Source organism: Rana temporaria, chromosome 7, assembly GCF_905171775.1.
Source record: "Rana temporaria chromosome 7, aRanTem1.1, whole genome shotgun sequence".
Lineage (NCBI taxonomy): Eukaryota > Metazoa > Chordata > Amphibia > Anura > Ranidae > Rana > Rana temporaria.
In genome coordinates this window covers 130,390,438-130,462,526 of record NC_053495.1, presented here as the reverse complement: position 1 = coordinate 130,462,526, position 72,089 = coordinate 130,390,438, and positions in this window count along the sequence as shown.

The window sequence follows — 72,089 nt, the reverse complement described above, 5'->3', positions numbered from 1 at the left end:
ACCAAGAGACATGCCTCCCCCTTGAAAAACTTTATTTCTTCTAACGACTTGTTTGATGTAGGAAGGTGTTGTCACCGCGTCACAACACCTACTCACGCATTGACCTGTTCCTCTCTGACAGGTCACTGCTCCAAAGGGTTTCGTCTTCGGTGATTTACGCCACCACCTGGTCGGATCATGCCCCTGTTAGTATCACTATTGATACTAACAGGGGGATACCAAGGCCCCGCAAACCATACCTCTGGAGAGTTAATAACTCCCTGCTTCGGGACCCATCCACTGCTAATGTCATACAGCAAAGCCTGGAGGAATACTTCTCCATAAATTTCCATTCGGTATCCGACCCGTTGGTGGTGTGGGCCGCCCACAAGGCTGTCATTAGGGGTGTCTTTATCCAATTAGGAGCTAGAGCAAAAAGATATAGGACAAAGAAAATTGATCAAATCACAGCAGAAATTGAGCTCACTGAATCCCAAAACAAGACCCAGCCTTCTTCCTCCCTAAAAGCCAAAATCTTTAACTTGCGACATGAGTTTCGCTCATTGCTCTTAGAGTCCTTTGAGAAGGCTTGTACGAGGGTTAGGGCCACTTCCTACGCTACTGGAAACAAAGCGGGTAAGATGTTAGCATCGAAGATACGAGGCCACAGAACCAAATCCAAAATTCCTTACCTCTACCACCCCCACACCAAAGAGAAATTGCTAAAGCCCAATGAGATAACTAATGCATTCAGTGCATATTTTGCTGATTTATACAAATACCACCAAAAGAAAGCTCTATTTGTGGGAAAAAAAGGACGTCAATTTTGTTTTGGAGCCACGTCGCACGACCACGCAATTGTCAGTTAAAGCGACGCAGTGCCGGAAGCTGAAATTTCGCCTGGGCAGGAAGGGGGTATATGTGCACAGTAAGCAAGTGGTTAATGATACTGATGATCTTGCTGGCTCCACTTTATGGTCAGTGCGTAAGGCTGTTATGAGGGACCATTTGATAGGTATCACTGCAGCTTGCAATAGAGCAAAACTTTCTGAGATCCGCTTACTTTCTACAGCCTTGGGTAAAATTTAACCTCCACAGCCAAAACAGATAAATTAAAAAAAGAGTGGCTCTAGATACCTTACTCTCAGAGAATACAGAGAAGGCTTTGAAGTGGTCCAAAGCTAAATTTTTATTACATACTGCATCAGCTCTGCTTCTGCCATGTTTGCCAGGAAGTTTAATCACTCTATCAAACCTTCACATATTTATAGACTTCAACATTTGTGCGTCATCCCAAGGATGTTGTGGAGATATTTTCCACGTTTTATCAGCATTTACTTTTCTCCCCTTTATCTCTTTCTATGACTTATTCCATAAACTGGATGGAACGGCTCTTCCTTTGTTTTCTGCACAGCAGGTACAGAGCCTGAATGCCCCATGCACTGATCTAGAGATAGCGGAAATCATTACGTTTCTAAACCTTCAAAGGCTCCTGACCTGGATGGATACTCTGTGTTCTATTATAAGAAATTTGTCCCAATTTTGATCCCTAACCCCAAACTGATCAGCAGGTGCACCGCCTAACTCCAATACGATCCGCAAAAAAAAAAAAGAAACGGGAGGATCCATCCCCTTCTGCCTGGGTGGATCGGATCGAAGGGCCCGTAGAGTAGAGTGGGCTGTCTGTGTCTGCACTTGATATGCAGAGTGGACACAGACCTGTCATCCGCCCGCTCCACTCATTGTGGCCCATGACGGGTTACAAGTCACTTAAGTGGCCCTCGCTCTTCAAAAGGTTGGGCATCCCTGTTGTAGATAGATTACTGACAATATTTACTTAGCTACTAATATTATCCAAGATGCAACTACATTTTCTTGCTCAGTACTTCTTTTAAGCCTTGATATACACAAGGGGCCAGATTCAGGTAGAGCGGCGTATGTTTAAGCGGCGTAGCGCAGCTATATGCGCTATGCCAACGTAAAATAGAGAGGCAAGTACAGTATTCACAAAGCACTTGCTCCCTAAGTTACGTCGGCGTAGCGTAAATGGGCCGGCGTAAGCCCGCCTAATTCAAAGTAGCAAGGCAGTGGGCGTGTAGTATTATAATGAAGCGTGACTCCATGTAAATGCATGGCCGAACGAACGGGCATGCTCAGAATCACGTCGCAAATACTCCCTAAGAAACGTCGGCTCAATGCTTTCGACGTGAACGTAACCTACGCCCAGCCCCATTCATGTACGACTTACGTAAATGACGTAAAATCCGACGGCAGTTCCGACGTCCATACCCTACACGACTTAGACCAGCTATTTGGTAGTTTATCTTTACGCCAGACGTACGCCTTACGTATACGGCGTAGCTTACTGCGACGGGCGCAAGTACATTCGTGAATCGGCGTATCTAGCTCATTTACATATTCAGCGCGTAAATCAACGGAAGCACCCCTAGCGGGCAGCGTAAATATGCACCCAAGATACGATGGCATAGGAGACTTACGTTGGTCGTATCTTGGCAAAATTCAGGCGTATCTCATTTAAAGAATCAGCGAATAGATACGACGACGCACATTTGGACTTACGACGGCGTATCAGTAGATACGTCAGCGTAAGTCTCTGTGAATCCGGGCCAAGGTGTTTGATAGTGTAACTTGGCCCTACATTTACTGTCTCTTATCTAATATTGGCTTTAGAAAATATTTTGTGCATGGGTTTCAGGCTCTGTATCATGCTCCATGTACAAGAGCTAAACGTCTGGGTTGCAATTCTGTTTTTTTTTTTCCCTCTTTGAGACATGAGACGAGGCAGGGGTTCCCTCTTTCACCCATCCTCTTCACAGTTGCCATAGAGCTGTTAGCTTGTGCAATTATTCTTAATTGAATATTAAAGGCTATTCCAAATGTGGTTGTGAATTTAAACTCAGTGGCCCAGATTCAAGAAGCACTTGCGCGGGAGCAAGTGTGATTTGCGCCGCGCAAGTACTGATTTCCTCCCAGGCAAATTTGTGGCTGATTCTGTAAACCAGTTAAGCCTTCAATTCTGCCTTTTTCCCGTGCACGCAGCCTCGCTGCTCCGGCGCAATTATTGCGCAATTTTGCGCGGGGTGTAACTTGCGCCTTCATGGAATTCCCTCAGCGAATATGCAAATTAGGTACTGCCGATGATTCAGAAACATGCGCGTGTGATGCGCATCTTGCGCTGGAAGCGCGCAAGCTTTTTTCCCCGGGCAAACTTGCTCCTGCTAAAAGCAGGGGCAAGTTAGCAAAAGATGCCAAATGTCATCTGCAGGAGCGCACAACTTCAGCAGCACCTAGACAGACGAGCTGAACAAGCAGAGCACCCACATTTTCGGGACCTCACATCTGTGCACCAACATGTCAGGGGCAGCTATGGTTCTTGATATTCTATTGACTGAGCCGACTCGTAGGAGGGCACGGGAGAGGATTTACAGAGGGCGCTACAACCTTTTTGATATGAGTGATAATGAGGTGTTTCGCATGTTTCGCTTCAGCCCTGAAGTCATCCTTGAGTTGGTAACAATCCTGCAGGATGACATCAGCAGCCCGACCCATCGGGGACAGGCAGTGCAGCCACTGGTGAAGGTAGTGGCAACCCTTCATTTTTTGGCAAGTGGCTCATTTCAGCGCACAGGTGGAATGGTGGCGGGGATGTCCCAATCCAGCATGAGCAGGTGTGTGCACCAAGTGATCCCTGCAATACTCCGACGCATGGGCACACAATTTATCAAACCAACCACGGCTGACCTGCGGCAGAAGGCAATCAGTGATTTTTATGAAATAGCCAGATTCCCACGCACTGTGGGTGCAATAGATTGTACCCATGTGGCACTACGCCCCCCCCCCGGCACCTCGAGCATATCTACTGCAACAGGAAGCATTGGCATTCGATAAATGTGCAGGTGATTGTGGATGCACATGGCCTCATATTGCATGTCCGTGCCAAACACCCAGGGTCAAGCCATGACAGTTTTATTTACCGACACAGCCCCATCCCAACCGAGTTTGACCAGAACATGTATGGAGACAGCTGGCTGATTGGTGAGTGACATGGGTGTCAGGTATGACTGCCCCCCCCCATGATGCAGACATCACAAGGGGCACATGCACGACTAACATCCTCCTGTCTTTTCCCTTCCAGGTGACGCAGCATATGCCCTGGGACCTCACATGATGACCCCATTTCGTAACCCTCAAACACCAGGAGAGGAAAGATTTAACGAAGCCCATGCACGTACCCGTGCGGTGGTGGAGCGCACATTTGGCATCCTTAAATCTCGATTCAGATGTCTGGATAAATCAGGGGGGACCCTGTTGTATTCACCCAAATTTGTGTGCCAAATCCTCGGGGCATGTTGTATTCTCCACAATTTTGCTGAGAGAAGGGGCATGCACATTGAGCTTCGCAATGACCTTACCCCCGAACCACGCAACCCCCCCCCCCCAATAAACACTACCGGATCTTCTGAGGGAAGAGCAATCCGGAATGGTCTTGTGGAACGTCTCTTTGCACATTAAACACACCCTGATCTTGTCACAAGTATAATGCATGTATGCACACCACTGTAGTCCCTAGCACACACACGACACATGCACCCCAAATTGGATTAGACCCAACAATACCCCATGGTATTAGGGAGCAGCAACGCCGCGTCAAGGCTCCAATTATGTTGCTGTCCATTCATACACCTTTCACATGGCAGAGGGTGACACCCCTTTTCCAGCAGGAGTGCCACCCCCCCCCCATTCACACACCAGTCACACTGTAGTATACACTCCTCACCGTGTGTAGGGACTACAAATAAATATAAAAGCTCATATTCTGAGCATCTAACCACAAAAATAAAACTCATATTCTGAGCATATAATAATTGTTCAAATTATATCATTTTTTTGATTTCTTCTTTGGGCCAAGGGTGCCCCGGCTCTGGCTCCTCAATCTCCGTGGTGCGGAGGAGGCATGGGGTGGGGATGGAGGGGGGGGAGGAGCATCAACCCCTACTTCCAGACTCCTCGCAGGTGGTGGCTGCATGCCCTCCATGGCGTTGGCCAGGCGGGCGAGGATGGTGTTGGTCTGGGCCAACATCCGCATTTGGCGGGTGGTGGTGTTCCGCTGATGACGGCGGGTAACTCTCCACTCCTCCCGCACTGCAGCGGTGTTGGCCTGCACAGCAGCGGTGTTGGCCTCCACCGCAGCTGCCATCCTGCTTAATAAAGCGGGGGCGTTCTCCTGAGCCACCAAGCAGGTGACTATGGCCTTGGAGTTGCCACTTATTTCAGCCAGGCTCTGTGAGACATGTTTGTCCCGGTCTGCATGCAGGGTGAGGGCATGCTGCACAGAGGTGGAGGTGGATGCCATGCTGTCCGCCAGACGTCTAACATCTCCCACCATGGCCCCTATATGGCGGGTCTGCAGGGCCTGCTCCTCCAGCAGACCGTCACGGAGGCTGGAGGATATATGCCTGGTTTTGGACAGAGCCTTCCTGGGAGGAGAGGCTCGGGCACGGACAGAGGGAGAAGGGGAGGGGTCCACAATGGAGGGGCTTGCCCTGGAGGGGGATGACGTGCTGGCCAGGGGGGTGGTGGGTTGATCAGGGATGGTGGTATCCTCCTGGAGGGAGCCAGAGTCCTCCTGGATGAGGAAAAAGGAATCCTCCTCCAAAACCACTTCCTCCACCATACTTGGCCCCGGTAGGATCTCCTCCTGTACCAGCATTGCCATAATGTCCATGGGGCCTGACTGGACCCCTGGCTCAGGTATGGATGGCGTGGGTCGCCCCGCAGCCGAAGACGGCCCAGCTTCATCATCCTCATCACCACCTGTGGATGACACCAAAACGAAAGATTTTGCTGGTGCAACACACTGCTCACATGTTCACTTCTACCCCCTCCCATGATGCACAGCAGATATGAAACAAAAATAATAGTTCCATCTTCACTTCTACCCACAAATATGTTCACTTCTACCCCCTCCCATGATGCACAGCAGATATGAAACAAAAATAACTTACCAGTCCCCAAGTTCCCAACAGTGGAGTCGTACCCTGCAAGTCCCTCCACCTGCTCCTGCACAAAAGTTTGGGCAATAAGCTCCTCCTCATGATTTAGGCGGATCTTACATCGTGGTCCACCTCTCGTGCCACCGGTATGTTTTCGGATAAGAGCCAGTTTATCCCGGACCCTGCGCCTCATATCATTCAGTTTTTTCTGGATGTCATCCCAGGAACGATCTTCATTACCCAGGGCATTGATGTCCAGGGCTATGGCTTCATAGATAGCCCTCCTTTGGGCAACGGTGGTGTTTGCCCGCTGGGCACCATATAGGACTTCTTTATGTTGCTGGAGTGCAGCAATTAGGATGTCCATCTCCGCAGCCACGAAGTTTGCCTTTCTTTTTTTAGTTCCTTTGGGAGGTGCCATCTCTTCAAAATGGGCTGAATTTCCTTGCTCAGGGGGGGTTGGAAAAAGCAGGATGAAATTCAGCAAAGAACCTGCGCAAGTCTGCTCCTATTTATTTGCTCAGTGCAAGCAGCTGAGCAGGATTTGCCCTGAAAGTATGCTAGGCGCAGTTTGACGCATGCGCAAACGGCAGCGCTCTAACTGCGCATGCGCGCGCCCGGCGCAAACCTCTGCTGAGCCGAAAAATGCTCATTTACATAGGGGCACACCCACTTTCACTTGCGCCCTCAGCTTTGCCTTAAACAGGAGCAAATTAAATGAACAAACAATTCCTGAATCAGGTGGCAATTTGGCTAAATTGCCCCAGCGCAGAGAAATTCAGCTGAGCAGCTCATGTGTAAGTAATGGGCAAATCTACCTGAATCTGGGCCAGTATGTACAGTATGCTGTCAATGTTTTATTATTTCTAACCAGCCCAGTAGTCTCACTTTCTATATTTTTCTCTGATTTGAGGGCTTTTCAGGACCTTTCTGGCTTAGGAGTTAACCTTTTGAAATGTGCTGCTCTACCGATCAATCTATTACACTCTACTACTGGTATTATTTGGAGTAATTTCAGATTTTCCGTGTGAGAAAGCACTTTCATATTTGGATATTCAACTTATCCCATCTTTATGTTGTTTGTACTATTCTAACTACCAAGCAGTATTTTTCCAAGAACTACCTGAAGATATGGTCCTTATATTGTATCTCCTTTTTGGGTAGAATTATGGTAAATGGAATGTCTATTGTTGTTTTTATATAGATCATTGCCGATCGACATTTTTAAATTGACTTATTTTGACTTAATTGACTTAAATTGACTTTTAAGACTATTCGGTCTGCAGTTAATAACTTCATTTGGATAGGTAAGTGGCTAGATTTGCGCAATTTGCACAATGTCCTGCTTTGTATATAGAAATACTGTACCTTAGCGCAAATATGAAACATCCTTGATTTATCTCTTTCATTTGTCTTTTTTTTGCCTTTTTCGTCTTACTCTTGTTCAAATATATCCATTACAGAAATGTATCTCCACTGAACTCAATAGTATGCAGATCTCTACATCTATAGTTTTTATACAGTATAGAATATAAATGGATCTCTCAGGTTCCACATTTAGCCTTATTTTTGAATTCATCGCCAAATCAAAATTTTCTCTCTAGATGGACCATAACTTGGGTTCTCTATGCTCACTAATAGTGGATGCTCATTGTTGTTCTTTTTCCAAACTTCAGCAATTACATAACCTCCCACACTCAGAAGGATTTTAATACTTACAAATCAGACATTATGCACTGACCCCTACGGTACCGCCTTCAGGTTTTGAGCAGACATGCCTCTCTTCCCCTGATATGCATATTAGATATGCATATCTTTTCTGCTGATGTGTTTTGTTTGTACTTTTACCCTGAGCATTTGATAGTAGGTCTTGCCAATTCGTCATTCTACTGAGCAGCTTATTTATTTTTCCTTTGTTTTGATCTCAATAAAATTGTTTTAAACAAACAAAATTAATAACGTAGTATCTACAGTATCTCAGAAGCAGTCTATTTACAAAAAAAAAACATTTGTTAATTACCACATGCAGTGGCCATTTTTACGTCATATTAACACATATATTTGTTGTGATTTACTTGATTCCTTATTTCGTCTCGGACTAGACCTGCGGCTGCAGCAAAGTGAAATATTGTGACAACTACGTCCGCCAGCATCCCACCAACTATGATTCATCCCTGATGGTTCATTTAACTGTCAGACAGGGATTCTAGACCTGGCTAATTTCCAGATTCTACTAACATGGTCTGTGGTAGCAGGGACTTCAGGGGTTTGTTCTTTCATTTAGTGCTGTATAGAATGTTATGTTATGTTTATATGTTCCACTTAAGGAATGACACTCAATGTACGTGGATTGACTGTCCTGGCACCCAGGTGGTTTGTTAAGCTGCCAGACAAGGTGAGGACTTTGCCCTCTAGTGGGCACCTGTGCCCAATGAGAGATGTCTCATGACATTCACATCACCTTGTTATAGTGAAGGACCTCAGATTGTTGACCTTGATAGCCATGGGTCCAAACTCCAAAATTTAGATATCATTAGTCTTTTAATATTTTAAACAGTGCAAAACTCACCTGAAGCTTCTCCAGGAGACTCATCCCACCATCAGTAAAGTGTTAGCCTTAAAAGAGTTCTGATTATACTAGGAGTGGTGAACTTGGTCAGCAATTCAATAGTTTTGCACACCTTATATGATAAAGTGCTCATATACCTCCCCTGGAGATTTCAAAAGCATAATAGACACAATATAAAGCTTCTCTACAAAGACTACAATCCTGGGTGGACATCTTAAGTTTGACATAAATTAAGTCTCAGCTCTTGTATGGTACTCCTGTTATTGCTGCATGCACACATTTGCTTCAGACATTAATCTGGCATTTGGATGTTCCTCTATTCTCTTGCAGTTGATTACAGTGACATACCTCCCAGGAGGTTTTTCAGATCATACCCCTCTACAGCTAACAGTACACATTGGTAACACAGATTTAATCTCCCTTGGCAACTCCAACCTGGGTGGCTGGGATTAAATCATGTAGAAACAAATGAAATTTCACATGGTTTCATATTCAAATTCATTCAAATTGAGAAATCAGTAGGCACATGAATGGAATAGGAAACCTTCAAGTCCTCTTTCTGGGGTGAGTATATCTCAATTATCATAAATGTTAGAACTGGCCACACTAACACTCTCCTGAACATTGAATACTCATTAAAGCAGACCAAGCAATGATTTAAAGAAAACCCCTGCATCCAACATTTTACTGAACCTAGTCAAAGTTTTAGTATTTTCAAAGCATTTATGCCCCATTACACCAAACAATCAATCTAATCTGTGGTATACAGATAGACAAAGGTTCCCTTTTCAGTTATCTCAAACTCAGACGGAATATTGTTAGATACTGCTGTCTCATTAGATGAATCAAATTGGTAAAATGTCTGGCTTTGTTGGACTAAACAGTAAAAATTATACTGTGAAGTACTTTCCCAAAAATTTGTGACCCTTATGTGCAGTATCATGAACAGGGAGTTCTTTCTTCATCTATATATCAGATGCATGTGGTCCTAATTCATAAATCATTAAAATGGAGCTCATGTAGACCAATACATTTTTTTAATATGAATCTAAAGTTCTTACAAACAAATTGTCAATACATAGTTACATAGTAGGTGACTGAAAAAAGACACAAGTCCAACATATGTGTATGATTATATTTCAGTATTACATTGTATATCCTTGTATGTCATGGTCGTTCAGGTGCTTGACTAATAGTTTTTTTAATCTATCGATGCCCTCTGCTGAAACCACTGCCTGTGGAAAGGAATTCCACATTATTGCCGCTTTTACAGTAAAGAACCCTCTACACAGTTTAAGGTTAAACCTCTTTTCTTCTAATTTTAATGAGTGGCCACGTGTCTTATTAAACTCCCTTCCGCAAAAAAGTTTTATCCCTATTGTGGGGTCACCAGTAGGGTATTTGTAAATTGAAATCATATCCCTTCTCAAGAGTCTCTTCTCCAGAGAGAATAAGTTCAGTGCTTGCAACCTTTCTTTATAACTATAATCCTCCAAAACCTTTACTAGCTTTGTTACCCTTCTTTGTACTCGCTCCATTTCCAGTACATCCTTCCTGATGACTGGTGCCCAGAACTGGACAGCATACTCCAGATGAGGCTGGACCAAAGTCTTGTAAAGTGAGAGAATTATCGCTTTATCCCTGGAGTTAATCCTCTTTTTAATGCATGCCAATATTCTGTTTGCTTTGTTAGCAGCAGCTTGGCATTACTTGCGATTGCTGAGCCTATCATCTACTAGGACCCCTAGGGCCTTTTCCATCCTAGATTCCCCCAGAGATTCAGCCCCTAGTGAGTAGATTGCATTCATATTTTTGCCACCCAAATACATTATTTAAAATTTTTCTACATTAAACCTCATTTGCCATGTAGTTGCCCACCCCATTAATTTGTTCAGATCTTCTTGCAAGGTTTTCACATCCTGCGGAGAAGTTATTACCCTGCTTAGCTTAGTGTCGTCTGCAAATACCGAGATTGAACTGTTTACCCCATCCTCCAGGTCATTTCTGAACAAATTAAACAGGATTGGTCCCAGCACAGAACCATGGGGGACCCCACTTCCCACCCCTGACCATTCAGAGTATTCCCCATTTATCACCACCCTCTGAACTCGCCCTTGTAGCCAGTTTTCAATCCATGTACTCAATCTATGGTTCATGCCAAGTTCCCCATGGGGAACTGTGTCAAATGCTTTTGCAAAATCCAAATACACCATGTCTACTGGCCTTCCTTTATCTAGATGGCAGCTCACCTCCTCATAGAAGGTTAATAGAGTGGTTTGGCAAGAACGATTCTTCATGAATCCATGCTGATTATGGCTAATGATACAGTTTTCCTTATTAAAATCTTGTATATAGTCCCATATCATCCCCTCCAATCATCCTCTCCAATCAGCTGGTACCATTCCAGTCAATAGACTGTTAGTAAAAATTAGGAACATTGAACTGGCAATTACTTAACTGCGTTCCCTAAGCAAGGGTGCAAGCCATCGGGTCCCGGTGATTTATTAATGTTAAGTTTCCCAAGTCTATTTCTAACATGCGTCCAACCACCAGCGTTAAAAGATTACGATGCACTTGATGATTCCAATGCACTTCTATATGCAAGTGATTATCAGCACTGGACCCCAGGCATCACTCCAATCAGAGAACAGGAGTTTGGGGGTTCTCTACATCATATCACTTAAACATAAGGAAATGCATTAGGCCACTAAGGGAGCAGGTATGTAATACCTCAACCCATAGCATAGAAAAGATAAGGCGAACATGTTCAGTAACTTAGGGCATGGGCCCATTAACAAGTAACAACTTATGTCAAGCACGTAGTAAATAGAAATTGTGATAACAACTAGTAGTTGCATAAGAGAGGCATTTATAGCTCAGCTAACTTGGGAGTGCATGTTCCTTTAAGATGTTCCATAGCAAACAGCCAGAAGCACAACAGTCAGTCCCAAGCAGTATGTTAGTTTCTAGCAAGCCAGTTTAAAATACAGCACTTATTTAGAGCAATATATGTAGCAGGTCTTTCTGAGGCACTACAAATAAAACAATTGCTACTTATCCGTTTGCAGGGATTGAAGCTTTGCAGCAAGGGATTCCGTAGTGTATGGTGTCAGTCAAGGAAGATCTTTTATGGCAGCCTGGACGTAGTGGAAGTGATGGCCATAATGTTCCAGCCTGCCTTGAAGTCCTTTGCGGGAGCGTTGGTACCAGAAATGTAGCGTGGCCGATACGGCTGACACAAATAGAACGGTGTTTAATACACGTCGTTCTGTTTATAGTTGCGAGGCATGTGTGCCGAATGCAGTGCTGATTGCATTCGGCACTTCCGCGTTCCAAGCTGGAACGCACGCAGCGCCAGGCGATGACATCATGCCGCTATGCATTCCAGCGTGGAACACAATATGGCAACAGTGCCATTTACATCAGTGCTATAAAAATGCACTGATTACTGTAAAAATGTCACTGGCAGGGAAGGGGTTAACACTAGGGGGCAATCAAGGGGTTAATTGTGTTCCCTAATGTGTGTTCTAACTTAAGGGGAAGTGAAATGACTAGAGGAAATTACAGATCAAGGTTACTAGCTATTCGGAACTCACGATCTGCATTTGCTCACTTAACAGAACATCGACAGTGACCGCTCGCAAACAGCGACCATGGCGACCGCCTGTCACGAGCATCGGCACCCCCGCAAAGCTGCAAGCGCGCCCTTGCTAACCCGCTTAAATCGACCAACGTACAGCTACGACAGTTCGTGCAGCGGAGCTAACCTGCCGCAGGAAAGGATATGTTCTAACCCCTGTCAGTGAATTTTCTGCTATCTGCGTTGCCTATACTTTCTGTCCTATAGCTAGGGCTCAAGTTCTGCGGGAACGCGTGGGAACGGAGTTCCTGCACTTTTTTCACAGCAGGAACGCAGTTCCCTTTGCAGGACTAGAGCAGCCGAGCCGCCAGAGCCAATCCTTTACTAAGCGGCGATGCCCAGCTCGAGTCACTGTCAGGGGCAGGCGAATCTTAGTAATCCTTTATGTTACTGGCCGCTTCCTGTATTTGGATTTATCAGGTAGTGTGCGGGTATTCTGTCACTTCCTCGGTGCCGCAATGTCTCCTGGGAATTTTTGTCATTGTTCCCAGGAGACATTGCGGAGGTCTGCCGTGAGTTATTGCGGGATTTCGAAAGAACTTGCGGTTTAGTAATTATGCATATGAGCGTATCATTTTTTTTTTGTTTGTGGGGGAGTGGATCTTGGGTGGGAGTTCCCACACTTTTTTCCCCAGGACTTTACCCCTGCCTATAGCCAAAACAGAAAGTTATAGGAAATCCCTGCAAATTAGGAGGAATGTCTTGGGGACTCTCGGGTCACCAGAACTAGTGACATTATTGGAAGATTTGCCCTCTATTAGTTTTCCGGGGACAAAGATAAAGATAAAGATAAACAGGGCAAATACAGAGGGTGAATCTCCCTAATGGGGAACAGAAACTGACAGGTGTTCCAATCTCCACTCTCTCCAAAACTAAAAAAACAAAACAGTTTTGCCTTTAGGTATACTTTAAAATAAAGACACTCAGATAGTTTTACCAGCTGTATTTAGAAATAAATGTAATTTGCCTGGAGTAAAACAAATAAACTAACCACAAAATTAAAGAGCAGAATCTCAGGAAATCCTGCATCCTGGCGTACTTTTGCAATAATGGCAGCCTCCAGCTACTGGCTCTATCTCTACCACCACACTGCTTGCATACATCATTGGACCTCACCTTACAGAACACCATCTGATTTTTATAAATTCTTTATTTATTTGGCACCAAAAAAAAAAAAAATCAGCTTAAAAGGCATATTGTAGTTGAGCTGGTACATATTGTGTAGGTATTGAGGAGTTCAAATAAGAAACTGTATATGTATCAACATACAAAAATATTGGTAACCATTGTATAACAAAATGTTATGGGCACATAGCAAATGTAGGACATTGGGAGGAGGAGAAAGTTAAGGGATGGGAGTGTTGTATGGCATGAATAGGCTTTGTCATTCGGTGACAGTGACGTGAAGTGAAATTAACCACTTAAGGACCAAGCCTCTTTCTGAGATTTGGCGTTTACAAGTTAAAAACATTTTTTTTTGCTAGGAAATTATGTAGAACCACCAAACGTATATATGTATATATATATATATATATATATATATATATATATATATATATATATATATATATTTATTTATTTATTTTTATTTTTTCTAACACCCTAGGGAATAAAATGGCGGTCGTTGCAATACTTTTTGTCACATTGTATTTGTCCAACGGTTTTACAAGTGCACTTTTTTGGGAAAAAATTTCCTTTTTGAATGAATAAATAAGACAACAGTAAAGTTAGCCCATTTTTTTATTGTGAATGATAATGTTATGCTGAGAAAATTGATACCCAACGTCTCACGCTTCAAAGTTGCGCCCGCTCGTGGAATGGCGACAAACTTTTACCCTTAAAAATATCCATAGGCGACGTTTAAAAAATTCTACAGGTTGCATGTTTTGAGGTTACAGAGGAGGTCTGGGGCTAGAATTATTGCTCTCGCTCTAATGATCATGGCGATACATCACATTTGTGGTTTGAAAACACTGTTTTTTATGCAGGCGCTGCTTGCGTATGCGTTCGTTTCTGTGCGCAAGCTTGTCGGGACGGGGCGCTTTAACATTTTTTTTTTTCTTATTCATTTTACTTAATTTTTTTGTTTAAAAAAAATATTTTTGGGTCACTTTTATTCCTATTACAAGGAATGTAAACATACCTTGTAATAGAAAAAAGCATGGCAGGTCCTCTTAAATATGAGATCTGGGGTCAAAAAGAAAAAAATGTCTCTTTAAGAACATTGGGCGGAAGTGACGTTTTGACGTCACTTCCGCCCTGCAGTGGTATGGAGACGGGTGGGGGCCATCTTCCCCTCACTCGTCTCCAGGCCACTGACGTGAGAGAATCCGATTGCCTCCATCGCTGCCGATGGCTCCGGTAAGCATCGGAGGGCACCAATAAAAGTGATCTCGTGGCTTATCCGCCACAGAGACCACTTTTATCTGAAAGAGGACCGTCCGCTCTTGAAGAGGGTACTGGGGTTATGGTAGCTAGCTGCTACCATAACAATGGTATTCATCAAAGTAGTGACGTATAATGACGGCGGGCGGTCCATAAGTGGTTAAAGCATATGTAGTGCAGGTGGTGGAGGCAGAGGTGGTTTATGGTGTTTGAGGTGTGCAGGTCCCAACAGGCCAGCCAGGGGAGGGGTGAAGGAAAACACACTGGAGGAGCTGGTGCCAGCTGTTAAAATTTTGGGTACGTAGATTTAGTTTATTCTGAGCACATTCAAATTGAGTCACCTAAATGACTATGTCACTTTTAATGTAATTTTTTTTATTTCACTTGTAACAGAGTAAGCTATCTTTCAGAGCAAGCCACCTTTCAATTCACAAAAATCCCAGTCAACAAGTATTTGAAAAAATGAAAAGCATGTTTCAACCAAACAAATACCTTTTAGTCTTCAGTTCATCATTAAAATGTTTCTATTTCATAATGTTTCTCCAATGCTTTCACTGGTGCTTTTGATTGAATACATTTTCATCATTATTTTCAATCTGTCCTTTCCTTCCCCCCTCATAACATCCTGGCAAAGCTAGAATCTGATAGTCATCAATAATCATAAGATGAACTGCGTTGGAAGGGAAGGTATGTGACATGGCAGCTGATTTTATCAGTGGAGCTTTTATAGAAAATCCAGGTATTTTCTCCTCCACCGCTGTGATGAATTGTTGATGACTGAGGTGGCAAGCTTCCTGAAATGCCCTGCGTGTTACAATTTCTATAGAAAGAGTGTGATGTCTGTCATCTTTCACCCTAATGAAAATGATGCAGTTTGCTTGCGATTATAGACTCCTATTGATTTCCAATTTTCACCAGGCATGTTGAAGTCCCTTGGGCTCTTCTTGCTTGTAGATTCTTATCAGTCTTGCTGTAAAGAAACAGTGTGATAACTGGCACAGCATAACTGTACAATTCTTCTGTTCTACTTTCAATTTACTCCTTTATTGCAATTTCTTGACAGCAGATTTCTCCTTGGTGGTAATAGCCTCCTGTACTCTTTCTGATGATCAGGGTAAACTTTACAAAATAAGTTTTTTTCCCCATTAATATTGTAGTGAAAAAAATTCAATATGATGCAGCAAACTGATAATGCTACTCAGTATCCTTTTTTATAACAACAAGTGTTCCGTATATTGTTAGTCTTACTAAGAATGATGTCAAAGGAATTATACCCATGGGCAAATTGTGAAAGGTAGAACACAGCTTAAGCAACCATATAGTAGAAATACACATGTACACCAGAACACAAATAGTTATTCCCTATTTTCTTTCCATTTAGATATGAGTTACCTACTGCAAAATGGACACAAATAATTATTTATTTCTTGATAGTGAACTTCATTGTAAAAGTATATTTTGCTATGTGATATAATTAGTCAAAAGGGTGACGTGGAGCACAAATCCACCAAAGATCTCAAGATATAGGTTATATAATACATCCCTCCTTCTCCCTTTTATAAAGAAGGATTCCAACAGCTATGCAAATTCAACACTTTTTGGATTTTTTACTCTTAACACTCTCACTCCAAAAAGTTTGAATGAGGAATTGCAGGTTCATATAATCATATAGTGTGACTGACTATCCCTTCATGATTTTCACTATTTAGTGTCATGCTGCAATTTACCCAATGAACCTGTAAAGTATATTCCTTACATACAGGTATCTTCTTTATTCAACTGTCCAACACCAGCACACATATGTGTGCACAGATAGGCCCGGATCCACAAAGAGCTGCCTATCTTTAAGGCAGGCATAGCGTATCTCAGATACACTACGCCGCCGTAACTTACAGCGTATTTTCCGTATCCACAAAGAATTTGCGCCGTAAGTTACGGCGGCGTAGTGTAACTGTGTCGGCGTAAGGGCGCGCAATTCAAATGGATAAGATGTGGGCGTGTTTTATGGTAATTCATCTTGACCCCACGTAAAAATTACATTTTTTTTGAACGGCGCATGCGCCGTCCGTGGGGGTATCCCAGTGCGCATGCTCTAAATCACGTCGCAAATAGTCAATGCTTTTGACGTGAACATAATTTACGCAAAGCCCTATTCGCGAACGTTTTACGCAAACGACGTAAACGACGGAAAATTTGACGCTGGCCCGACGTCCATACTTATTATTGCGTACGCCTCATAGAGCAGGGGTAACGTTACGCCAAAAAAAGCCTTACGTAAACAACGTAAAAAAATGCGCCGGGCGAACGTACGTTTGTGGATCGCCGTATCTAGCTCATCTGCATACTCTACACGGAAATCAACAGAAGAGCCACCTAGCGGCCAGCGTAAATATGCACCTAAGATCCGACGGCGTACTAAGACGTACGCCAGTCAGATCGAGCCCATATTCAGTCGTATATTGTTTTGTGGATACAAAACAAAGATACAACGGGGCATCATAGAAATTATGCGGCGTATCAATAGATACGCCGGCATAATTTCTTTGTGGATCTGGGCCTTAGTGTGTACATGTGTGTGCACATATATGTATTCATGTATTCGTATGTATTCATATGTGTGGGTGTCTTGTTTTCATAGGTAAGGTCCTAGTAGTCATATTTTCTTGCCTTCCTTTTAATTTGTGAATATTCATATACAATTTCTCTTGGTTCATGCATATATAATTCAGATTTCTTAAAAGTTTTACTTTTACTTATTTCTTTTGTAGAGATGCGACCCTGTGTCACAGGTGCATGTGATTTTGGCAGGAATACTGATTGCACACCTGTGGGCTGGGTTTATATTGCTCTCAAGAAGACAGCTCAGGGCTCACACTTGGGAACAGTTCCACCCTACAGGATTCTGGAGGACTTTCAGTTGGAGACGGCTCCATGAGAGAGAGACAGGCGGTGTCTGGGAGTCTAAGGCTGCAGGCGGCAGTCTGAGCGTGTGTGTCTGCAGGTGGCAGATATGACCCACGACCAAGCAGCACGAAGCTGAGCAATAAATCTCCAGGAGGGAGTTTGACTAAGAGTGAGTGAGCCAGGAGGCTAAAGTTTTCATTATACAATGATGGTGGAACCCCCTGTGAGGAAAGATTTTCTGTGACGTTTGTTTCGTTTAACCACTTAAGACCCGGACCTTTAGGCAGGTAAAGGACCTGGCCAGTTTTTGCGATTCGGCACTGCATCGCTTTAACTCGTGCGAAGTGGCTCCCAAACAAAATTGGCATCCTTTTTTTCCCTCAAATAGAGCTTTCTTTTGGTGGTATTTGACCACCTCTGCGGTTTTTATTTTTTGCGCTATAAACAAAAATAGAGCGACAATTTAAAAAAAAATACAATATTTTTTACTTTTTGCTATAATAAATATCCCCCAAAAATAATATAATATTGACACATTTTTGGGACCATTGTCATTTTCACAGCAAAAAATGCATTAAAAATGCATTGTTTACTGTGAAAATGACAATTGCAGTTTGGGAGTTAACCACTAGGGGGCACTGAAGGGGTTAAGTGTAACCTCATCTGGGTTTCTAACTGTAGGGGGCGGGGCTGGACGTGTGACATCATTGATCGCGTTTCCCTATATCAGGGAACACACGATCGATGACAGCGCTACAGTGAAGAATGGGGAAGCTGTGTTTACACAGAGCTCTCCCTGTTCTTCAGCTCCGGGGTCCGATCGCGGGACTCCAGCGGCGATCAGGGGCGTGGTCACGGAGCTTCGGAACCGGGTCGCGTGCGCGTGCCGCGGACGCGCCTGCGACCCACGGCTGGGCACTTAAAGAGGATGTACAGGTACACCCGATCACCCGGATTCCGCTCTCCTTCTCCGGTGTGGCTTGCGTCCCGAAGTCATCATGCTCTTTGGAACAAGAGACAGACATAGGAGAAGGAACGGAAGGAGACGCCGAGAATCCATTGCACATTGCATGAGTACAGTCGTGAATACAGTCGTATATGAAGCGCGATATACACCTATTTCCTGTAAGTGCATTACCATTTATATTAAAGCTTTTTAGTCACAGTCTACACTATGGGCTTGTTTTGTTTTTGTCTTTACATTTGAGACCCCTGTCAGCGTTTGATTCAGCACATCTGAACCCGCTCCAGCCATAAGTCTTTTTGGGTGACTTTAAAAACCCTATGCTTGGTCTGACCGCCTACCTGTGGTCGCAGCATCTGGTAAGGAGACTACATCCCCCTCACTTGGGTGCTCACTTGGTGGAAGGATGTTTAATCTGTAATCTTTGATGTCACGTCATGAATTATAAGAAGACTCTGGAATGATTTATCACTTCTACCATACTTGGGATTTTCTATGGACTTTAACTTTTTCACATTGTTCCATGTATAATTTTTCACTCTAATGTTACACTTTTGGATTTATTATATACATTTTTACTTGTTGCTACCAAGACATTGGTATACACTTACCCTGTCATTGGTCTATGTACACAATTTATGCTAAATCACTATAGGTTGTGGTTTATTTTTGGCAATAGTTTGCACACTTTATTTATTCATTTTTTTTTTTTTTTGTGTCATCACTGAATTTTTCACATATATTTTTTTTTTTTGCCGTACCTTTATCTTTTTTAAATATATCTCTTGAATTTGTATCTACAATTCTTGGTACTGGCAGCATTTACACTTTTTCGTTTAGCGCAGTGTTTTTTCAATTTTTTTCAGGTACGTGCTTGTGCCCAGCCGTGCCATTCTTCCGACGTATATCTGAAGGAGGCGGTCCTTAAGTGGTTAAATCAAATTGGACTTCTACGCCCTAAAAAATACAGTCTGGACTGACCAGTGTTACTTAAAATGCATACACCACTAGAGCATAATCACCCCGCATCATCACACTTTTTAAATATTTTTTTACTTTTTGGTCCATCTACTGGCACCTGATTTGGATTAATCGCAGTATGCACTGGTAGTACTGGTCTGTCTCCCATTTGTTCTTGTCCTTTATGCTTCCTTGCTCTCCATCCTTTATGGGAGCCATAATAATCTGAGATCCATGGGAATAATTTATTGTGTTCTCTCCAAGCATTTGGCTTTAGGTCTTCCATGGGCTTATCTAATCAGGTATAACAATATTTACAAACATCTTCCCCACTGTTTACAATTATCTTCTACTGTTTCAAATATTTCAGGTTGTCTCAAAAATGCTGAGTTTTAGTTGTGTTTTTGTACTCTTTGATTTTTTGTTTTTTTATGCCGCGTACACACGATCGTATTTTCCGTCGGAAAATGGATTCTTTTTCCAACGGAATTCCGCTCAAGCTTGGCTTGCATACACACGGTCACACAAAAGATCTCTGAACTTTCGTCCGTCAAGAATGCGGTGACATACAACACTACGACAAGCCGAGAAAATGAAGTTTAATGCTTCCGAGCATACAATTGTTTCCAAGCATGCGTCGGAATTTTGCACGTCAGAATTGGTACAGACGATCAGATTTTCCAGGTTTTCCGATAGGAATTTTGAGAACCAGCTCTCAATCTTTTGTTGGTGGAAATTCTGACAGCAAAAGTCTGATGGAGCATACACACGGTTAGAATTTCCGATCAAAAGCTCACATCGGACTTTTGATGTGATATTTTTTTTTTATTGCCTTACGATTAAGTCCCGTTTGGCAGAGAAAGCCCTAGGAACCAATGTTTTTTTTGCTGAATTCTACAAAAAAGCAACAGATTTTATCCCAGATACCCTATACCATCTGGGCTGAGGGCCCATACTTACCCTTTGGCTCCCAAAAGCACATTAAACTCATAGCTAAAAAAGGGAAGGACCCCCTTTGCTAACTGCGTACAGGCCCATATCTCTCATCAATGTTGAAGCGAAAATCCTCTCTAAAATCATTGCGTCTAGTTTTTCCATCAGGCTCAATCAGGGTTTGTCCCAGGGCATTCGGCTACTCTTAACATTTGTAAGGTTCTATCGGTCCTCGAGCATGCTAGGTCCCACCAGAATATATTTATCATCCCACTTGATGCCAAGAAGGCTTTTGATAAAATTAGCTTTTCCTGGCTGTTTATGGTCATCGGCATGTCAGGTCCAATTCTGAATTTTGTTCAAGAGATGTAAGCCTTCCCAACAGCTGCCTGGTCACCCCTGACTTCATGTCCCCGGACATCTCACTTACCAAGGGTACAAGGCAGGGATGCCCTCTTTCCCCCCTTCTTTTCAATATCGCCATAGAACAGCTGTCTAGAATTAGTGGTGTCACAATAGGCAATCAAACCTTCTGTTCGGCTTTATTTGCTGATTACCTTCTCCTCTTCTTAACCAACCCTTCTTTGGACATTTTTTGCTCCAAGATTTGTTAGTGACCTTTCTGTGCATGGGACTACGGATCGAGATTTTATCACTCAACTTGCATGCGTCGCTAAGGTAGATTGACTCATCCCCATTTATATTTGCTAAACAGCACATTTCCTACCTTGGTATTCATATTGGTAGGGAGCCTTTCTCCTTATACAGTCTCAATTACCCCCTATTGATTGCAAAGATTGTACAGGAGTTGGAACCATGGGCAGCCCTTCCCCTTTCACTATTTGGGAGATGATTTTATTTGCTAAACTACTATACCCTTTGCAAAGAATACCTTTGTTACTGAAGCATACTGATGTCCAAATACGTGCTGCACTGCTCGCTTTTCTGTGGCATGGCAAAGAGCTTTGAATTGCGGTCCAAAAGCTATGTCTCCCAAAGGTTAAAGGTGGGGCTGGTTTGCCCAACCTTCAATATTATCATCTGTCATGTTTATTAAGGCAAGGTATTAAATGGTTTTCTTTATCGTATACCACGGGACACAGAACCTTAATCTTTACATATTGGGTTGTATGGGTCACCAGAGGTGATTGGACACTGGCACAACCAATGAGAACAAGTTCCCCTCCATATAACCCCACCCATACAGAAAGTACCTTATTTTTTTCGCAGTGTCTAAGAAGATTGGACGCGATTAGGATAGTGTTAAAGGAAGCTCTGCCATAGAGGCCCCTGGGGAAAAAGAGCTATACTTCGGGCCCATCCAAGACACTTAAGTGTTTACGCTAAAACTGGATGGTATCCGGGCCTTGTGCATGAGGTGTCACCTGTATTGTCTTTCTTTGGAGGACTGGGCTCTAGGGTCCAGCACTTTTGCTTTTTAACAAAAGCTAAAAGTCCTGGCAGAGTCTTTTACAAGGCCCAGGGAAGAGGCATTCTTTAAGTAGGAACCCATATCCCTGAAGGTTGGCACACATGCTCGCCGTGATGGGTGAAGATTGGTTTTGTCTGATTTTCAGCAAACCTGCGGCGAGGATAAGGTAAGCAGGAAAAAAGTATTATGGAATATATCTTAAAGACTTTTTACTTTTGAGTGGGTGTTTTGTCTATTACCGCCACTAGAGGGAGTAAAGAGTTGAGTTTTACTCACCAAGCTCCAGACAGTGTCAGGTCGTTTCAGACAGCACACTCTCCACTGCAGAGCTCTGCCGTGGATAGCAACTATGTCCCTCCTCACTACCATGATACAGGAAATCCTTTCTTTATAAACAAAGAGGTCAGGTATTCCATTCTTCTTTACCAGACACTTAGCCTAAATGAGAGTTTGACATAGATGTTAATGGGGGACCCCACACAAAAAAAGCATATGGTCTCCCAATTCATACTAGGCCCTTTAGGCCTGGTACGAATTTTAAGGGGATCTGCAATCAAAAGAAAGAAAAAAAAACACTGTGGTCTCCCCCAAATTCCCTTCAGGTTAGGAATAGACCTTAAGGGGGGACCTGAAACAAACAAATCAGGAAAAAAGTGTGAGATCCCTACAAAATGTCATACAAGACCCTAAATTATGTATGCAGCCTGAACGGTCAGGAAAGGGGAAGATGAGTGTACATCCCTGCGAGGACTGTCTGGCACCAAGCCTGGATACTTCCTTCAACATACAGCTTCCTCCACTCTGGAACCAGGAACTCATTATTATAGCTGGGAATTGCTCCCAAGAACTAGACAACACTAGCTTAGGTGCAAACTGGAACTCACTTTATTGTAAACTCACACAGAATATATACCACACAAAATCAGATAAGCGCTTTATCTCATAATCCTAAACAATGCAAACTTTAAACAGTAATATCAGTACATTCAATGAACAGCTAACATAAACACATAAACATCCCACAACAGTTTGATAATGAGGTAAAGTGGACAAAATACTAGTCACATCTCCAAGAGGATTAGCAGACAGACACAATAGGTTACTCAGTTAACAATGGGAATTCACACCCAGGAGGCACAAAATGGGGGAATTATACAGTGAGAGAAAGACACCTTAATAAACAGATTGCACTTAACAGCAGGAGACACCAACATCAGGTTGTTTGAAGTTAATTATAATCTTCTGCTTAGAGTCTCTGAGCCTAGGAGGGGGGTTAAAGCAAACAATGCTTGTTTGGGAACAGAGGCCCAACATCTGTATCCAGGTCCTAGGTTCCCAGTCTGTGTGTTATGGAACCGAATCTGAAGTAAAACCACTCCAAAATTCTCCCAGGCACATACCCCCCAAATAATAAAGCCTTCTCAAAAGCCAGGGCTCATAATCAGAAGGCAAGGGGGTTACCCTGCAGTCCCCCCTAAAGGCCTATACTCCAGTTGGGTTTGTCACAACCTCTTTTTCCTGAACCATACCAGACCACTTTTCCTCAACATAGGGTGTTACCCTACAAGGGGAGTTGTTGATGAGAACAAAGTCTTCTTACCCACAACCCTGGCTGGTGGTTGTGAGGGTAAGGGGATTATTGGAATCTGTAAGCCCTGTTTAACAATAAGGTGTAAAAAAAAAGGTATAAAGTACCCCGACATCGGACAGCAAATGTCCGATGGAGCATACACACGATCTGAATTTCCGACAACAAGCTCACATCGAACATTTGTTGTCGGAAATTCCGATCGTGTGTACGCGGCATTAGTGTTACACATTACTTAGCTTGCATGCACTTAATATGAAAAATATATCTGATGCTATATTTACTTTTGTGAATGTGTTTTTTTCTTATGGTTGTTAAATAAATGTACCGTTTTATACTTAAATAGAGATGTCAACATTTTCTAAAGAGTGACTGCCATTCCTATGACCAGCTCTAGATGCATATTGTAACATCCATTTGATTGCTAAGTGCATATATTTTCTTCTTTCAGTTAGTCGTTCTGGACACTAGAGCTGCAAATGAAAAATACATACTTGAAGGCTATTTTGGGAATGTTACCATAGAAACTTATAAATGGTTTCTTGTGTACTACATATAAACGGGGGCTCATTATGGGATGAAGTTATGAGCTTGGCAGATACAGATGCTGCACAGCCACTGCTTACCCTGTCACAGTATTAAACCTGTCAAACCAAATACATTATCTTGCCTGTGCTCATATTTGCATTGATGTACTAAAAAAAAGCATTCAGTCACAAACTTGCTAGTGGTTGGACTAAGCTGGTGCATACAAAAAAGAGGCAAAAATACTAGCATTGTGACCAGAGTAAATCCACTGTTGATGGGGTATCAAAGGTATAATAATGAAAGTATAAAGATAGCTCACCTTAAAGTGATAATAAAGTCATGTTTTTTTTCTATACAAATAATAAACATCTGTAGCACCCTCTACCATAGGTAGGTTCTAGAGGTGAGGATATGTGACCACCTGTACTTTAGTTCTTGAGCGCCTCCCCCGCTTCCAGGAAGAATATCCTGGAAGAGGGACAGGGCTGGAAATTAGAGTGTCAGGGAGCTCATGTGAGGAGCCCTGACCAATCCCCAGTTGGAATTGGCAGGGGCAGGCCTCCTTCATAAACTCAGGTCCAGCCCACTGGAGGGGAGTTGTCGGCTGGAAGAAGTGAAAAATAGAGTGTTAGACTGCAAGCAGGAGGCCCATCCCCATCTGGGGGGGGGGGTGCTTGCCTCGGCAGTGGAGCTCGGGAGCTGGGAGGGAGCCTCATCCTTACACGGTCATGAAGGAGGTGTCTTGAAACAGATGAGCCAGAGAAACAGTTGGTACGCATGTCCTGATAAGTTCTTCATTATGGACTCAGGGCAGGAGAAGGTCGGTGAGTGAGTCACAGTGGATATCTGGAAGAGGCATGCCAGGGAAGCAGGGTGCAAGGCCAGAGGAGAGACAGTGGGGTTTTGTGTCAAATTGATGTGGCCTGCAGGCACAGGATTTGCTCGCTGGGATCAATAGTCCACCAACTAACTCAAGCTGCTAAACCACTAGGCTGCAAGAAGGGGTACTATTAACAAATCAGCATGTTCAGTAAGCACCTGGGACCATTCAGAGTGATCCCTGGTATAATGTGAAGATGATGGGGTGGAGGAACTAGCATTGCATAGTGAAGTTTTGTGTAGGAGGAGAAGAGTCCTGGGAGAGATAGTCTGCAGGAGTCAGTGCAGGGGAAGTGACTGAATGTTAGAATCCATCAGTTCTTCAAGGTTCAATTCATTCAATGATTCTCTTTAACCACTTCAGCCCCGGGGGATTTGGCTACCAAATGACTGGACCACTTTTTGCGATTCAGCACTGCTTCGCTTTAATTGACAATTGCGCGGTCATGCGACATGGTTCCCAAACAATATTTACGTCCTTTTTTCCCTCACCTCTGCAGTTTTTATTTTTTGTGCTATAAACAAAAAAATATAGCGACAATTTTGAAAAAAATTTAATATTTTTTACTTTTTTCTATATTAAATATTCCAAAAAATATATATTTTTTTTCCACTCAGTTTAGGTCGATACGTATTCTTCTACATATTTTTGGTAAAAAAAATTGCATTAAGCGTTTGATTGGTTTGCGCCAATTTTTATTAATATTTTTTTTACTAGCAATGGCGGTAATCAGCAATTTTTATCATGACTGTGACATTATGGCGGACACATCGGACACTTTTGACACATTTTTGGGACCATTGTCATTTATACAGTGATCAGTGCTATAAAAATGCACTGATTACAGTGTAAATGACACTTGCAGTGAAGGGGTTAACCAGTAGTGGGCAGGGAAGGGGCTAAGCGTGTCCTAGGGAGTGATTCTAACTATGTGGGGGCTAGGCTATGAGTGACATGATGCTGATCACTGCTCCAGATTACAGGGAGCAGAAGATCAGTATCGTGTCACTAGGCATAACAGGGAGATGCCTTGTTTACACTGGCCTCTCCCCATTCTGCAGCTCCATGACATGATCGTGGGACACCAGTGGAAATCGAGTCCATGCCGGTCACAGAGCTCGTAGCAGGGGCGCGAACGCAAAATTCTAAGCAATGTGTATATATACATTGCTTTGCGCAGCCGTGTCTTTCTGCAGTCGTATATCTACTAGGGATGAGCCGAACACCCCCCTGTTCGGTTTGCACCAGAACTTGCGAACACACCAAATGTTCGTGTGAACTTTAGAACCCCGTTAAAGTCTATGGGACTCAAACATTTGAAATCTAGTGTGCTAATTTTAAAGGCTAATATGCAAGTTATTGTCCTAAAAAGTGTTTGAGGACCTGGGTCCTGTCCCAGGGGACATGTATCAATGCAAAAAAAGTTTTAAAAACTGCAGTTTTTTCGGGAGCAGTGAATTTAATAATGCTAAAAGTTAAACAATAAAAGTGAAATATTACTTTAAATTTCGTTCCTAGGGGTGGGTGTAAAGTTAGCATGTGAAATATTGCATGTTTCCCGTACATAGAACTATCCCTGCACAAAGTGTCATTTCTGAAAGGGAAAAAAAGGCATTTAAAACCGGACTTGCGGCTATAATGAATTGTCGGCTATGGCAATTCAGAGAGAATTATTTTATAAAGGAAAAAAAAAAAGCGTGGGGTCCCCCCAAATTCAATTACCAGGCCCTTCAGGTCTGGTTTGGATATTAAGGGGAACCCCGCCGTCAATTAAAAAAAAATGACGTGGGGTTCCCCCCAAATATCCATTCCAGACCCTTCAGGTCTGGTGTGGATTTTAAGGGGAACTCCACCCCAATTTTTTTTTAAATGGCGTGGATTTCCCCCAAAAATCCACACCAGACCCCTTATCCGAGCATGTTAACCTGGCCATCCGCAGAAAAGAGGGGGGGACAGAGTGGGCCCCCCTCTCCTATACCGTACCAGGCCACATGCCCTCAACATGGGGAGGATGTCCCCATGTTGATGGGGACAAGGGCCTCATCCCCACAACCCTTGCCCAGTGGTTGTGGGGGTCTGCGGGCGGGGGGCTTATCAGAATCTGGAAGACCCCTTTAACAAAGGGGACCCCCAGATCCTGCCCCCCCCTATGTGAATCGGTAATGGGGTACATTGTACCCCTATCATTTCACAAAGGAAGTGTAAATAGATGTAAAAAACACACACACACCGTAGAAAAAGTCCTTTATTAACCACTTACCCCCCGGAACATATTGCTGCCTAAAGACCAGAGTACTTTTTGCGATTCGGGACTGCGTCGCTTTAACAGACAATTGCGCGGTCGTGCGACGTGGCTCCCAAACAAAATTGGCGTCCTTTTTTTCCCACAAATAGAGATTTCTTTTGGTGGTATTTGATCACCTCTGCGTTTTTTATTTTTTGCGCTATAAACAAAAATAGAGCGACAATTTTGAAAAAAATGAATATTTTTTACTTTTTGCTGTAATAAATATCCCCCAAAAATATATAAAAAAACATTTTTTTTCCTCAGTTTAGGCCGATACGTATTCTTCTACATATTTTTCGTAAAAAAAATCGCAATAAGCGTTTATTGATTGGTTTGCGCAAAAGTTATAGCGTTTACAAAATAGGGGGTATTTTTATGGCATTTTTATTAATATTTTTTTTACTAGTAATGGCGGCGATCAGCGATTTTTTTTTCGGTATTGCGACATTATGGCGGACACTTCGGACATTTTTGACACATTTTTGGGACCATTGGCATTTTTATAGCGATCAGTGCTATAAAAATGCATTAGATTACTATAAAAATGCCACTGGCAGTGAAGGGGTTAACACTAGGGGGCGGGGAAGGGGTTAAGTATGCCTGGGTGTGTTCTTACTGTGGGGGGGGGGGTGGCCTCACTAGGGGAAACACTGATTTTCTGTTCATACATTGTATGAACAGAAAATCAGCATTTCCCCTGCTGACAGGAACGAGAGCTGTGTGTTTACACACACAGCTCCCGTTCCCCGCTCTGTACCGAGCGATCGCGTGTGCCCGGCGGCGATCGCGCCCGCCGGGCACACGCACGGGAGTCGGGGGCGAGCGGGGAGCGCGCGCGCGCGCCTCCGGCGGCGCGCACGCGCCCCCTAGTGGCGGCTATACGATAGGACGTATAGCTACGGGCTCTCGCCCAGGAGAGCCGACCTGCCGCCGTATAATGACGGTGCGCGGTCGGCTACTAGTTAATAAAAAAAAAGAAAAAAATCCAGCGGTGGTAATCCACTCGTCACGGGTCTCTCTGCTCCAACGTTGTCTGTATCCAGCGATGGGTGACCTCCTCTCCGGTCCAGTGATGAGAAGATCGTCCGGGATCCAGAGCAGCATCGCCGGCCTTCTCTCTCCGCCGGACACAGCCCAGTGAATGACGTGGCTGGAGCTTTGACATTTCTTATTTTTGTGAGGCAGGGCCACCGTCACGTGACCCCGTCCCCCTCTGACGCACCCTCTGCTACATCACAGGGGAAGTCCAGGCTTTCCCCTTGCGTCAGAGGGGGACGGGGTCACGTGACGGGTGGCCCTGCCTCACAAATATAAGAAATGTCAAAGCTCCAGCCGCGTCATTCGCTGGGCGGTGTCTGGCGGAGAGAGAAGGCCGGCGATGCTGCTCTGGATCTCGGACACTAAATGGATGTAGATTAGGTGCTAACACTGCAGCCCCATTCAAAAGTATGGCTCCCTGTTCAGCGGGATCTGAAAACTACAAATTACATTTGCTTAGGTTTGCACTGGTTTGACACCAGAAATAAAAAAAAATAGAATGTATAATGCAGTGAATTTGCCCCTGGTCAGCTGAGTCAAAAAAAGCCAAGAATTTGTAGGAATGGATAACCCGGAACACCCGCACTCTGTCCCCCCCTCTTTTCTGTGGCCGGCCAGGTTAACGTGCTCGGATGAGGGGTCTGGTGTGGATTTTTGGGGGAACTCCACGCCATTTAAAAAAAAAATTGGGGTGGAGTTCCCCTTAAAATCCACACCAGACCTTGAGGGTCTGGAATGGATATTTGGGGGGAACCCCACGTCATTTTTTTTTAATTGACGGCGGGGTTCCCCTTAATATCCAAACCAGACCTGAAGGGCCTGGTAATTGAATTTGGGGGACCCCCACGCTTTTTTTTTTTTATGAATTAATTCTCTCTGAATTGCCGGAGCCGACAATTCATTATAGCCGCAAGTCAGTTTTAAATGACTTTTTTTCCTTTCAGAAATTACACTTTGTGCAGGGACAGTTCTATGTACGGGAAACATGCAATATTTCACATGCTAACTTTACACCCCCCCAGGTACAAAATTTAAAGTAATATTTCACTTTTATTGTTTCACTCTAAGCATTATTAAATTCACTGCTCCCGAAAAAACTTCCATTTTTAAAACTTTTTTTTGCATTGATGGGGCAGGACCCAGGTCCCCAAACACTTTTTAGGACAATAACTTGCATATTAGCCTTTAAAATTAGCACTTTAGATTTCTCCCATAGACTTTAACAGGGTGTTCTGCGGCTTTTCGAATTTGCCACGAACACCTGAAATTGTTTGTTGTTCGCCAAACAGGCAATGTTCGGGTAGAACATGAGTTCGACTCGAACTCGAAGCTCATCCCTAATATCTACATGGTGCAGTCGGCAAGTGGTTAACTATGATGGCAAAGTGATCTCCTATGAGCATCCCATAACCCCTTTCCCCAACAAAGCTATATCCCCCAAAAACAAAACAAAGCAAAATGACTGTTCATTATCTCTGAGGGTGATGTGGTGGATGTTAGTAACTAGTAGCAACCATCCACTACACATGTTTTTCTTACCTGCTCAGTGCAGTGGTTTTGCACAGAGCAGCCCAGATCCTTCTCTGCAGGTCCCTCTTCGGAGCTCCTGGCACCTCCCTCCTGTTGAGTGCCCCCACAGCAAGCATCTTGCTATGGGGGCACCCGAGCCGAACTGCAGCTTCCTGTGTCCATTCAGACATGGAGCCACTGCCCGTCCCCGTCCCCTCTCTCTCCTCATTGGCTCACTGACTTTGATTGACAGCAATGGTAGCCAATGGGAGTGAATGGCGCTTTGCTGCTGCCTCAGCCAATGAGGGGAGTCTCGGATAGCCGAGTCTCTCATGCAACATCACTGGTTTGAAATGGACTCTAGTAAGTATTAGGGGGGCTAAGATAAAAAAAAACTTCAGCCTTTACAACCACTTTAAAATTGGATTTTCCATCATGATAGAGAATATCTGTACCTCCTGTTTGACTTTTCTGTAAATGTGAAGTGCTGAATTTGGGTTTAGCGTTGACAGTGCTAGCAAGGAAGGGTGTACAATATATCTTGTTTTGGTTCATGCCTGGTGGCAAACTGCTAGATTCATCAACCCTGGAACACCAATGCAAGTCACCAAACCCAAAAATCTGTGTGACTTAAGAAGTTGACATCACACACGCTTATTTACAGACATTGCTGGACCAGTAATGTCTGTGACAGATCTGCCCTTGACCTGGCAGCAGAATCAACATTTTTGCATTGCAGGTTCAATTTAGGCAGGTTCCCAGGTATGGCAGCGTATATTGTCAGTGCATTTTTTTCTTCTTTATAATGCTACAATAATGAAGTTGTTTTGCTGCTGATATTCACACAGAGTTCTCAGTCACAAACGTATTTCTGTATTATTTCTCGTGATCTCATGAAGATTTTTTTTTAAAGCAAGATCTCCATAATATATATATATATTTTTAAACAAGATCTGTATTTTTGGTGATTATTTAAAAACAAAAACTAGTGATCTCCTTATATTTGTTTTATTTAGTTTGGTGTGTCAAGTTACCTCAATAACATTATTACCTTGTATTTTTTAATCTCAAAGAGATTGGTTGGTGTCCCTTGTTAATTACACATTGTATTTCTAAAAATGTACCTGCCTACTCAAAAACAAACTGTAATTTTTTAAGAAAAATACATAGGCAAGTATTAACTGTAAAAATAAATTCCATTTATTCTGGCTCATAATAACAAAAGAGGAAGGCAATGCTGGAGAACCTGCTGCAATTTGTGCAGCCTTGGGACCCCAGGACACACATCAAGTCTGTGGACAATAAAATTGGGATCTTGAGGAGCACAATCTGGTCCTGGACTCCCAGAAATCAGGAACAGCAGCAGATGATATACTGTATATGTCCCCAGTCTGTGGTACTACAACAACCTGTGTCTTCTGTCAGACCAGTCTGGAAGCCAGGCCATCACTTTCTTTACTTCTTTGTAACTTTCACTGCAGCCTTCTTTGCAGCCTTCCTTGCCCACATCGTTGGAGCCTGTGCCTCTGGAGGAGGTGGGGAAGGACAGGCGACCTTACAAATTGTTGTATTTTTTGTTATCTTGCCCGTCAACCCCATATTGATGGCTTGAAAAACGAATGTTTCACAAAGGAGGCATTGGCCCCTCTCCATCTCCATCAGTTTTGCCCCAATAAGGCTGGCATAGCCCTCTAGAGTGGTGGTGTGTTCTTTAAGTGTGGTAATAGCCTCCCTAATGAGGGCCATTGCTGCCTCCTCCATGTTCCTACTCCTCTTGGCCCTTCTTGTTGGAAGGCAGATGGGAAGTACCCAATGATTGTGTGCTGGCACTGGGCCCGACCACCTGCTGGCTGCCACTGGGCCCAGCCACCTCCTGGCTAACACTTCCCCCTGCCTCCTCCTGCCTTCCACTTTCCACACCCTCAAACTGGCTGAGGTCTTCCTGTGTATAAAAAAGGGACATAGGCCCAGATTCACAGAGAGCAAGGTGCACATTACGCCGCCGTAGCGCAAACACCGTATGCCACGCCAACGTAGCGAGGAGAGGCAAGCATTGCATTCAGCAAGCCAGTGCTCCCAACGTGGCGCCAGCGTGGCATGGATTTCGAAGGCGCACGTCGGCATAGGTGGAAGTGGGCGTGACCCCATGCAAATGGTGTGCCGAGCGCCAGACCGATACGTCGCCGTGGCGCAGTGTTTTACACCCGGCGTATCATGAACTGCGCATGCGCTGTGAAGTGGACGCATGCACAGCACCCCCCTGCACCTGCTCACAACCACGCCGGCACAACCGCCTAAGCTACGCTGGATCACCGCGTACATAACGTACGCCCAGCCAGACGCACGTCCAACACAAAAGTACGCCAGCTTGTGTTCCCTGATGCAGACGTGCTTTTGGAATCTGGGCCGACATGTCAGACAGTGACATTGACAAGGAAAAGAGAAAGAAGAACTTCTCCGTGGGTGAGAGGGCAATCCTGACCACATCCATTGCTAAATATGACACCTACCTCCATGGAGCACAGAGCGGGAGGACAAGCAAGGCCAGGAAACTAGAAATCCTCCAGAAGGTGACCCTGGAGCTGAACACACTCGGCCACGAAACCAGAACATGGAAGGAGGTCCAGAAAAAAATTGCGTTGGCGTGTCAGGGAAAAGTTGGCAAAGATGAAGAGGCACCTCAGGGCCATGGGAGGCGGATCAGTTATTAATTTAAAGCTGACTGCTGAAGAGGAGGTCATAGCCAGCTGCCTGGAGCAGGAGCAGGTGTTGGGCCTGGAGGGATTTGACTCCAGCGAACAGGACTTGAGAAGAGGTAAGCGTGTTTCATCCCCCATCCGGTGTGGAGCATGTGAGGGGGTGCAAGGGAACATGTGACAAGTGTGTGGGTCCACCAACATGTGAATGCTGTGTGTCATCCACAGATGTGCTGGAGGGAGCTGGGCCATCATCTGCCTCTGGATGACCCACGCCAGGCAAGCAACATGTTCCTCAGTCTGACCCCCTGGGAAGCCACGAAGCTGGTCAACACGCTGTGGCTGCAGCAACGGTGGAGGGGAGTGCACACACAGGTGCATTGGAGGTCGTTGTGGAGGTGCCTGTGGACATCCAACAGGAGGACTGGCTGTACCTCGACGATGAGGAGACCATCTGCGCTGGACCCTCCGAGACGGTGGAAGTCGCAGACCTCCTAACGTCATCGACACCCATCAGGGAAACCCCCCCCCCCCGAGGGCCACACCGGCCATAGGAACGCCTTCAAGGGCCACCCCGGCCAGAGGAATGTCTTCAAGGGCCACCCCAGCCAGAGGAATGCCTTCAAGGGCCACCCCGGACAGAGGGACGCAACCGACTGCAACTCCCAGGAAGGCCCTGAGCAAGACCAGGGGTGCAGCTGGATCCGTCCAAGAAGGGCTCGAGAGGGAACAGGCCTGCCAGACACGGCACATGGCAGACATTGCCATCGACCTCCATCGTGTGGCTGACAGCATAGCCTCCTTCGTCGGGTCCTCGGCGAAGGCACATGCTGAGTGCACACTGGCTGTGCAGGGCACCGCAGCCGCAATTCAGCAGTGCTTCAACCAGCAGGCAGAACACACCAAGGCCATCTGTGACTGCATGCAGGAGGTCAATGCCAATTTTGCAGCCATGGCCACATGCCTGTGTGACCAGTCACAGACCCTGGATGGCATGTACCAGCACATGGTAGCAGGGGATGGTGCAGGCCAACACTGCCGCAATACAGTTTGAGGGCCTCCAGAACAGGCGCCTGCAGTGCCAACACAATGCCAGTCAGAGGCAGTTGCAGGAAGAAGCAAATGGCGTGCTGACCCGCATTGCCATTGCATTGGAGGGGATGCAGGCAACATCTCAATCCATCGCCAGGAGCGTCAGCCCAAGGGATGAACCGCCACGAGATGCCCCACCAGAGTCATCGCCACGACACCTGCGGAGCAGAACCCTGGGTACAAGGCATGGACCGCGCAAGGGCAAGTGACTGTCCCGAGGACAATGGCACCACGAGTGCAGCTCAGAGTCTCAGTTTTTTTTTGGTGATGTGCACAGAGGCATGTTCCGTGCACCTGTAAGGGTTTGCCATGGCGGACAATGGCATGGTCCAATTTTTTTTTTTCCTTTTCACAGACCCAGACCGTGGGACATGTGAGTCACCCTCACTGATGTCACAGCACCATCGGACTGCACACGGTCAGGAGTGCAGAAGTGTCTATGGTGACTGGACGCCGGTTTGCAGGGTTTGCCCCGTGATGTCAGTGCTACGGTGTGACTGGTGTGTCTGTATGTGTGTGTGGCCAATGTGTCCAGACAGGCACAAGGACATTTCTGCCAGCACTGCTTGTCAACTGGCAGGGGTCACCTTGGATCGTCGCGGAGAGGTTATCCCCACGACCGTGTGGATGTGGTATGAATGGACAGCAACATCATTGGTGCCTTGGCGTGGCGTTGCTGCTACCAAGTCCCGCACGGTGGACTTGGGCGAAACCAATGTGAGGTGGATGTGGTGTGTGTGAGCTAGGGACCACAGTGGTGTGCATTGTCCGTGTGCCATGATAAAGGTGTGTGTTTAACCACTTCCGGACTGCCGCATGTACATATACTTTGGCAGAATGGCACGTACAGGCACATTGGCGTACCTGTACGTCCCTGCCAAGACGTGGGTCGGGGGTCCGATCGGGACCCCCCCCGGTACCTGCGGCGGTCCCCGTGGCTGTCCGAGCGATCTGAGATGAGGGGGCGGCTGTTTGTTTTTGTCCGCCCCCTCCGGATCGCTCTCAGCCAATCCACGCGCTCCCCCTGCATGTCACTTCCTCCTCCTGTGTAAACACAGGAGGAGGAAGTGATGTGATCTCTCCTCTCGGCGGTATTTTTAACCGCCGCTAAGGAGATATCACATCACACAGTAAGTCGCACCAACACTACACTGACACACACTACACATAGGCACATTAACCCCCCCCCACCGATCACCCCCCCCTGTCAGTGTCACTGAATGCAGTGATCATATATGTACTGATCACTGCATTTAGTGTCAGTGTTACAGGCAGTGTGATAGGCAGTTAGTGTTAGGTTCAGGGTAGCCCCCGTACCCCCCTAATAAAGTTTTAACCCTTGATCTCCGCCCTAGTTAACCCTTTCACTCCCTATTGCCAGTGTCACTAAGCGATCATTTTTCTGATCGCTGTATTAGTGTCGCTGTTCCCGCTAGGTAGCTATTTTTTATTGCGATTTTTTTTTTACTAAAGACATGTGGCTGAATACATTTTGGCCTAAATGTTTCACTAAAATGTAGTTTATTTGATTTTTCATATAACAAAAAGTAAAAAATATTGTTTTTTTTTTCAAAAATGTCGCTCTATTTTTGTATATAGCCCAAAAAAATAAAAATCGCAGAGGCGATCAAATACCACCAAAAGAAAGCTCTATTTGTGGGAAGAAAAGGATGCAAATTTTGTTTGGGAGCCACGACCGCGCAATTGTCTGTTAAAGCGACGCAGTGCCGAATTGTAAAAATCCCTTGGATCATTTAGCAGCATATTGGTCTAGTCCTTAAGTGGTTAACGTGCAAAGATGCGTTCCACGAGGCAATTCCTGACTGCTGTTCCTTCAGCAGATGGGGTAGACTCGGGCAGGGGGGGACAGTGTGGTGCAGGGGTCAGGTCATCACATATGTCAATCTCCAGGCCCTTTCTCATGGCGTAGTTGTGCAGCACGCAACATGCACCGATGATCTGGCACACAAAGTTTGGGGAATACAACAGGGCCCCCCCGGACTTATCCAGGCATCGGAAATGGGACTTTAGGATGCCAAATGTGCGCTCCACCACTGCACGGGTGCGTATGTGTGCAGCATTGTATCTTCTCTCGCTTCTGAATTGGGGATTCCGGTATGGAGTCAGGAGATGGGGCCCAAGTGCATATGCCGAGTCACCTGGAAGGGAAAAGACAGGAGGATGTTAGCTGTGCATGTGCCCCTCAGCTATCACCTGTAGGTTGATGGAATGCCACTGCTTACGATTGCGGTATATGTGCTCTGTGGCATGGGGGGGGGGGCCGTAGTGCCACATGTGTGCAATCAATGGCCCCGACAGTGCGTGGGAATCCAGCAATGCTGTAGAAATCCTGAATTGCCTTCTGCCGCAGGTGCTCATGGGTCAGTTTATTGATGTGGTGGGACATGCGTGTGAGGATTGCGGGGACAACCTGGTGCACGCATCTGCTTATGGTGGATTGTGACATCCCAGACACGACTCCACTTGTACGTTGGAACGATCCACTGGCGAGGAATAAGGATGAGCCGAACACCCCCCTGTTCGGTTCGCATCAGAACTTGCGAACACACCAAATGTTCGTGTGAACTTTAGAACCCCGTTAAAGTCTATGGGACTCGAACATTTGAAATCTAAAGTGTTAATTTTAAAGGCAAATATGCAAGTTATTGTCCTAAAAAGTGTTTGGGGACCTGGGTCCTGTCCAAGGAAACATGTATCAATGCAAAAAAAAGTTTTAAAAACGGCCGTTTTTTCAGGAGCAGTGAATTTAATAATGCTAAAAGTGAAACAATAAAAGTGTAAAATATTACTTTAAATTTCATAACTAGGGGGGTGTAAAGTCAGTGTAACGGTCACCACCGTTTACGACTTTCCATCCCAGTCACGACAGCTTATCGACACTCCAACCAACAGGACCCGATCCATAAAAATTCCCCCCAGACACGAGACACACAGCTCTGTGCTTCTGGTTTCAAATGTAATACACTTTAATGGTTTCTTCTTAGCTTTTTATACAGTACAAGGCATTAAAGCAACATTGAGATCTCCACCCCCCTAATCACACACTAAGGCTAATTACTAAACATTCCTTAATTAACAGCATAACAAACAAAACACCTTCACACACACTGAGTTCCCTAGGCAGACGTTCCGTCTCCGCATACAGCTTGACACCTATTCACACCTCTGAGCATCAATAGGCTGTAGACAGTGTTATCACACATAAACAGTATTTAGCATGCATAATTAGAGTTCTGGGAGCAGACCTGGGTTAACACCTTTACACAAGGACAATGGAATGTCTTCCAGGCCCTGACTCAATTAGCATGTCACTAGTCAGGGCTAATCATAGAATGAGTCACTATTGACTGGTTGGGCCAACATCTTGCAGTATCTCAAAATCCTGCAATACGAACTATCAGTGATGTCCTATCTCATGTAATACATGAATTATGATTCACTTGCCACCCCATGCCCAAAAGGCACAGGGTGGACTCAGACCCAAGAGTTATCAGTGATGCTGACACAGGAGTATCCCCCATCCTCACAAAGTCTCTGGGTGTCCCGAGTCATTCCGTTACATCTCTCCCCTTTTGGTGGGAGACTGACACAGGAGGAGACCCCGAACGGGTTGACTCCGAAGTCAGTCAGATCCAGTCCTCCAATGCTGGTATCCATACCGTACCCCAAATAAATTTCTCCAAACAGAGCATTGCTCACCCTGCCAACCTCTGTCTCTCTTAGAGAACCTGCCTGCCGCTGGGGAGAGGCCGGGACTGGCCCTTCTCCCTGGAGTCCTTTCAGCCGCTGGAGAGAAGACAGGGTGACTGGGCTCAGTCCATCATGTTGTTGGGGATCTGGGCCAACTGGCCCCCATCCCTGGGGTATACCAGTGAAGACTGAAGTCCCATCCACTGGTGGTAGAAAATCCCCCGATGCTTGCAAAGCAAAGCCGACATCCCCCTGTTTCTGTGACGCACCATTTTCTGGGGTTGTGTCAGTGGAGACCACAGTCCCATCCACTGCCCCAGGAACTCCCTCTCCTGCTAGGTGAGAGCAGAGACTTGTGTCACTCTGCTCCGTTGCCAGCCCTTCTGCTGGGTCGCTTTGAGGGGAGACCACAGTCCCATCCCCCGATGTCAGCTCAAGCTGCAGTTGTGTGCCGCAGCCAGTAGCATCCTGCCCTACTGCCAGGGATTCAGCTGGGGGTAAATGCTTTACCACCACAGCTTGTTGCTGGGGAGAGGGGCCAATTGCCCCGGCTCCCTGGAACTCCACTTCCATGGTGACTGGCATCTGTACCTCTCCCCTCTCTTCAGTTGGTGCTGCTGTGACTTCTGCTGCTGCAGCACCTCTTTGCTCTAGCCAAGTGGCATCCACAGCCTCTATAACCCAGTCTATGATCTCCGGTGGAGGATTAGGTCAATACTGTGCCAGTCCACGTCTAACAGCCCGGTCAAAGAACTCTTCATCGGGTGTCCTGTCTGTTACGCTGGGCCTCTCAGCTCTATCCATTTCGACAAGTTGTGCGATAATGTCCCTTCTCTTACGGTTGCAGGCCGATCTGCCCCGGCTCTCCAGTAAGTCCTTGAGGGAAGAGAGCTTCAGCCGTTCATACAGCGTCTCCATCGTCCTGTGTCCTTGTAGCCGTCCTTTAAGCGATGGAATTATCCCACTGCTGTGCCACCACTGTAACGTTCACCACCGTTTACGACCTTCCATCCCAGTCACGACAGCTTATCGACACTCCAACTAACAGGACCCGATCCATAAGAATTCCCTCCAGACACGAGACACACAGCTCTGTGCTTCTGGTTTCAAATGTAATACACTTAAATGGTTTCTTCTCAGCTTTTTATACAGTACAAGGCATTAAAGCAACAATGAGATCTCCACCCCCCTAATCACACACTAAGGCTAATTACTAAACATTCCTTAATTAACAGCATAACAAACAAAACACCTTCACACACTGAGTTCCCTAGGCAGACGTTCCGTCTCCGCATACAGCTTGACACATATTCACACATCTGAGCATCAATAGGCTGTAGACAGTGTTATCACACATAAACAGTATTTAGCATGCATAATTAGAGTTCTGGGAGCAGACCTGGGTTAACACCTTTACACAAGGACAATGGAATGTCTTCCAGGCCCTGACTCAATTAGCATGTCACAAGTCAGGTCTAATCATAGAATGAGTCACTATTGACTGGTTGGGCCAACATCTTGCAGTATCTCAAAATCCTGCAATACGAACTATCAGTGATGTCCTATCTCATGTAATACATGAATTATGATTCATTTGCCACCCCATGCCCAAAAGGCACAGGGTGGACTCAGACCCAAGAGTTATCAGTGACACTGACACAGGAGTATCCCCCATCCTCACAAAGTCTCTGGGTGTCCCGGGTCATTCCGTTACAGTCAGCATGTGAAAAAGCGCATGTTTCCCGTACATAGAACTGTCCCTGCCCAAAGTGTCATTTCTGAAAGGAAAAAAGGCATTTAAAACCGGCTTTGCGGCTCTAATGAATTGTCGGCTCTGGCAATTACAGAGATGATTCATTCATAAAAAATAAAAATAAAACAGCTGGGGGTCCCCCCAAATTCCATTAACAGGCCCTTCAGGTCTGATATGGATATTAAGGGGAACCCCGCCGTCAATTTAAAAAAAATGACGTGGGGTTCCCCCCAAATATCCATACCAGACCCTTCAGGTCTGGTGTGGATTTTAAGGGGAACTCCACCCCAATTTTTTTTAAAAAATGGCATGGAGTTCCCCCAAAAATCCACACCAGACCCATATCCGAGCACGTTAACCTGGCCGGCCGCAGAAAAGAGGGGGGGACAGAGTGCGGCCCCCCCTCTCCTGAACCGCACCAGGCCACATGCCCTCAACATGGGGAGGATGTCCCCATGTTGATGGGGACAAGGGCCTCATCCCCACAACCCTTGCCCGGTGGTTGTGGGGGTCTGCGGGCGGGGGGCTTATCAGAATCTGGAAGACCCCTTTAACAAAAGGGACCCCCTGATCCTGGCCCCCCTATGTGAATTGGTAATGGGGTACACTGTACCTCTACCATTTCAGGAAGGAAGTGTAAATAGTTAAAAAAACACAGACACCGTAGAAAAAAATCCTTTATTAATAAAAAAAAAAAAAGATCCAGCGATGTGAATCCACTCTCGGCCCGGGCCCCGCTCCAACGTTGTCTTCTATCCTGCGACGGATGATCTCTCCAGCGACGGACGCGTGATCAGCGGTCTGGTCCAGCGATGAGAAGATCCATCCGTCCAGAGCGCAGCAGGCGAGCTCCACTGTCCGCTGGACACAGCCCAGCGGAATGACGCGCTGGAGCTGTGACATTTCTTATATAGGGGAAGCGGCCACCCGTCACGTGACCCCGCCCCCTCTGACGCACCCTTGTACGTCACTGGGAAAGACCGGGCTTTCCCAGTGACGTACGAGGGTGCGTCAGAGGGGGCGGGTCACGTGATGGGTGGCCGCTTTCCCTATATAAGAAATGTCACAGCTCCAGCGCGTCATTCTGCTGGGCTGTGTCCAGCGGAGAGTGGAGCTCGCCTGCTGCGATCTGGACGGATGGATCTTCTCATCGCTGGACCGGACCGCTGATCACACGTCCGTCATTGGAGAGTTCATCCGTCGCAGGATAGAAGACAACGTTGGAGCGGGGCCCGGGCCGAGAGTGGATTCACATCGCTGGATTTTTTTTTTTTTATTAATAAAGGATTTTTTTCTACAGTGTCTGTGTGTTTTTTTTAACTATTTACACTTCCTTTGTGAAATGGTAGAGGTACAGTGTACCCCATTACCAATTCACATAGGGGGGGCCAGGATCTGGGGGTCCCCTTTGTTAAAGGGGTCTTCCAGATTCTGATAAGCCCCCCTCCCGCAGACCCCCACAACCACCGGGCAAGGGTTGTGGGGATGATGCCCTCCCCATGTTGAGCGCATGTGGCCTGGTGCGGTTCAGGAGAGGGGGGCGCACTCTGTCCCCCCCTCTTTTCTGTGGCCGGCCAGGTTAACGTGCTCGGATAAGGGTCTGGTGTGGATTTTTGGGGGAACTCCACGCCATTTTTTTTTTAATTTGGGGTGGAGTTCCCCTTAAAATCCACACCAGACCTGAAAGGTCTGGTATGGATATTTGGGGGGAACCACACGTCATTTTATTTTTAAATTGACGGCAGGGTTCCCCTTAATATCCATATCAGACCTGAAGGGCCTGTTAATGGAATTTGGGGGGACCCCCAGCTTTTTTATTTTTATTTTTTATGAATGAATCATCTCTGAATTGCCAGAGCCGACAATTCATTAGAGACGCAAAGCCGGTTTTAAATGCCTTTTTTTCTTTCAGAAATTACACTTTGTGCAGGGACAGTTCTATGTACGGGAAACATGCGCTTTTTCACATGCTGACTTTACACCCCCCCATGTACGAAATTTAAAGTAATATTACACTTTTATTGTTTCACTTTTAGCATTATTAAATTCACTGCTCCTGAAAAAACGGCCGTTTTTAAAACTTTTTTTGCATTGATACATGTTTCCTGGGACAGGACCCAGGTCCCCAAACACTTTTTAGGACAATAACTTGCATATTAGCCTTTAAAATTAACACTTTAGATTTCTCCCATAGACTTTAACAGGGTGTTTCGCGCCTTTTCGAATTTGCCGCGAACACCCCTAATTGTTCGTTGTTTGCCAAACAGGCGAACAGGCAATGTTCGAGTCGAACATGAGTTCGACTCGAACTCGAAGCTCATCCCTAGCGAGGAAATGGAGTGTTGCCAGTACCTTGACCAGTGTCTGCACTGCATGTGAGCGTCCCGTCTGGCTGGTGATTTCATCTTGCAGGGCTGTGGCTAATTCCAGGGTGGCATCAGGGCTGAATTTGAAGATGCGGTACACCTCCGGTTCACTCAGTTGTCAGCTAGTCAGTGGTGGAGTAGGGCGCTCCGGACCTTCCGCATCGAGTCTGCTCTCACCCAGGGACCAGACAGCTAGCTAGTCAGCTAACCAGACAGGCAGGCAGGATCCTTCAAACCTTGCTGCACAAGCCAACTTGCAGCTCCAGGACCAGCTCCTTCCTCCCCCTTGGACCCCTCTCCACCGCAGGTAAGACCCTGTCTCTCAGGGCCATCTATCCTCCCTGGAACCACGGATGGTCGTCCTTTTCAGGACAGCCATCTCACCGGGTTAAATACTGCGGATCCCCTCTCTTCTTTACCCCCCATCGTCCCCCACACTGCCACCTACAATTGGGGCACCCCTCCGCCACCCCATCGCCACCTCCGAGGCTCGACTGGGCAATTTTCAGTGCTCTTTCGCATCCGCGCCAGCCTAGCACAGATTCGCGGCCGCCGCGCTTAGGAAAGACCGCGGCTTCAGCCGCGGCCTAGCGGCGCGCCGCAGACGCCCTGACACAGGCCAACAAACACTCAAATTCACCCAAAACTGCCCTGAAACACCCCCCCTATCCTTGGAGGACCCCATCCTCCCCCGGATTCAACAAACCCAACTTAATTACCCAGCTTTAGCCCCCTACCTTGAGGCCTGTGTCCCGATCAGCGGCCATCTTGGTACACCCCAGCAATAGTGACACTTCTCACCCCCCCCTCAAAAACCAACAGCACTTGATCCAGGGTTTGTCCGATCGCCTTTTAGGGATCAGGAAGGAATTTTTTTCCCCGCCGCAGCATATTGGCTCAGCTCGGCCAGGGATTTTTTTGCCTTCCTCTGGACCAAGCCGAGGGAGAGGATTCAGAGAATCTTCCCTCCATCACCACTCCACACCTGCGCCCCCCCCCGGTGACTGGCGACTATGGCTAATCGCCGCTACGCCGCAGAAACCATTCGGGGTCTGAGACGATTCGCCACAGCATTACCAGCCGTCACCATAAAGGCCTTAAAAATAGAGCATCTTTTAAGAATCGATCGACGATCGATCATCAAAAATTTCAACCATTTACCCCAGGTTAAGCACATATCATGTGCTTTGATCAACACAAGATCGGCAGTAAAACACCGATCAGAAATCCACGATTTCATACTACAACACGATCTAGACTGCCTCTTTATTACAGAAAGCTGGCTCTCAGACGACTGCAACACCATTCTCGGAGAACTGGTGCCAGAAAACTATCGAATTATAACGGAAAACAGAATAGGGCAAAGAGGAGGAGGCCTGGCGGTGATCCACAAGATTCACCTTGCATTCACTAAACCAGTCCTTCAAAATCCTCTTCCATTCATGGAAACCCTTACTCTTCAACTACAAACAAACCCCCAGGAGACTGTCCACATTCTTCTCTGCTATAGGCCACCCGGGCCAAAATCGCAGCTTCTGCCATCATTAACGGAGTTTTTCTCCACTTATACCCTTAACAGCAAACGCCTCTTGCTGCTCGGAGATTTCAATCTCTGGGCCAACTCCTCACAAGACCCCATTGCTGACGCCTGTATTGACCACCTGGAAGGGTTAGGGCTACAGCAACTTATATGTGGGCCAACTCATGCTTCAGGACACACGCTCGACTTAATGTTCAGACAAAATCTGAAGATAAGCATTTCGGAAAATGAACCATTGCCATGGTCAGATCACCATGCAATTAAATTCATAATTTCCAAAATTCCCCCACAGATAAAAGCACCCAAGCCGGTGACTACACACTGGACTAGATCGCAGAAGAAGCTCCATTCGGAACTCTTCAAATCTACCTTGGGAATTAAAATCAAAACAATCCATCCACTTCAAACAGCCTCAGATACACTGGATGCCTTAAATGCAGCCCTACTACAGTCAGCCGACTTAGTAGCACCGAATCGCAAAGCCTGCACCCAGAAAAAAAAGTCCGGCTGGTTCAACAACCAGCTGTCACTACTGAGGCAAGAGCGCAGAAGGGCGGAAGCCGCCTGGAAAAGAAGCGCTTCAGAGGAAAACCTCATCACCTACAAGGCAATAACAAGAAAATATCATAAAGAAATCTTCAAAGCCAAGAAACAACATTTTTCTATGGCGATCAACAGTGCCCTAAACCGCCCCCGTGAACTTTTCAAGATGGTCACCCAGACCATGAATCCAGGATGCCTTGAAGCCCCCAATTCAGACACCCAAGAGTTTTGTAATGAATTATCGAATTTCTTCATCAATAAAATTGAGGGAATCCGGGAAAGCATTCTGCAAAACAATACCCCCCTCAGCCCACCACACAACACCCAGAGAAAATTTCTACAGGCAACAAAGTTCACTCTGAAACCCACCTCCATCGATGCTACAAAAAATATCATCGGTACTCTGCGAAACAGTACAGCGCCCAATGATATTATCCCCACTAAACTGCTGAAGGAATGTGTTGACATCCTGGCACCACCTATCACGCAGCTTATAAACCACTCATTTAAGGAAGGCATAGTGCCCTCCCTGCTGAAAGAGGGCACAATCCAGCCCATCTTGAAAAAACCGACCCTCGACCCCAAGGACCCAACTCACCGTCGCCCCATAACAGGCCTAAATGTCTTCTCCAAGGTAATGGAAAAAACAGTGGTACAACAGCTGCAACAGCATCTAGATACCCATAATCTACTGGATCCATTACAATCAGGCTTCCGTCCCAGACACGGGACAGAAACAGCTTTACTCAAAATATGGGACGACGCCCTTGAGGCCGCAGACGAAGGAGAATCTTGTCTCCTGGTTCTGCTGGACCTAAGCGCAGCCTTTGACACGGTAGACCACAAACTGTTACTGAGGCGTCTGGCTGAGGTAGCCAGAGTCGCAGAAGGTGACATACCATGGTTTTCCTCCTTCCTGGAAAACCGATCACAAACAGTTAAACTGGGATCTTTCATATCTGAGAGGCGCATGGTGTCATGCGGAGTCCCCCAAGGATCCCCCCTGTCACCGGTGCTTTTCAACATCTATCTCCGCCCTCTCTTTGATATTATCAGTAGCCAAAAACTACTCTATCACTCATATGCAGACGATCAGGGCCAGATTAAGAACATCATGGGCCTGGTGCTGAGGATTTTGGTGGGGCCTTTTAGGCTGCATTCACACCTCCGCGACAAGTAACGCTGCGTACGCGGCGTATTTTGCCGCGAATAGTGTAACTTTTTTTTTACAAATCCTTCCTATTGCTTTGTATGGCCGAACGCCAATGCCGCCTGAAAAAAAGGGTCCGGGACTTTTTTTCATGCCGCAGGTGTACGGCGTCTATGAGATGTGAACCATCTCATAGACAGCAATGGGAATTCTCCCCTCCAGCGGCACGAGCGGCCGGCGTCGGGCATTTTGTCGCGGAGGTGTGAATGGGGTGTAATAAATAATAAATAAATGCGTGGGAATGACATGAACGCAGCCCAGCCAAGGCAAGTGACCAAAGGCACAGAACCCAGAAGGAAGACCGGGTGAAGATGGAAGTGTCCAGGCCCCGCCTGATTCATCGCAGCGCAGCACTGGAGGGCTCAGTCTGAAAATTAAAGTGTACACTAATGTGCTAATATGCTGTGCATACTTGTACATTGTGGCATAACCTACCCCAGGGCCTCTAAAAAGTAGTAATGTCAGGAAAGTTTACTACCGCTTTGTTATCACAGGATCCCAGGAGCCTCTCATGGGGCCCCCTACTGACCCGGTGGACGGTGGCCCTTGGGCAGTGCCTAAGTGCACAGTTGCCAACATTTAAAAAATATTTTCAGGGCCACTTTTTTATATAAGTGCTATATTTAGAGTAGCTGAGATCCCCGATGTTCCTCTATACATCATAGTAGTAATCACAAAATTAAAGGAGTACTAATAATGGGGCAGAACAAATATGAGAACTGATATTTCCTTTAGTTGAACTAACAAAAGTGTGTCCATTCTAGAGCTGGTAACATTGAGGATATTCAGTATAATTTTAAAGAACTGTTTTTGTGGGTAAGCGACATAGGGGAGGAGTATGGACGGTATATAAGTGGGAAGTATGTGCAGGTGAGGGAGAGGAATGTGGAGGGTCTAACAGTGGGCACTATGTACAGGAGAGGAGTACAAAGGGTACGGAAAAAAGCACTATGTACAGGAGAGGAGTGTGAAGGGTATGACAATGGGCAGTATGTACAGGAAGAGTGAGGGGGTATGACAGAGGGTAGTACGTACCAGAGAGAAGTGTGGAGGGTATGATGGGGCAGTATGTACAGGAGAGGAGTGTGGAGGGTATGACAGTGGGCAGTATGTACAGGAGAGGAATGTAGACGGTATGATAGTGGGCTCTATGTATAGGAGAGGAGTGTGGAGGGTATGACAGTGAACACTATGTATAGGAGAGGAGTGTGGAGGGTATGACAGTGGGCACTATGTATAGGAGAGGAGTGTGGAGGGTATGACAGTGAGCAGTATGTACAGGAGAAGAGTGTGGAGGGTGCGACAGTGGGCACTAAGTACAGGAGAGAAGTGTATGACAGCAGGCACTATGTACAGGAGAGGAGTGTGAAGGGTATGACAGTGGGCGCTATGTATAGGAGAGGAGTGTGGAGGGTATGACAGTGGGCACTATGTACAGGAGAGGAGTGTGTAGGGTATGACAGTGGGTACTATGTATAGGAGAGACGTGTGGAGAGTATGACAGTGGGCACTATGTACAGGAGAGGAGTGTGGAGAGTATGACAGTGAGCACTATGTACAGGAGTGGAAGGATATTTAGGGACTGAGTAGTGGTTAAGTGGGTCATACATGGATTGAAATTACGCCAATTATGCAGAGACCAGCCATAGTCAATCTATGTATGGGCTAGCTGGTTTTACACAAGTCAATCTATTAATCAACCTGAGTACAACCAGCCTGTTTTTTTTTCTTAAAACAATCAGTGCTGCCAGCTAAAGTTAGCAACACTGATCATTGTACTCACTGGCAAAACACAATAACACTGCAGGAGTGATTCCCCCATCCACAGGTCAGCAGGTGAGAGGGTGTGTGGGGACAGGCTGGGGAGAGATACTAGTCAGTGGCTGGGTAGGCACGGGTAGTATCAGAGCCAGATACACACAGGTTACATACGCCATGATCGTTAGAGCAAGAGCAATAATTCTAGTACTAGACCTCCTCTGTAACTCTAAACATGTAACCTAAAAAAATGTAAAGCATCGCTTAGGATACCAAAAAAAATTGTGCTAACTTAACTAACTAACTGTTTTTTTAATGAATGAAACATTTTTTCCAAAAAAACATGTTTGAAAAATTGCTGCGCAAATACCGTGCTAGAGCTGCACAATTAATCGTTAAAAAAATTGTGATCTCGATTCAACCCCCCTGACGATCTTCAATGCAGAGTTTGCTGATTCTTTCATATAACAAGTGGAAAGACTTTCAGCTATCAAAAGAAAATATCTGGGCAGTCTGCCAAGTTTTTAACAGAAAACAATGTAACTAACGCTTCCTTCTTAGATCAAAGGGATACACTTCTGTGTGTAAAGAACAAATCTGGGCAGTCTGCGAAGTTTGTAAACAAAATGAAACATTGTAACTAACTAACATTGTAACTAAATTTAACCACTTAAAGTCCAACACTTGTTTCTTAAGATAGAAAGCAATATTATTTGCTAGAAAATTACTTGGAACCGCCAAACATTATATATATTTTAGCAGAGACTCTAGGGAATACAATGGCTATTGCTGCAATATGTTATGTCACACTGCATTTTCCCACTTCAATGAATAATAAAAACCATAAAAACAAAACAGTGAAGTTAGCCCATTTTTTTTTATTTTTTTGTTTTAATGTGAAAGATGATGTTACGCCGCAACAATCGTGAGAGAATCGTGATCTATCTTCTAAGCAAAAAAATTGCAATTCTCATTTTAGCCAGAATCGTGCAGCTCTGTACCCTGCAACATAAAAAGTGCAAAGACCACCATAGAGTAATTTTCTAGCAAAAAACAAATGATGATTTTTACATCATTTAATTATTATAAGCACTGTGATCAGTCTGCTGTAGTGTGTCAGCTTGTATTTATATTGGCCGCTCTGAATGTAGCTTCTGACAGGCTGTGCAAGCAGGCCCGTATCTCCGGAACCATAAATGATAGCTGTCCCATATTTTAACCAGTTGTGGGGTAGCTCTTCCCATGCCTACCCCCAAATGTGGGGTTTCTGTGACCTCTGGTCATCGAGCTACAACCCCCCAAATTCGATCTTAGAAAAAATAATTCTTATATAATTCAATAATTTTTGGGCAAATGGGCCTATCTTGAGAAAGGGGCCTGGAGCTGCAGCTCCATCAGCCCCATTGTTAATCCGGCCCTGCAGACGATACGCAACTGTATTTTCGCATCTGCAACAAAAAGGATCATCATTCCAGTTTAGAGAAATGTCTCTCTTTGATAGAAAACTGGATGTCTAAGAGTTATCTTAAACTCAACAATTCCAAAACAGAACTTCTCCTGTTTCAGGCCAGTCGCAAGAGTCAACTGGCAACAACCTGGACACCCCTGCCCATTCTGGGCCAAATCATCACCCCTAGCTCCAAAGTCAAAAGTCTTGGGGTCATTTTTGACACCTACATGACAATGGACGCACAAATAGGGTCAGTAATCAGCAGTTCTCACCATCTGCTGCGCCTACTACGCAGACTTATCCCATTTATCCCTAAGGAAGACGTAGCAGTCGTGGTGGGAACAATTGTGAACTCCAGATTGGATTACGCAAATGCTCTTTACCTCGGACTCCCAAAGTACCAAATCTCTTGTCTGCAAGTCGTTCAGAATACGGCCGCCAGACTTGTGACTGGGAAAAAAACATGGGAATCAATCTCACCTTCGCTGAGAACCCTTCACTGGTTGCCAGTAAAGGACAGAATTGCTTTTAAAGCACTCTGTCTGACACATAAGTGCATCCATGGGAAGGCTCCGCAATATCTTTGCAACAAGATAGAACCCCACAATTCCAATCGCCTTCTGCGATCTACTGGCCAAAACCTGGTCAAGGTACCCAAAGCCAGATACAAATCCAAAGGAGAAAGAAGGTTTGCATTCCAGGGTCCAAGACTATGAAACGCTTTACCAACCAGCATTCGGTTGGAGGAAAACCACCTGGCCTTCAGAAGACAGATTAAAACTCTGCTCTTTTGATGTCAAGAGACAGGAACCATCAAGCGCCCAGAAGCGATTCAGTTCGCATGTGCCGCGCTATATAAGTTTTTCATTCATTCATTCATTCACTCATGCCGAAGACGTTCATGCGCGTTCGGTATATCCTCTCCTGTGCCCTCCTCCGTGCCTGTTGACGCAGTACTGCTATGACCATGGCTGCCCCTGGCATGTTGGCATATGGATGTGTTGTCCTGCAAGTGTGGTTGCTCTGCTCGTCCGTAACGGTGCTGCTGCAGCTGCTCTCCATTTGACCTGTGCATGTCTGTTGCCGGGTTGCACCTCATTTATGTGGAATAACTTTATGCTGGACGTACAACTTATGCGCATCTCGCGTAGCATGCGCCAGGAGCATGCACGTTCGTGAATCGCCGTATTTCCCTCATTTGCATGTTTGAATGGCTAATTAATGGGAGCAGCCCCATGCGTCCAGCCCATATGTGCGCCCACCCTACACCGGCATGTGCAAGCTACGTTGGCGGGGTGTAGCCTGTTTTTAGGCGCAGGTTGGTTCGTGGGTCTGCCGCACACATACGCTGGCGCACATTTGCACTTACGTCGGCGCAACGTGCTATACGTCGACGTGCTTGGTGAATCTGGGCCATAGTTTTACTTTTTGGTTCATCAATCACACACAATTTTCATCTCATGACTGTTGCAAATTGAATGTTAATAAAAAATAAAAAGACTCATTCTGACCCCAGCAGTTTTCATTCTTGTCCCAATCATTTTTGGCCACTACTGTCTATTGATATGTCAAACACTTATTGTTCAAGCATTAATTTAATAATATTAAGGGCTCTTTCACACGTCCGTTCCGTTCGTCCGTTTTTTGGACGTCCGTTAACGGACCGCAATGCTTCCCTATGGGCTAGCGTCCGTTAGCGGATGAGCATCCGCTAACGTCCGTTAGCATCCGTCTGCGTTCAGTTCTGTTTTTTTGGACGGAAGAAAACCCTATTTTTCTTCCGTCTAAAAAACGGAACGGACGAAAAACGGACGTTAACGGATGATCCGTTCCGTTAACATCCGTTTTTCTATGTAAAAAGCCCCCAAAAAAAAAAAAAAAAAAAGGGATGAAAAAAACGGATGGAAAAACTGATGCAAAAACTGATGCAAAAACTGATGAAAAACTGACGAAAAACTGACGAAAAACTGATGGAAAAACGGATCAACTGATGAAAAAAAAACTGATCTGAAAAACTGAACGGACGTGTGAAAGAGCCCTAACATCTATTTTACATCATTATTTTTACGTCAATAAATCTTGTGAAAAATACTATACCGGGCTCCAGAAATCCACATCTTGTTCTTCCAGGATGGAAGGCTCTGCTTGCTCCTCAGAAGGCTCAGCTTGGCTGGATGGAAGGCTGCAGGGAAAGGTAGAAAGTTATGGCCTCACTTCCAGCTGGTCATGCAGAAAACATATCCTGCTGTAGTACCACAAACTGGGCACATACACATCCTCTACACTGGGACACTAGAACAACCTTTTTAGGGTGTCCCACACAGGTTCTCCAGTATATACTTGGGGTGTCTCCATGTGTGTAACCTGATCAAAAAAGGTAAGTATTCCATCTTTGGTAAGGAAAAAAAATGTCTTCAGCTTGGAACTCTGCCAAAACACACAATTGTACCCCACTTCCAAGCAATGTTTCATATTCCTATTTCTGGCCTCAAATATCTGTGTGCTAAGTATACCTTTTGTTTCATTCTCATAGGGGAGCAAAGACTTGGAGGACACCACTCAAAAGAGGACAACAGGAACCCCACACCTCCTAAAGAAAGGGACCAGAGAGAACCCCAACCTCAGGATGTGGAGGAAGGAGAGGTGGAAGAAGTGGGCGAAATTGTCACCACAACAGGTCAGTGTCTGTCCCCACAGCTTCAGGTAAGAGATGTAGGCCTGCATATTTATAATACTTTTTTTTTTTTTTAGGTGATGAACATGGTGAAGAAGAAACTACTCATTTCACAAGTGCTAGTACACAGATTTTAACCCAGGAAATCATGGGGTGTAGTCATGACGAAGAATATAAATCAAAAATTTAAGAACACGATTGATATTTTGGGGCGAATCTAAAGAAACACAAAATCCCCCCCCCCTTTTGTTCTTGTATACTTAACATTGGCTGCGCCTCATAGAAGCAGGGGTAACTATGCGCCGGGAAAACCCTTACGTAAACGTCATAAAAACACTGCGTCGGGCCCGCGTACGTTCGTGAATTGGCGTATCTCGCTGATTTACATATTCTCTGCATAAATCAGCGAGAACGCCCCCAGCGGCCATTTTAAAATTGCAGTTAAGATCCGACCGTGTAACACAGTTACACCTGTCGGATCTTAGGCATATCTATGCGTAACTGATTCTATGAATCAGTCGCATAGATACGACCGGCCTAACTCTGAGATACGACGGTGTATCAGGAGATACACCGTCGTATCTCTCTCTGAATCTGGCCCAGTGTGTCAACATGTGCTATGTCCCATCAGGGGATCTCAATGTACGCGTTTTGTGGGTGCAACTCCTTCCTTGCAACTCAAGTAGGTAAGAGGAAGAAGTTGCACCCCCCAAAACACGTCCATTGACCCCACCCCATGATGATAAAGAAATCACCATTTCAGATCCGTATTTGTGTGCATCTTCCAAATTTGGCTTGTACAGGGGTGACATCACCCCCCATCTAATGAAGGCAACAGCAACACATTGTTGACATACTAGAATGTCTGATATTTCCTTCAGTTTATCAATGTTGAACTTTGTAAGTTCCCCAGTCTTGTATGTTTTATGTTTTTAAACATGCCTGTTAAAGCAAAAAAAAAAGCCAGATGTATATATTTGGAAATAATGTTTTAGAATAACGCACATGTGAATGTGCACGGAGTAAAATTTATAAAAATGTACAATGTGTGGCTTCTTCTTTCTATGCTCAATAGCAATTTTGACCAAAAAATTGCGGTGGTTATTTACTAAAGGCAAATTGACACTTGGCACTACAAGTGCACTAGGAGAACCTAGGATAAATATAAAACACAAGAAGTAAATCAAATTCAAGATGATTACAGGTCAGATTTGATTTTATTCTTTAAAAGAAATAAAACAGAAATTAAACATCTTCTGGCATAGCGATGGCCCCCCCTACCTGTCAAATAGTCCACATATTTTTGGCGCACAGCACGGGCGCTTTGGGGGGGCAAGCTTCCAGGGCCGTGATTGGATTGAGGTCCTGTAGTGCGGCCTCATGGCCAACTAAGGGCATATAATTTGGTCATGTTTGCCGTAGAAAGTTGTGCATGACACAGCACGCCATCACAATGTACTTCAGTTTGTTTTCTGCCATATTAATTGCGGTATGAAACAGGCGGAACCGACCACTCTTCGGGCTCTGGCCAGCCGGTAATTGATCACCCTCCTCTCAGGGGTGAGGGTCCTTTGGGGAAATGGCCTCATTAGATGGTTCACAAGCCCAAATGCTTCATCAGTCACGAACACAAATGGGAGTCTTTCCACGTTGTCTTCATCAGGTGGCAATGCCAGGCCACCCCTCTGGAGACATCGGGAGAACTCTATCTGGGCAAACACGCCACCATCGGACATCCGACTATTCTTACCCACGTCCACATACAGAAAGTCATATGTCGCCGACACCAACGCCATTATCACGATACTATGGAAACCCTTGTAGTTATAGTAGTATGACCTCGAATGGGGTGGTGGGACGATGCGGACGTGCTTCCCGTCTATTGCCCCTCCACAGTTGGGAAAGTCCTACCGTGTAGCAAACTGGGATTCCACAGTCTGCCATTCCTGTGGCGTGGAAGGAAACTGTGAAGTCAAACAAGAAAAAAAAATATTAGTACATTTGCACATAATATTGCAAGCAGATTATAAAAAAAAACATTCTGGGACAATATCAGTATAACATTTATTTAAAGTAGTATTTAAAGCCAAAATTAGAAGGCACAATTATCAGATTTCTCACCCCTCTGATGGGCCATTGTAAAAAATGGGGGGGGGGGGTTCTAACAAAAAAAATGCCACTCTGCCTGAATTTACTGGGTCAGATTCAGAGAGATCGGCGCATCTTTAGATAGGCGTAGCGCATCTCATATGCACTACACCGTCGTAACATTGAGAGGCAAGTACAGTATTCACAAAGCACTTGCTCCCATATGTACGCCGGCGTAACGTAAATGGGCCGGCGTAAGCCCGCGTAATTCAAAGTAGCAAGGCAGCGGGCGTGTTGTATTATAATGAAGCGTGACCCCGTGTAAATGCATGGCTGAACGAACGGCGCATGCGCGCGCATGCTCAGAATCATGTAGAATTTACTCCCTAAGATATGCCGGCTCCATTCATACGACGTGAATGAAACATACGTCCAGCCCCATTCACGTACGAGTTACGCAAACGATGTAAAATACGACAGCTGTTTCGACGTTTACGACGTCTATACCTTTGCATTACCTGCGCCTCATATAGCAGAGGTAACTTTAAGCCAGGATGTACGCCTTACGTAAACGGTGTAGCTTAATGCGACGGGCGCAAGTACATTCGTGAATCGCCGTATCTAGGTCATTTGCATATTCGACACGTAAATCTACAGAAGCGCCCCTTGCGACCAGCGTAAATATGCACCCAAGATACGACAGGGTAGGAGACTTACGTCGGTCGTATCTTGGCAAAATTCAGGCGTATCTGATTTCCAGAATACGCGTATAGATATGATGGCGCACATTAGGACTTACGATGGCGTATCTGGAGATACGCTGTCGTAAGTCCTTTCTGAATCCGGCCCAATGAGAACAAAAATATGTGTAGACATTTTAGGGGGGGGGGGGTTCTAGCTGAGTTTGGGCCTTTCAAAAAAATACTCTGCTACTCTGCCTGAATTTAATGAGAACAAAAACATTTGTAGACATTTAAGGGGGGGGGGGTTTAGGTTAAAGCACTACAATGGAGCTGACAAAATACATTGGGAAATGATTAGGCTAGGTGTGTATGGGCCCCAGGATAAAATGAGGGGAAATATGCATGTAGGCCAAAAAAGAAGCATTAAAAGCTTACAGCATGCATGGGGACAAAGGGAACATTCACAGCATATTACAATCATGGTAATTAGGGAAGGATGAAAGAAATACAATACATTAGCATACATTAAATACATAGAATATGATGTTGAAGGAGAAAACTTACCTTAATATAGTCCTTCTGCAGGACCTGGATGATGGCAGAACAGGTCTCTGGTATAATGATCCCCAGAGCCTGGGGGGAGATGCCTGTCGAGAACTTCAGGTCCTGCAGACTTTTCCCAGTCGCCAGGTATCTCAACGTGGCCACTACTCTGTGCTCGAGAGTGATGGCTTCACACATCACGGTGTCCTGCCTCGTGATATAGGGGGACACCAAATCCAAAAGACGGTGAAAAACAGGGTCCATCATCCGGAGATAATTCCTGAAGTCATCAGGATTATTCTCCCGGATCTCCTGCAGCAGAGGCATGTGACAGAATTGAGAATAATGGGGGGAACTAATGCGCAAAAACACACTAACTAGAGTAATATAACTAAAATTAATATTAACTAAAAAACTAAGCAGCAGCAGCCACAACAAAATTGTGCTCACACACCAGTAAAGTATTGATAAAGGGGAGGGTAATGGCGCTTTCTTATAAGAATTACTAAGTTTAATATTAAAAATATTAAAACGTATAAATCAAAATCCAAACTAAATCCGATAATCCCTATGGGCCGGAAAAGATGTATCACTCCTAATCAAACAATTGCCCTACCAACCATCAATGGACGGATGAGGGAGGTGGGGGGTGAGCTGAGTGATTTTTAATGAATACGTGAATGATAGTAGTAAATGATACCACCAATCTAATATTATAAAATACTCATAAAATACATATATCACATGAGAGTATTAAAAGAAAAACAATACCACTTAATATAAATATGATGTGAAACGCAAATATCAACAAAACAAATAATAAAAAGTGAATAAATAGATGCAAGTGTCCAAAACCATACATATACATAGATGAAGATAAATAAATAAATAATGTGAGTCTCTGTGCACACTTATCACTCCATAGCTAAGTGTAAAGGTTTTTAGATCAAGGGGCGGATTCACAAAGATCTGCACCCGCGCAGCGTATCTGAGATACGCTACGCCGCTGTAACTTACTTGGCAAATCTTTGAATCCAGAAAAAATTTGCGCCGTAAGTTACGGCGGAGTAGTGTATCTCTCGCGGCGTAAGGGCACGGAATTCAAATGTGGCGAGTAGGGGGCGTGTTTCATGTAAATGAAGCGCGTCCCCGCGCCGAACGAGTGTAGCTAAGTGTAAAGGTTTTTAGATCAAGTGTTCAAAATAAATATCAATTTTAATGAAAATGAATGCACTTACAGTAAAATTGTAGACAGACAGCGTGTAGTATGTATACAAGGTTATCCCTGCTCTCGGCTGAGAGTGAAGATGACGTCACCACCGGCTCTCTTCCTCACGCGTTACGTGGCTGTACACACCACTTAATCATAGGATCTATGATTAAGTGGCGTGTACAGCCCTGTAACGTGTGAGGAAGAGAGCCGGTGGTGACGTCATCTCCGCTCGCATTATCCCCGCTCGAGGCTGAGAGCGGGGATAACCTTGTATACATACACACGCTGTCTGTCTACAATTTTACTGTAAGTGCATTCATTTTCATTAAAATTTATATTTATTTTGAACACTTGATCTAAAAACCTTTAGACTTAGCTATGGAGTGATAAGTGTGCACAGAGACTCACATTATTTATTTATTTATCTTCATTTATTTATATGCATGGTTTTGACACTTGCATCTATTTATTCACTTTTTTTATTATTTATTTTGTTGATATTTGCGTTTCACATCATATTTATATTAAGTGGGGTATTGTTTTTCTTTCTATTAATACTCTCATGTGATATATGTATTTTATGAGTATTTTATAATATTAGATTGGTGGTATCATTTACTACTATCATTCACAGATTCATTAAAAATCACTCAGCTCACCCCCCACCTCCCTCATCCGTCCATTGATGGTTGGTAGGGCAATTGTTTGATTAGGAGTGATACATATTTTCCGGCCCATAGGGATTATTGGATTTAGTTTGGATTTTGATTTATACGTTTTAATATTTTTAATAATAATCTTAGTAATTTTTATAAGCAAGCGCCATTACCCTCCCCTTTATCAACATGTGACAGAATTGGTCCCGCTGGAGCAACCAATTCTTCGTCCATGAACTCCTCCTCACCTTGTTCATGGATTGAGCTTGGGTCAAAGCAAGAAGCCCAACACCAAGCCTATGCACAGCACGAACTCTACGACGAGTACGTACCCGCAACATGGCTAGAAAACGGTCGGCTAGTCAGAACGAACTAACAGAGTGCACTGAAGAACAGCAAGGCCTATGAAGAATGACCTGAAAATCAGAAACAAACAGACAAGAACGCACTGAAAAAACATATACGCACTGAATACACGCCCTGAAAGACAAATACGAACCCACAAGCACAAACTGAATGGCAGAAAACGATCTGAAAAGCACAAAGACTGAAAAGCACGAATCGTCTCTCACCAAACTTTTACTAACACGCGGTAACACAAGATCAGCTAAAGCCGCCCAAAGGGTGGCGTCGTAGGATTTGAAATTCCCCTTTATAGCGCCGTTACTTCAAAGTTGAACACCGGGTAATATAAAAATACTACAATAAATTAAGTTATGCATTTATTGTGCCATACTGAAATGTGTTTTCAAATGCAGCTATTGCAAATACTTGAATATAACTTAGTGTTAACTAATTGTGATTCCTTATTATGTGGAATTTAGAAGAGGGGGAGCCACACTAGGAGCCATTTAAGTGATGTCTCCTATGAATTTGGTTGCACTTTTATTGTCTTATTACTGGCTGTCAGCAGAGCTTTGACCTAGCTGTAATGCTTAATTTCAGTCGACAAATGTTCAGTCACTAGGGATGAGCTTGATGACGTAAGTTCCACCTAAATATTGGGTGTTCGCCCGTTTGCCAAACAACGACATTATGGGGCGTTTTCAGAAAATTTGAGCGCCATGGAACGTCCCATAATGGCACATTATGGCACATCAATACGTGTCATTGTCAGAAGATTTGCCGTGTCTCCCAGCACAGTCTCAAGAGCATGGAGGAGATTCCAGAAAACAGGCAGTTACTCTAGGAGATCTGGACAGAGCCGTAGAAGGTCCTTAACCCATCATCAGGACCAGTATCTGCTCCTTTGTGCAAGGAGGAACAGGATGAGCACTTCCAGAGCCCTATAAAATGACCTCCAGTAGGCCACTGGCTGTTGTATTGAGCCACAACATGCAGAAGAGTTGGTGGAATGGATAACAAAGCTGTCCCGATCCTCCTCATCCTCTGTCACCCAGGCTCATAGTAGTTTGCCTTCCAATGCAATCCAAATCAGCCTATTCCACCTGGTCCTTGTCCACAGTTACTCCTTCCGTAGCCCCGTAGTGTAGGTTACATGCTGCTGGAGGATAAGCAGCAATTTAAAGGCTCAGATGTTGGTTCCCAGGTTGAAGAAGGGATTAACATGAGCCTAGAGAGAAGGGATGCCACAGAAGGACAAGAAACTGGCAGTGATGTTCCCCCAGCTGCAGCATACTGGCAAGTTTGCTCCAGTGAAGAGGAGGGAGGGGCTGATGAGGTCACTGACTGTACTTGGGTGCCTAAGAGGAAAGAGGAGGAAAGTGAGGAGGAGGAAGAAGAGGAGGCACAACTCCAACAAGGAAGGGGGCAGCTTAAGGGCAGCCACCCTATTGCATCACGCCACAGAGCTCTGCAGGTGCAGTGTGCTGTTGACTCCCCACTGACTTTCAGAAGTTCCTTGGTGTGGGCTTTTTTCGACACGTGTGCAGCAGTTCTCACCTTTGCTGTTTGCAACCTATGTCTGAAGTGGGATCAACAATGGCCAGAACAGCAGCAGCTTGGGCACCACATGCTTGACCAGAAATATGACAACCTGCCATGCAGTCCATTGGCAGCAGCACCTAGAAGACCCACATCATTGAGAAAGGCAGACTTCTCCTTACTCCTCATCTGGGATCTCAAACCCTACTATACCTTGAGTCCTCTCAAAAACCTGCACTGAGAGGAATGAAGGTATAGCAATAGATGCCACAAGTACTTGCAACCAATCTGCTAGCAGTACACCACCAGTTGATTTCAGCAGGCAAATATCGCTACCCCAGTTGCTGAACCATAAAAATTGCAAATTGCTAGCACTGCAACTGCTGCCTTTTCAGCTGGTAGACTGCCCCCTTTCGTGAATTTGTGGAATGTGCTATACCACAGTTGCAGGTTCCAAAATGGCATTTATTTTCATGTAAGGCCATTCCAGCTCTTTAGCGTCATGTTTTGGCCTCATTAGACAGGGCGGCCAGCAGCAAGGTTCATCTTACCGCTGGTCCAGCAGGCATGGGCAGGGACGTTACCTTTCCTTCATGGCGCACTGGGTAACACTGCTGACAGCTAGGAAGTTTGCAGGACAGGGTTCAGTCTTGTTGGAGCTTGTTCCGCCAGCATGCCTCCAAAAAACTGGTGGTGATTCTGCCACAGCTCTCTGCTCCACCCCCTCCTCTTCTTTTTCATCTATTGTCTCTTCTACAGAATTATCCTCCTGAACCAGAAGTGCTCCGTAAGCGTTCAAGGTGCTCCACAAGCAGTCAGGCTGAAAGATGCCATGCTGTGCTTCAGTTGGTCTGCCTAGGGGACAGACGCCACACTTGGGCAGAGATTCCATCTGCTCTGCCCTCTGACAGGGACACTTGACCCATGTTTCATATTTGGCACCCATTCTGAATTTGGTGGTGTAGCATTTCTTGACAGGGTAGCCAGGCTTACAAGATCTCCTGAGGCAGGTCAGAAAAGTCTGTGGTCATTTCCACTGGTCATACAATGCCAGTGCTCGGCTGGCTGACATTCAACAGGAATGCAACCTGCCCGCCAAGCGCCTCATTTGTGACATGCCTACTACGTGGAACTCAACATTGACAATGCTGCAGCAGCTGCATACACAGCAGAGGGCCATCAATGAGTACCTGTGTGAGTATGGCTCCAGGACAGGGTCAGGGGAGCTTGGCTTCTTTTTGCCACACCAGTGGCTACTGATCAAGGATGCATGCATTGTCCTGTCACCATTTAAGGAGGCCACAAGGATGGTAAGCAGTGACAATGCATGTGTAGCGCCTGTGTTCTTTTCGTACAAGCCCTACCAGGCCGGGGTCGCGTGCTACACGGAGTTCCTGACTCTGGGCTCTCATAGCCTGGAGCAACTGATGCTGCCAGGGGACCCCAGTGACTTACTGGGTTCCCATCCTTATTGAGAAGATCCCAAGCTGGGTGCTGTTCGGTGGGGGATCGGTCTGAGGAGAACCCGGAGGCAGGTGATCCAATAGGACTTGAACGAACCATCGGGGACCTGGGCACCGGACACTGACAGGTTGCATTCGGGCTGTCAGTCGGTGACCCCAAATGACATACTGGGAGGATTCGCTCTACCGTTCAAACTTCAAGTACTAGGCCTGTGGCAGAGGTCTCATCTTTAAACCCAAAAGTAAATTAGAGCCAAGTCTGTGGCAGAGACTTGTTCCTTCCCAAAAGTTCTAAGTGGTGCTCTGGCTGCCAGGTTCGTGAGGGGGACCTGTCCAGGGGCACTTTACCCACTTCGGCTGAAGTGGCGACGAGGAAAGAGTTGCTGTAAAAGCAGGACTGCTTTTACTTATCCATAGCCTGATTTTGCTAAGTTCATTCTTCTTTCATCAACCTGTCCTATCTACCTCAAGCTGATTGTTGGTCGTGTTGGGCCGCAAATAAAAGCATCTGGATATTCTATTACTGCTCTCATCACTACAATCACCCCTAGACACAATATAGAGGTAACTTAAATACGCCGATCCCAAATCTAACCAGCGGCTCCTTCGGGGGTAGCACTACACATGCATCAGTGACACTGTCCCTCTACTCTTACTGCTGGAGCACATGCTTTGTGGAATCATGGACAGCACACTTGAGGCAGAACAGCGGGAGGAAGAGAAGGAATTCCTTTGCTCTCAAGGTCTGCTTTATGCAGATAGAATTCCTGTCCGCCAAACATAAAGGAAGAAAAGGAGGAGGAGGATTGTGTCTGCACGGATGCAGAGGATAACATGCAGCAGTCTTTAAGGGATGGTTTTCAGTCCCCAGAAACCCAAGGAGTTGTACGGGGCTGGGAGGAGGTAGTTACGGATAATGTGATTCTTAGTGACCTAGAGGACTCAGAATGTAATGCCTCTGAAAACTTACTCTGCATGGCCTCCCTGATTCTGCAAAGTCTGCAAAAGGACCATAGGATCCATGGTATCAAGGAGAGGAATCATTACTGGCTGGCAACCAGGACCCGGGTCCCCAAACACTTTTTATGGCAATAACTTGCATATAAGCCTTTCAAATTTACACTTTGGATTGTTCACCTTCATGATCCATAGACTTTAACGGTGTTTGCATGTTTGCACAAATTATTTGTCTGTTCGCATGTTCTGGTGCGTAATTTTCATCCTAGAATAATTTTCTGCAGAATAGCTGCAATAACACTTGACAAAAATTCCAACCTTTTTTCCCGCTCTATTTTTTTTAAAAAAGCAATTTGACTGGGGTTTTAATTTAATGAAAAAATCATGGTTTGGCTGTGACTTTTTTACTTTGTAAAATCACCATTTACCTTTCTTTGTCAGTTCTTTTTTGTTTCTAATGAAGTCCACAGTAAGCTTTACTAACATCGATGCAGGCAATTTCCAGATGTTAGATGCTTTGATTTATTTGCAGAATGTGACAAACCTGTTGGCATGACAACTGTTTTTTTCGTCTTCTGGCATTTTAACATTTTACAAGGACAAATGCACTTAAAAATAATTGGTTTGTTGTGTTTGCATGACATTTGTGTTTTAGTATCAGCGTAGATTTAAATATCAAAGGAAAACTGCACAACACATTTGCAATTCCTTTTGGACACAGTTTCCCCTGTCACTTTATAAACAAACTATTTTTACATGGAAAATGATTCCATAAACATGAGGCCAGTGAATGACTCTTGAAGACCTGATGGGAAAAAGCTGTTACAACCGAATACAAGATATCATAGGACAACAGCTGTTCTGAAGCAGACCACACACAATTCTAGGATACAAAAATGAATGAAGCTGAATCTGATGATGATCATTATCATGTTGATAATTATCCCCTGAAAATTATTTCTGCATCAACAGCCTCGCCTGCATCCACAACACCTTTTTATTGTTAATTTGCTGGTATGTAAAGCCAAAATGAAGTCTCAGATTTTTTTTTCTTCTGGGAGTCCCCCACATGTTAAGATTTGTGATTGATTTTCTTGAAGATACCTTAACCACTTCAGCCCCGGACCATTTGACTGCCCAAAGACCAGAGCACTTTTTGCGATTCAGTACTGCGTCACTTTAACTGACAATTGTGCGGTCGTGCGACGTGGCTCTCAACAAAAGTTATAGCGTCTACAAAATAGGGGATAGTTTTATGGCATTTTTATTAATATTTTTTTTTTACTACTAATGGCGGCGATCAGCGATTTTTCTCATGACTGCGACATTATGGTGGACACATCGGACTATTTTGGGACCATTCACATTTATACAGCGATCAGTGCTATAAAAAATGTGAGGGGCAGTGAAGGGTTTAACCTTTAGGGCGCTGAAGGAGTTACGTGTGTCCTAGGCATGTGTTCTAACTGTGGGGGGATGGGCTATGTGTGACATGACACTGATCACTGCTCCTGATCACAGGGAGCAGTGTTCAGTGTCCTGCCACTATGCTGAACAGAAAAATGCTTGTTTACATCAACATTTCCCCGTTCCTCCTCTCCGTGAGACAATCGCGGGACTCCTGGCAGACATCAAATCCGCCGGACCCACGGTCACACCCACAGAGCTTGCGGTGGGCGTGCGCCCACAATGCCGCATCTTAAAGGGGACGTACCAATACGTCCATATGCCCAGCCGTGCCATTCTGCTGACGTATATAGTCGTGCAGCGGTTGGCAAGGGGTTAAACGTGTTTGTCTCACAACTAAAAAGCTGATAATTTCCCTACAACTGCAATGTCACATTTAGTATCAGATTACTCATAATATAATAATACATTCAGCTAAATGCTTATTATTAAAGTGGTTGTAAACAATCATCTTGTAAAACAACCATTTTTTTTAAAAATAGAAATGAAAGGCAAACAATTTGTGTATAGATACAATTTTTTTTTTTTACAAGTGCTCACATTCCCTCTGTCCCAGCTGTGGGAGGAGAAACAGCAGTACAATGGGCTTCACAGTGAAATTGTGTGTGTGTGGGGGGGGGGGTGTCAGGACAATTATGATCATTGGAGGAGGGCAGCCTAGGTTCCCAACATGGCAAGAGAAATGACCATGTTGTGTTCTTCAGCTTACTGTGGTCAGTTTTTATTAGGAAAGCAAGGGGTGTAGCAGAAAAAAACAGGGTGTTAAAAGTCAGCAGCTGGAATGACCAGATTTACTGTATGTAGCTACACTAAGAAGCTTGGACCTGACCATATGTATAATGTATATCTTTGGGCTGGGTTCATACTATTGCGAATATTGAGAACCCAGGAGATTGTGAATGGCTCTCTATGAAGACGGTTCACATATCTCCGATGTGGCACCGGTGCTAATTTCCACAGGAGCCCTATGCGTCTTTTGGTCCGTTTTATGTTCAAATTCAGCCCAAAATTCAGGCTGAAATTGGACCTGAAACAATGAACCAGGATGCACAGGTCCCCTGCTGTGAGCCGCATCAGCATTATGTGTGAACCGAGCCTTAAAGTGAGATTTATTTACAGTGAATTAAAGATGAGTACACACCAGAAAGCAATAAACATGAGAGTGCATGAAACTCAAAATTAAATGACAAAATGCAGTAACCTAAACAAGTGAATCCTGCTGGCTTCTGGAAAACACCTGCTGGTGGACACTGGAACTGCAGCAATCAGTCCGGTGAACCACAGCACCACCAGCAGATGAATCAGGTCCTGACTAGGGATGAGCCGAACACCCCCCCCCCGTTCGGTTCGCACTAGAACCTTCGAACGGACCGAATGTTCGCTCGAACATTTAGAACCCTATTGAAATCTATGGGACTCGAACGTTTTAATTCAAAAGTGCTCATTTTAAAGCCTAATATGGGTCTTGCCCTAGGGGACATATATCAATGTAAAACAAGTTTTAAAAACAGTCGTTTTTTCTGGAGCAGTGATTTTAATGATGCTTAAAGTGTAAAAAAATAATAATTGAAAAATTCCTTTAAATATCGTACCTGCTGGGTGTCTATAGTATGCCTGTGAAGTGGCACGTGTTTAGAACTCTCCCTGCACAAAATGAGATTCCTATAAGAAAAAAGTAATTTAAAACTGCTTGCGGCTTTAATGTAATGTCTGGTCCCTGCAATATGGATGAAAATCATTGAGAAAAATAGCATGGGTTTCCCCGCCCCCCTCCCCCCAGGTCATTACCAGCCCCTTTGGCCCTATATACTCTGAACAGCAGTATACAGGCGGTGCAAACAAGACAGGGACTGTAGGTTTGTTGTTAATAGAATCTGCTTGTAATTTTGAACTGGTACTTCTTTAAAGTGTAGCTCCAGCCATAAAATCTATTTTTAAGCTTTTCTGAAAACATAGAGAAGGGTTATCATTATCACCCCTGTAACATTTGTTTTGCTGTCTGTGTGCATCTGTTCAGAAGATTGCAATTCACTTTCTGTCCCAATGACAAATGATTTTTTGAAAATGTGTTTTTTTTTAGTAAAACAAGGATTGGTGATAAAGCATCAGTGGACAGGAGACACCTCCTTACAGAAGAGAATTTCCCTTCCTAGAGGTAGACTTCCTCTCACTTCCTGTTGTCTCCTTCCATTTGCAAGTAGGAGTCGTTTGTAAGTTGGACGTTTGAAAGTAGGGGCCTGCCTTATATACTCTGCAGAAATTTGGGCCTTAAGTGTTGGTGTTGCCACAACACTGTAAGCCCTCACAGTTAGTCTTGGTGGGCGCTGGAACGCCCTGCTGTGTGAACTATTATAATAGTAATCAAGAATTTAAATTACATGCCATTGTTGAACAGTGGTAGAAAAATTGGGCCTTTGGTGCTGGCGCTGGTGCCACAACACTGTAAGTCCTCACAGTTACTCTTGGTGGGTGCAGGAATGGGCCCTGCTGTGAAATATTAGATCAAGAATTGTAGTTACATGTCCCTGTTGAACAGGGGCAGAAAAATTGGGCCTTAGTTGGTGGTGGTGCTGGTGCCACAACACTGCAACCCCTCACAGATACTCTAGTTGGAGTGCAGCAATGAGCCCGCTGCAAAGTATTGCATCAAAAATTGTAATTACACGCCCCTGTTAAACAGGGGCAGACAAATTGGGCCTTTTGGCACTGGTGCTGGTGCCACAACACTGCAACCCCTCACAAATACTCTAGTTGGAGTGCAGCAATGAGCCCGCTGCATAGTATTGCATCAAAAAATTGTAATTACACGCCCCTGTTAAACAGGGGCAAAAAAATTGGGCCTTAGCCACTGGTGCCACAACACTGCAACCCCTCACAGATACTCTAGTTGGAGAGCAGGAATGAGCCCGCTGCAAAGTATTGCATCAAAAATTGTAATTACACGCCCCTGTTAAACAGGGGCAGAAAAATTGGGCCTTAGCCACTGGTGATGGTGCCACAACACTGTATCCCCTCACAGATACTCTAGTTGAAGCGGAGGAATGAGCTCGCTGCAAAATATTGCATCAAAAATTGTAATTACACGCCCCTGTTAACCACTTCAGATCCGCGCTATAGACAAAAGACGTCCGCAGCGCGGACCTGAAGTGCCGGGTGGACGTCCTGGGACGTCCTGTGTTTACATCGCCCTGCGCGTCCCCGCGATCGCGCATCGGGCGAAAAACTGTGTTGGCCGTGTCCCTCGGACACAGCCAATCACAGATCGTGCTGAATGGCCAATCACAGCGGCCATTCAGCACTCGATCGAGCCGTCCAATGAGAGATGATCTCAAATGTAAACATATGAGATCATCTCTCATCGCCGGCTTTCTCTCCTCACACACAGACCGCGTGTGAGGAGAGAGTGAGAGTGAGAGAACAGTACTGTGTTACAGTGAGTGAAAACACACACATCAGTGCCCACAGTCCCTGCCAGTGCCACCAGCCAGTGCCACCTGCCAGTGCAATCAGCCAGTGCTACCTGCCAGTGCTACCAGCCAGTGCCACCTGCCCCTGCCATCAGTGCCACCTGCCCCTGCCATCAGTGCCACCTGCCCCTGCCATCAGTGCCACCTGCCCCTGCCATCAGTGCCACCTGCCCCTGCCACCTGCTTGTGCCATCAGTGCAATCTGCCATCAGTGCTACCTGCCAGTGCGATCTGCCATCAGTGCCACCTGCCAGTGCAATCTGCCATCAGTGCCACCTGCCAGTGCCATCTGCCCGTGCCACCTGCCTGTGCCATCTGCCCGTGCCATCTGCCCGTGCCACCTGCCTGTGCCATCTGCCTGTGCCATCTGCCTGTGCCATCTGCCCGTGCCATCTGCCCGTTCCATCTGCCCGTGCCACCTTCCCGTGCCACCTGCCCGTGCCACCTGCCTGTGCTACCTGCCCGTGCCACCTGCCTGTGCCATCTGCCTGTGCCATCTGCCCGTGCCATCTGCCTGTGCCATCTGCCCGTTCCATCTGCCCGTGCCATCTGCCCGTGCCATCTGCCCGTGCCATCTGCCCGTGCCATCTGCCCGTGCCACCTGCCTGTGCTACCTGCCTGTGCTACCTGCCCGTGCCACCTGCCCGTGCCACCTACCTGTGCCATCTACCCGTGCCATCTGCCCGTGCCATCTACCCGTGCCATTTGCCGTCATCAACAACAATGGCTAAACGATCGTTTTCCCTCAAGGAGGCGTACGAAATTATTGCGGCCGATGGGAGCAACGGGGAGCTCCCCGATTCGGATTCCTCCGCAAATTCAGACGCCGAATCTGACGTTGACTACGAGCCGGTAGTCAGCAGTGGAGCAGAGACATCCCCGGAGGAGGAGGAAGAGGAGGAAGAGGAAGAGGAAGAGGAAGAAGAAGAGGAAGAGGAGGAAGAAGAGGAGGAAGAAGAGGAGGAAGAGGAAGAAGAAGAGGAAGAAGAAGAGGAAGAAGAAGAGGAAGAAGAGGAGGAGGAGGGTCCGCCCGTCAGACGAAGGCGTATTGCTGAGGAGGCAGTGCCATCCACCAGCACCGTGGTGCCATCCACCAGCACCCGTGTTTCATCCACCAGAACCGCAACACCTCGGCAAGCAAGGTCACGTACCAGTAGGTCCCATGCCAGCCTTCCCTATTCCCTTCAGTACCCCTTGTGGCTTCCTCCTAATTCAGGAGAAGCCAACATTCCCCCTTTCACGGCCCAGCCAGGAGTCCAAGTGGACACAGAAAATTTTGCCCTGATCGATTTTTTTAATCTAATTTTTACTGACGACTTTCTTTCCTCAATTGTTTCCCAGTCCAATCTATATGCCGAACAATTTATTTCCAGTAACCCCACGTCCTCCTATGCCCGTCCCTTCGAGTGGAGACCCGTAACAGTGGAGGAATTCAAAATTTTTTTGGGCCTCGTATTCTGTATGGGACTAAACTATAAAAACGAAGTACGATCATATTGGTCAAAACGCCCCATCTACCACATGCCCATCTTTTCCTCAAAAATGCCCAGGTCCAGATATCAAATGATCATGCGATTCCTACATTACAGTGACAATACCCAGTGCCCTCCCCGAGATGACCCAAATTTTGACAAACTTTATAAAATTCGGCCACTACTAGATTATTTTTCCCAAATTTTCCCCCAGTTGTTTACCCCGGACCAAAACATCTGTGTTGACGAGTCACTTGTGAAATTTTCTGGTAGGCTCGGCATAAAGCAATTTATTCCCTCCAAAAGGGCCCGCTATGGAGTGAAGCTCTACAAATTATGTGACCGTGCCACCGGATATACCTATGCCTTCAACATATATGAAGGAAAGGACAGCCAGCTACACCCCCCTAATTGTCCAGACTACATTGGGACCAGCGGGAAAATAGTTTGGCAACTCCTAAACCCACTAATGGAGAAAGGCTACCACTTGTATGTGGACAATTTTTATACAAGTTTGCCCCTGTTTCGAAACCTCTACAGAAAAAAAACACCCGCATGCGGCACCGTACGGTCGAACCGGAAGGGCTTTCCTCAAAGCCTCGTCACCAAGAAACTAAGAAAAGGGGAGACGGCGAGTGCACGCAATGAGGAAGTTCTGGCCGTGAAATGGAGAGACAAAAGGGAAGTGTACGTTCTTTCTACCATCCACAAAAACACATTTGTTACCATCAGGAGGAGGAATGGGCAAACCCGGAAACCAAAATGCATTCAAGATTATAATAAGTTCATGGGGGGGGTCGACTTGAACGACCAGATGCTGGAACCGTACCTTTCCACGAGAAGATCTTACCAGTGGTACAAGAAAGTTTCTATTTACCTATTCAATTTGGCCATGTACAACACCTACGTATTATATCGGAAATCCACTGCAAGACCCAAATCCTACCTTTATTACCAGGAGGAAGTCACCACTGCCCTTTTATACCCCAGAAACCCACCAGCAAGCATTCGTTCCGATGTGGTTAGCCGTCTTTATGAGCGCCACTTCCCAGATAGAGTCCCTCCCAGACCAACAGGCCAAAAACGTCAAAAGAAATGCCGGGTGTGCTCCAAAGGAGGAGTGAGAAGAGACACCACTTATTATTGTGCCCAATGCCCTTCCCAACCAGGCCTCTGCGTAGTTGACTGTTTCCGCATTTACCATTCCTCACTAAATTATTAGTCCCTTCCTGCCATTTACCTTCACACCCCTTATACCTCTGCTTATGACCCTGGCTTGTTATTCGACCACGATTCTGCCTACCGATTTTGTTTATACCTCTGCCCGATCTGGAACTGACCCTGGACTGTTATTTGACCAAGCTTATGCTTACCGATTATGTTTATACCTCTGCCTGATATGGAACTGACCCTGGACCGTTTGACCACGCTTATGCCTACCGATTCTGTTTATACCTCTGCCTGATCTGGAACTGACCTTGGACCGTTTGACCATTCTTTTTGCCTGCCTCTTGAACTGATCTTTTACCCTGCCAGTGGACTAGTGGGATTCAAAGCACAGGGGTCTCACATGTGAGGGGCTCCAGAATTGTTTTTCTGGATGAAGAAAACTATTGTTTGTTTTCTCATTCTAGATTAGGGTCTGGTTGCCCGGAGGCTTCAAAGAGATTTGGGTGGGAGAAGCCTCTACCCCTGTCCCCATTCTGTCCTGAACGAGGCCCTACTTCTGCCTGCTGCCTGTAGGACCTATGCCATCATGCCTGAGGTGACTATTGACAATATCCCTGCCTGTTGCCTGGACAATTGCATTTTCTTTTGCTGACCAAGTCCCTGCCTGCTGCCTGGACCAGTGCTATCGTCCCGTGGACAACTGCGCTACTAAAACCACAGGTACATTTTTTTGTTTACCCTTTGCTTAGCATAATGTATTTTGGGGTGTAATTCTTGTCATGTGCATGCTATGTGTCCCTAGAACACCTGTTGGTGTTCCTTGCATGTTGGGCCTCTGTATGTGGTCAGGCTGTAAAAAAGTCTCACACATGTGGTATCGCCATACTCAGGAGGAGCAGCACAATATATTTTGGGGTGTAATTTTTTCTATGTACATGCTATGTGTTGGAAATATCCTATAAATGGACAACTTTCTGTAAAAAAAAATGTGTTTTTATTTTTTCCCACATTTTCCAAAAACATCTGGAAAAAAATAAACCGTTCAAAAGACTCATTATGCCTCATAGATTATACGTTGGGGTGTTAGCTTTCCAAAATGGGGTCACTTTGTGGGCATTTCCATTGTCCAGGTGCTCCAGGGCCTTCAAAAGTGTAATAGGTAGTCAACAAGTTAGATGTGTAATTGATGCTCCTAGAACACCTGATGGTGCTCCCTGCATATTGGGGCTCTGTATGTGGTCAGGCTGTAAAAAAGTCTCACACATGTGGTATCGCCATACTCAGGAGGAGCAGCAGAATATATTTTGGGGTGTAATTTTTTCTATGTACATGCTATGTGTTGGAAATATCCTATAAATGGACAACTTTCTGTAAAAAAAAATGCGTTTTTATTTTTTCCCACATATTCCAAAAACATCTGGAAAAAAATAAACCGTTCAAAAGACTCATTATGCCTCATAGATTATACGTTAGGGTGTTAGCTTTCCAAAATGGGGTCACTTTGTGGGCATTTCCATTGTCCAGGTGCTCCAGGGCCTTCAAAAGTGTAATAGGTAGTCAACAAGTTAGATGTGTAATTTATGCTCCTAGAACACCTGATGGTGCTCCCTGCATATTGGGGCTCTGTATGTGGTCAGGCTGTGAAAAAGTCCCACACTTGTGGTATCGCCATACTCAGGAGGAGTAGCAGAATGTATTTTGGGGTGTACTTTTTGCTATGTACAGGCTATGTGTTGGCAATATCTTATAAATGGACAACTTTGCATAAAAAAATTGCGTTTTCATTTTTTTTCCACATTTTCCAAAAACGTTTGGAAAGAAATGAAACGTTCAAAAGACTCATTATGCCTCATAGATTATACGTTGGGGTGTTAGCTTTCCAAAATGGGGTCACTTTGTGGGCATTTCCATTGTCCAGGTGCTCCAGGGCCTTCAAAAGTGTAATAGGTAGTCAACAAGTTAGATGTGTAATTTATGCTCCTAGAACGCCTGATGGCGCTCCCTGCATATTGGGGCTCTGTATGTGGCCAGGCTGTGAAAAAGTCCCACACATGTGGTATCGCCATACTCAGGAGGAGTAGCAGAATGTATTTTGGGGTGTCATTTGTGGTATACACATGCCATGTGAGAGAAATAACCTATTACAATGACAATTTTGTGAGGGGGAAAAAATAAATAAAAAAAATATTAATTTTGCAAAGAATTGTGGGAAAAAATTACAACATCAAAAACCTCATCATGCATCTTACTAAATACCTTGGAATGTCTACTTTCTAAAATGGGGTCATTTGGGGGGTATTTGTACTTTCCTGGCGTGTTCAGGGCCCCAAGAAATGAGATAGGCACCGGTACAACAGGTGTGATCATTTTTTTATGATTTGCACCATAGCTTGTAGACTCTCTAACTTTCACAAAGAGCAAATAATATCCACTAATTTGGGTTATTTTTACCAAAGACATGTCGCAGTATAAATTGTGGCCAAAATTTATGAAGAAAAATTTATATTTTGCTAAATTTTATCGCATAAACTAAGAAAAATTCATTTTTTTTCAAAATTTTCCGCCTTTTTTCATTTATAGCGCAAAAAATAAAAAGTCCAGAGGTGATCAAATACAACCAAAAGAAAGCTCTATTTGTATGAAAAAAAGGACAAAAAAAATCATTTGGATACAATGTTGTATGACTGAGTTATTAACATTCAAAGTGTGAGAGTGCTGAAAGCTGAAAATTGCTCCGGGAACGAAGGTGGTTTAAGTGCCCAGCAAGTGGTTAAACAGGGGCTGAAAAATTGGACCAAAAATGTTCTTACAAGCTATCAGCATGATTATTGAGGAGGAAAAGGATAGTCACTCAGCATAACAGGATAGTCACTCAGCATCATCATAGGCAGTCTTGAAGGTATCTGACATTTAAAAAAAATTATCCAGTTACATTAGCATCAGGTGCTTGGTAGCTGGTGGTGATCCAAGCCTGATTCATTTTTATGAAGGTCAGTCGATCGACCGAGTCGGTGGAGAGGTGCACCCTGTGATCGGTTACAAAGCCTCCAGCAGCACTGAATGTGCGTTCTGAAAGAACGCTGGATGCAGAACAAGCCAGTAGCTCAATTGCGTACTGTGCAAGCTCTGGCCAGTGATCCATCCTCAAGACCCAGTAAGCCAGAGGATTTTTGTTGGTAAAGGTGTCCAAGTCTGATCCTGCCCCTAGGTATTCCCACACCATGTAAAACAGACACTGGTTATGGTTGCTGGAACCAGTCATACCTTGGGGCTGCGGACTAAAAAATTGTCTGAACGCATCAGTCAGACGGCCACCTTCTCCACCGCTCCTTCTGTGACTGACTGAAGCCTCAGCAACACGTTGTCCAGACCAGGATTTTGTAACCTCCCAGTCTCTGGGAACGCGTTGCACAGACCTTTATGCAAGGCCTCCCGAAGATGTTTCATTTCTGCTCCCTCTGTGCCGGCAAGATAAGGTTCACAGCCTTACTCTTGTAATGTGGATCAAGGAGGGTTGCTAGCCAGTAATGATCCCTCTCCTTGATAGCACGAATACGAGGATCCTTCCGCAGGCTTTGCAGGATCAAGGAGGCCATACAACGTAGGTTTGCTGAGGCATTTGGTGCGGAGTACTCTGGGTCACTGAGGATGACAGGATCCGCAGCCACCTCGTCCCAGCCACGTACAAGTCCATGGGTTTCTTGGTACTGTAATTGATCCCTTGAAGACTGCTGCTGATGCTGAGTGCTAGGCTCCACCTCCATGCTGACACAATCCTCCTCTTCCTCGTCCTCTTCCTGTGTGATAGGCGGGCAAGCAGGAACACTGTCTGGATAAAGGGGGCCTTGAGAGGTAAGGAAGTCCTCCTCTTCCTCCCTCTGTTCTGCCTCAAGGGCCCTGTCCATTATTCCATGCAGCGTGTGCTCCAAAAGGTGAATAACAGGGACAGTGCCACTGATGCATGCACAGTCACTGCTCACCATCCTCGTGGCCTCCTCAAATGGTGACAGGACAGTGCATGCATCCCCGATCATGGCCCACTGGCGTGGGGCAAAAAGACAAGCTCCCCTGACCCTGTCCTGCTGCCATATTGGCACAGATACTCATTGATGGCCCTCTGCTGCATGTGCAGCTGCTGCAGCATGGCCAACGTAGAGTTCCACCTGATGGGCATGTCATAGATTAGGCGGTTCTTGGGCAGGTTGTATTCCTTTTGGAGATCTGCCAGCCGAGCACTGGCATTATATGACCGTCGGAAATGCACACAGACTTTCCTGGCCTGCTTCAGGACATCCTGTAAGCCCGGATACCTGTCCGAGAACCGCTGCACCACCAAGTTAAGGACATGAGCAAAACAGGGCACATGAGTCAGTTGTCCCTGTCGCAGGGTGGAGAGGAGGTTGGTGCCATTGTCGCAAACCACCATTCCTGGCTTAAGCTGGCATGGTGTCAACCACCTCTAAAAGCCTGCCCCTGCAGAGCTGACAGAACCTCTGGCCCAGTGTGGCTCCTGTCCCCCAAGCACACCAGCTCAAGCACTGCATGGCATCTCTTTGCCTGCGTACCTGCGTAGCCCCTTGAACGCCAACGAAGCACCGCTGGTTCAGAGGACACATCAGCACA